The sequence below is a fragment of the Rattus rattus genome, chromosome 1 (genome assembly GCF_011064425.1).
Source record: "Rattus rattus isolate New Zealand chromosome 1, Rrattus_CSIRO_v1, whole genome shotgun sequence".
In the NCBI taxonomy this organism is placed as follows: Eukaryota; Metazoa; Chordata; class Mammalia; order Rodentia; family Muridae; genus Rattus; species Rattus rattus.
This window is the reverse complement of record NC_046154.1, coordinates 200,523,671-200,595,759: the sequence shown is the minus strand read 5'-3', so window position 1 is coordinate 200,595,759 and position 72,089 is coordinate 200,523,671. Positions and strand designations below refer to the sequence as shown.

The 72,089-nt window shown below is 42.4% G+C and overlaps 2 protein-coding genes and 1 pseudogene across 4 annotated transcripts in view; 2 read left to right on the top strand and 1 right to left on the bottom strand.

Annotated features, from left to right (window-relative positions):
• Positions 1–34,536: 34,536 nt before the first annotated feature.
• Positions 34,537–44,967, top strand: Rxylt1 (ribitol xylosyltransferase 1). 3 transcript variants are annotated; one of them, XM_032913205.1, is made up of 7 exons: positions 34,537–34,618; positions 34,852–35,108; positions 35,943–36,098; positions 37,389–37,491; positions 41,401–41,715; positions 43,547–43,717; positions 44,540–44,967. In XM_032913205.1, exons 2-7 carry the CDS (start codon positions 34,940–34,942, stop codon positions 44,955–44,957), a joined length of 1,332 nt encoding a protein of 443 aa, XP_032769096.1. In that variant the 5' UTR covers positions 34,537–34,618; positions 34,852–34,939; the 3' UTR covers positions 44,958–44,967. The 3 variants fall into 3 exon arrangements, with proteins under 3 accessions (XP_032769096.1, XP_032769104.1, XP_032769089.1); XM_032913198.1 differs by lacking the exon at positions 34,537–34,618 and having other exon boundaries at positions 34,711–35,108; XM_032913213.1 differs by lacking the exons at positions 34,537–34,618; positions 41,401–41,715 and having other exon boundaries at positions 34,710–35,108.
• Positions 44,968–45,119: 152 nt separating this feature from the next.
• On the top strand, positions 45,120–47,700 carry LOC116883443 (annotated as a pseudogene).
• Positions 47,701–71,934: 24,234 nt separating this feature from the next.
• Positions 71,935–72,089, bottom strand: part of LOC116883366 (sentrin-specific protease 2-like) — a 1,455-nt gene continuing 1,300 nt past the window's right edge. Inside the window, exon 1 of the mRNA XM_032884513.1 lies at positions 71,935–72,089. This exon is cut by the window's right edge and continues 1,300 nt beyond it. Within this exon, the coding sequence (XP_032740404.1) occupies positions 71,935–72,089 (155 nt within the window).

Below are 72,089 nucleotides of genomic sequence, written 5' to 3'. Positions count from 1 at the left end.
AGCAAGAAGCTGGAAGTTGTATACAAGATGGTATATGTGGAGAGAAAGGTAGAGGGGGAAGATCCCCATATTTACAAATATTGTATATTTGAACAGCAGGATGTTAAGTGAGTGCAAATAAGTTGTGAATTGATTCATTAGCTTGCTCTATAGGATTGGTTGGACTGATTCGTGCTGTTATTAACAGTTATCCAAGAGATAGATGGGGGGAGGCACTGGTGGAAGTGGGAAAGGAGAGGAGGGAGAGAAATCCAAGCCCAAACAAGAAAGAATAAAAAAGTATGTTGACATTTCGAAGTCTATAAATTGTCATATTTGTATGAAACAATATACGTGGAGGTAAATTTTTTAATATATAAAACGCTTCAGTGAATATCTTACTTGGAAGAAAATACATTCCTAAAAGTTGAGGCAAACCCAATATACTTGCCTATAAAATGGGAAATAAAAATGTAAACCAGATTGGAGAAGCTGCTCAGAGGTTACAGTGGTTACCACACAAAGATGAGGAGCAGTAAGCACTCAGATCCACAAAGTCTACATAAATGCAGGGCAGGTGTAGCAACCCAGCATGTGACCCCAGCACTCCGGAAGCAGAGCTATGGGATCTCTGGCATAAGCGGGGCAGCCAGATTTATCTTGCCCATGGGTTCTGGGTTCCAGTGAGTAAGCTGGGAGAGCAACTGAGCAATGAAGTGCATACATACATACACATAATCTTGTACATACACCCACACATGTGAACATAAACACGTGAGCACAAACATGAGAATGTGTACAGAAACCCTAATGAAAGAGAATTTTATATTTCTATCTCAAAATTATTAAATGGGTCAAGACTCCCATATAAACTGATCACAATTTATCACAGTCCTAGCTAACGTTGTTTATAACATAGACTTTTTTAAAGCTATTCAAAATATTTTACAGGAACTTTACAAATAAGCTCCATGGAAGAAAGTGTGATATAAAGTTTCCCGAAGTAGGTTAGATCTCTGCAGAAATCTTTAATAAATGAATTTACAAAGCAAAAGAGAAATGGCACTAACAGTGCTAATTTTAATATGCATGATTTATAGCCCGTTCACAATAATTAAATTTAAATGGTAATTATAAATTTCAATAATAAGATTTAGGTCGAGACAGGCCCTGGGTTTAATCAAAAAATTATGTTTAGATTTTCCGTGTCTGAGTTAATTGATATTTTTAATGGAGATGCCACTTGCCTCATAAGACATGATGGTAATAAAATTCTGAACAAAACTCAAGCTACATAATTCTTTGTCTTCAAAGTTACATGGGTCTGGCTAGTGAATTTGGAAACATGCTGGTACTGAGAATGATGTCACCAGAGCTTTATAAAGGGCAATGCACATTATGGGCGGTGAGCATATGCAACATGGAATGGAAATGCAAATCCAGCATGTACATCTAGGAAAACAGTGACTTTAATAATAATATTGTAATAACAATACTATAATTCACCCCCCAAAATGCACTTTTAACTCTCCCATGTTTCAAATATCTTTGCATTTTAGGCTACTCATACCTCTAGGAATGTACTTACTTAGAAGTAGATGTTACAAAACAAAACAGATGAAAGAAAACACCTTTGCTGCTGTTCTGGGACCAGTGTTTACTGACCTGACTTATGAGACTCAAAACTGGAGTCAAGGTGCCACCATAGAGACTGTAGCCATTAGATGAGACATTGTACCCATTAGATGACAAAATGTATATGTGTCTGATAATTTCTTGAATTTGCTCAATGCCAACTTGAAATGGAAACAAGAAGCCCTTCTAAACAAATAGGGATGAAAGGTTGTGGAATGAGCTTGTTCAAGTCAAATGCAGGGCTCTCACTGAACCTCCCTAGAGACACATATGCAGAGCATATGGAGAGTGGATGGGAAAGGGAGTTCAAATGTCAGTGAGTCTCCAGTAGGGAGTCATTATTTCAGTGAGATTTAGCTTTCAATTCATCAGCAACTCTCCTGATGTATAAGAAACCTGTATCCATAAAAATGACCAAGGAGAACATGTGCATGTATGTGCACACATGTGATCATATGTATCATATTGTATTACTGCAAGGGAAACTCATAATTAGTGCACTTAGTTCTCAGGCCTTTGGATTCTGGTAGAAAACATACACCGCCAATAGAGGGAGAGAAATAGAGAGATCTATGTAATTGATTAATATCCTACTTAAGAAAAATTATACATCCATATATATATACATAAATACATATAATGTGTATGCATGTCTATGTATAAACCATCAGTATAAAAAAAAATGGGGTTTTACTCTGGTAATCAGTCTGGAGGTTCCTCAGAAAATTGAACATTGCACTACCTGAGGACCCAGCTATACCTCTCTTGGGCACATACCCAAAAGATGCTCCAACATACAACAAAGTCACATGCTCCACTATGTTCATAGCAGCCTTATTTGTAATAGCCAGAAGCTGGAAAGAGCCCAGATGCCCTTCAACAGAGGAATGGATACAGAAAATGTGGTACATCTATACAATGGAATATTACTCAGCTATCAAAAACAATGACTTCATGAAATTCATAGGCAAATGGATTGAACTAGAAAATATCACTCCGAGTGAGGTAACCCAATCACAGAAAAACACACATGGTATGCATTCACTGATAAGCCCAAAAGCTCGAATTACCCAAGACACAATCAACAGACCACAGGAAGCTCAAGAAGAAGGATGACCAAAATGCAGATGCCTCACTCCTTCTTAAAAGGGGGAACAAAAATATCCATAGGAGGGGATATGGAAGCAAAGTTTAGAGCAGAGACTGAAGTAATGGCCATTCAGAGCCTGCCCCACATGTGGCCCATACATATACAGCCACCAAAACTAGATAAGAATAATGAAGCTAAGAAGAGCAGGTTGACAAGAACTGGATATAGATCTCTCCTGAGAGACACAGCCAGAGCATGTCAAATACAGAGGCGAATGCTAGCAGCAACCACTGAACTGAGAACAGGATCCCCGTTGGAGGAATTAGAGAAAGAATTGAAAGAGTTGAAGGGGCTCGAGACCCTGTAAGAACAACAATGCCAAGCAACCAGAGCTTCCAGGGAACTAAACCACTACTCAAAGACTATACATGGACTGACCCTGGACTCTGACCTCATAGGTAGCAATGAATAGCCTAGTAAGAGCACCAGTGGAAGGGGAAGCCCTTGGTCCTGCCAAGGTTAGACCCCCAGTGTAGGGGACAGTTGGGGGACAGTGATGGGGAGGTGGATGAGGAGGGGAACACTCTTCTAGGAGAGGAGGGAGAGGTGCTTATGAACAGGAAACCAGGAAAGGGAATAACATTTGAAATGTAAATAAAGAAATGTCCAATAAAAAAAAGAACATAAAAAAAAGTGGGGTTTTGCATTAAAAAAAAGACTGTCTTGTATGTATGTGCATGTATGTGTACAAGTGTCTGTGCATACGTGTATTCCTGTGTGTGTGTTTGTACTGTGCCACGTATGAATATGGGTAAGATGATTTATATATGCTTGGCTCAGGGAGCGGCACTATTAGAAGGTATGGCCTTGTTGGAGTATGTGTGTCACTATAGAGTGGGCTTTAAGACCCTCACCCTAGCTGCTTGGAAGTCAGTCTTCTACTAGCAGCCTTCAGATGAAGATGTAGAACTCTCAGTTCCTCCTGCACCATGCCTGCCTGGAGGCTGCCATGCTCCTGCCTTGATGATAATGGACTGAACCTCTGAACCTGTAAGCCAGCCCCAGTTAAATGTTGTCCTTATAAGAGTTGCCTTGGTCATGGTGTCTCTTCACAGCAGTACAACTCTAAGACAATGGACATGTGTTTGCAGGTGTCAGCAAAGAGCAGAACCATCATATCCCCCTAGAGCTGGAGTGACGGGTGTTGTGAGCCACCTTCTGCAAGAGCAGTACACACTCAGAACCACTTCAGCCATCTCTCCAGTCCCTCTTTGGAGCAATATTATAATATTAGGAAGAGTTAATTTTTCTTCTATAAAATCATTGAATATGAAGTACTTATCACAGTTTCTCATGTGATCTATTATTTATAATTAAATACACAATAAAGTTATACTTTTATACTCTCATGGAAATAGGTTGTCCTATATTATTGAGCCCCATTTGTTTGCATTACAGATAACATTTGGTTATCATATGTGTTCTGTGAGTGGAGCAAGATGATGAGCAATGCAGCTTATGATATATTTTTTCAATTTACAATGAAGTTATGATATGGAAGTCCCTGATGTTTGAGATATACAATGATGTAGAAAGAGGATAAGACTCTTTCTCTGGGTTTAAGAAGAATGGACTACCTAAGTTCTGCGTGGCCTAATACATTACGTTTCTCTTGTGCCTGCTTTTCATTTGCAAAGTAAAATTAATAGAACATACTGTTTAGTGGAGGCATGCTTGTCTAGAATATGCAAGACACTGAGTTCAATCCACAGCACGGCAAGAAGCAGAAACCCCTGTTTAAAGATAATAGCATGTGAAGCATCCAGCATACTGTGTTGCCAACAGCTGGAGGATGAGACCGACTTGGGTGGAAAGGATGAGTGGTCAAGGAGCAGCTCCCTGAGTGCCGGGAGCCCTGAGACCTTGGCTGTCAGAAGCGTATGATTCCAGGCTTCAAAACCCGAAGGATCATAGCTCTACATACAAGAGATTATCGCTCTGGACTTTCTGTGCCAACAGCATGCTTCTGATCGGATTGTAGATCTCCCAGTTACCTATAACCCTGCATGCGAGTGCATAACTCCAGTTCTACCAATCGTAAGTCTTACGTCAGCTGCAGCAACAAGTCTAGCTTGTGGACCTATCGTAAGTTCCACATTGCACAATTGCAGACCTTCTGATGAGTCACTAAAGAACACATACACACACACACACACACACACACACACACACACACACACACACACACACACACACCACGCAGAATAGCTACTGGTCGAGAAAGGTCATCTCAAGGTCACCAAGACCTCTTTTGGCAGGCAGTCTTGGATGATCCTGTTTCTCCTTCAGACCCCTCAGCTTCCTGTAAATTCTGCTAGTGCATATGAACTGTACTTTGGGTGATTTCTTGCCTAGATTAACCACAATCACCTCTTTCTGTTGTTTACAACCAAAGAGCCCACTGATACATCAATTCAACTTCATTCAGTGTTCTCAGAGTGGAAACCCTACTGGAAAACTGTGATAGCCACAGTCATAAAGCATGATGCCTGTTCTAGACTTACTGGAGTGGGGGAAGATACAATTCCATTAATTAATTAATATGCATGCATACATAATCAGTAAGTAAGACGTGCCAAGTGAGTAATGAAAACAATGTTCCACAGAGGTTCAAAGGAGAAATACAGTTAGTCCTGAGAGGTAGCGCTTGCTTGTGGTAAAATACAGAATCTGAGCTCAAACACTATGCTTTCAAACCTTAACTCTGCTCCTTTTGATTGTGCTTGTGCTGTCAATGACTCTGACCTTTCTGTCCTGCTATGTCAAATGAGATGGTGGACTCGAAAGCATGCTGGAACCTAGGACCCACAGCACAAAACATCCACTGCCGATTACTGCTATCAACTGGGCATGCTCAGCAATTTCCTGACTTGAGTTGTTCTGTGCATGGTAGCTAACATTCATTGCATGCCTGGTGAACACTCTATACTAAAAATAGATTTTGAATCTTACAACACTATGTGTATATACTTATTTCTCCCTGAGAAACCAGAAAACTATGACCACTGGCCATTTGGCTGTTTGACAAAGACTGAGAAGTTAGTAATTGGCCATTCCAGGATTTCAACTGCGTCTGCCTGACTTCCCATTTGACATCATTTCCACAAAATTCTGCCTTCCTTGAAGTGCTTTTGGGAAGCATAATGTCCCGACAATGTAATACTTAGAACCAAAATATGCTCGTGTGTATCGGCCTCTCATTTCCTAGATATAACAGATCCTTCTGACAGCCACAGACCCGACAGTCTCTCACATGATCCTTGTTAGACCTTCCCCTTGCCTCTTGTCAGTCATGAGAACCATGGACTCTGTGGTAAGACCATTAGGGGCAAAATAGTCTAGATTTCCAGATGAGGTACTAGTGAGGAAACAGAGAAGGCATGTCACTTCAGAAAAGGCAAAGTTCTACCCCGGAACATATGCTAAAGACTCACCATATAGTGTGGCACAAATCTCTATGCTGCTAAGAGTATACTGCTTGGTTTCCCCCTTCCCTCCAACTGAATGGGATCCAGTATAAGCTCTAATTCTTAGCAAGAGGTCAAAACCAAGACTCCTCACTAGGAACAGTTACCAGGTTAACAGACAACTATGGTAAACTACTAACATAAGGCCCTTAACTCGGATTCAGAGAGACACCACAGGAAGTTACCATAGAGACTATTTTAAAAGGCATGAGAGGGTCCAGATGTCTTTGAATCCCTATAGGCATATTTCCACGGGTAGGTTTCGTTATTGCTGGTTTGCTTCTGGGTTTTTTGGTGCTGTTTGTGTGTGTGTGTGTGTGTGTGTGTGTGTGTGTGTGTGTGTGTGTGTGTGTGTGTATGTGTGTGTATCTGTGTATATGTATGTATGTGTATACGTGTGTATGCATGTGTGTATGTGTGTGTATGTGTGTATATGTGTTTGTATGTATGTGTGTATGTATGTGTACATGTGCATGTGTGTATGTGTATGTGTATATGTGTGTGTATGTGTGTGTATGTATGTGTGTATGTGAGTATATATGGGTATGTGTGTATGTATATGTGTGTATGTGTTTATGTATATATGAATGTATGTGTTTGTGTGTATGTGTGCATATGTGTATGTATGTGTATATGTGTGTATGTGTGTGTGTGTATGTGTGTGTATGTGTATGTGTGTGTATGTGTGTGTATGTATGTGTATGTGTGTGTGTGTGTGTGTGTGTATATGTGTGTGTGTGTATGTGTGTATGTGTGTGTGTGTATGTAGTGTGTGTGTGTGTATGTGTGTATGTGTGTGTAGTGTGTGTGTGTATGTATGTGTGTATGTGTGTGTATATGTGTGTACGTGTGTGTGTATGTGTATGTATGTGTATATGTGTGTGTGTGTAAGAGAGAGAGAGAAAGAGAGAGAGAGTGATATGTATGTATGTATATATATATATATGTGTATGCATGTGTATGTGTTTGTGTGCGTGTGTGTGTATGTATATATGTGTGTATGTGTGTATGTGTTCATATGTATGTATGTATATATATGTGTGTATGCATGTGTATGTGTTTGTGTGTGTATGTGTATGTATGTATGTGTGTATGTGTGTGAGTATGTGTGTATGTGTGTGTATGTTTGTGTGTGTGTGTGTGTGTGTGTGTGTGTGTGTGTGTGTGTGTGTGGTTGAGTTTTAAGTTGGAAGCCTGGCTTTTCCTGAAAGTCTCAATGGACTGTGATCCTCAGTTTGGAATGCTAACTGGTGCAATCTTTCCCGCTCCCCTCAATCCTAGCCTCTCCCTTGCCCCCCGCCACACCTTCTCATGTACCCTTCCATCCTCAAAAGTTCCCCTTCCACTTCCATACAGTATGTCTTCCTTTCCTCATTCCTTTCCCTTAAAGTCCATTTCCCCCTCTCATGACCCCATCTAATTCCCTGGTCTCTGGCTACAGCAACTCCCACATCAATATGCATGCACAGAAATTAGAAGCTAGGATCTACATACAAGAAAGAACACAGGCTCTGTCTTATTTTAATAACAAAGTCTATAATACTCATATTCGCCATTTACTTTCAAAGACCTAAGTGATGAATGGACTTCAAAAGCTCTTATCTATAAACTTTAATGTACAGGCGAAGAGCAGATCAGTAGTAACAATCACCGTGCCTTGAGTCCTTGCTGACCTGATCCGGATCTCTTCCTAACCTTCACACCATCCGGTTACATGAGCTGTCATCATCTCCCAATACCACATCCTCTATGAAGTAGCACTGATCTTTGAATAAAACTTCAATAAAGCTGTTATTTATTTAATCCTCTACTGTAGTTATCTATACGTGAGTTATCTATACTAGCCTTATAATCATCTCTCCACCTACAATTTTACCAAATAGACCGTTAGCAACTAAGAGTTTATGAGAATCGGGAATCTTGCTGCAAGGTATCAATGGCAGCTGCCACTCCCTAAAGGCTACTGAGGAAAAGACCTGCTTCTAAACTCCCTCCCGTGGTTGCTGGTAGGATCCAGTCCTGCAAGGGCAGTTGCCTGAATGGCTCACTCAGTTCCTTGCCACCTGAGCCTCTGTAAGACAGTTCATAACACAGCACACCTTGTTTCCATCAAATCAAGCAAGTGAAAGGGCCAAAGACAGGGAGACAGATGGACACCAGGTCTTTCTGTACTTGAGTCCCTGATAGCCACTGTTCTTCAGTCCAGTTCACAGTCCAGCACACACTCAAGGGAAGAGAATACCTGGACTTGAGTACCACGAGACAGGGAACCACAGTATAAGTTGTCTTTTATATTCATTCCCCCAGGACAAGATTCACACTGTACAACCCCATATTCTGTATTCAAAGTCACGCTAAAACTGCCTAGCATACTGGAAAAAGGATGAAATTTTTGTATTTAATCTGAACTCAATTATATAATAGACTTTGAGTGTCGATCTCTGCCTCTTTATTTCTTGCTAGTTACTCCCATACATGATTCATAAATTTCAAGGAACTCAAATGAATTACTGAAGACAGCTAGAATATAATGTAAACATATTCTTGAAGTAAAAGGTTAATAACTGAGTTTCAGAGGTAGAATGGGTCAGTTGAAGCATGGCAAACAGACTATTACTTAAGTATATCATACAGACTATAATTTAAGCACAGCATAAGTCTATGATTTTTCCATTGCTTTTCTGCTATTGCTTTTAGTATTTCTGCTGATCAGAAATTTTAACTCCCAACTTTAATAAAAGAAATTGGGATTATTTAATAGGATGATAGAGGAGCAACAAGATATTCTTAGTGGTAAAATTTTATATTTAATTGTAGATACTCTCGTGCCACTCAAGGAAGAGTGAGAGATTATACAGGAAAAAACAAATGGAAATTCACCCTTTAGGACTCCATCTTTCTGGTGCAGCCTTTTTCCTTCAACTGGCCATTGGTGTCATGTATCCTCTGGAACACTCCATCAGTGTTAGCCATTGGTGTATCCTGTGGAACACTACTATCAGTGTCAGCCATTGGTGTATCTTGTGGAACACCACCATCAGTGTCAGCCATTGGTGTCATGTATCCTCTGGAACGCCACTGTCAGTGTCAGCCATTGGTGTCATGTATCCTCTGGAACACCCCATCAGTGTCAGCCATTGATGTATCCTGTGGAACACCACCATCAGTGTCAGCCATTGGTGTCATGTATCCTCTGGAACACTGTCATGAGTATCTTTTAAGAACCCAATATTCCTGAAGAAAAATTGATAGCTTTATCATTTGACATTCATGGTAGTATTCATTGCACCATGTACACGTGAATAGCCTTCATGCCTCACCAGTGCATATGACACATGAAGCTTTAATACCTACTCCCTGTGACCTGAAATGAGGAAACTATGATCAACACAGACCCCAATCTGTAGAAACACTGCATATCATAATACACTAACAACACTGTAACTAAAGAACCCAAGACCAAACACAACAAAAGCTTGGTTCTTCTTCACACTGGTATTTTCACCTCACACAAAGGAAGAAGACCATATCCTACCACCCTAAGAGCCACCATTGACTCCCACACGAACCTTCCCTACATTAAACTTGTGGAACAATCAAAGAAACAGAGACTCTGGCTTTCTCTAGCTTCAGGACAGGCTCAGGGTAGCTCTAATACAGTCAGTCTGCTGAGGCAAACCTGTCATGACATCATCTGGGAGAGGGAAGTAAGTGGACATATTCAATAATATTCAAATACTAAATTTTGACAAATATTAAAATTCATACATGAAATTAATATTCAAATATCAAAAGTAAATACTGTCTACCTCTGACAACTGTCATTTAAAAACTAAGTGTCCAACAGGCTTTCATCAGTTTGTATAAAAATAATCACTTCTCCATACTTATTTTTTGATACCGGCATTTTTCTCAGCCCACAGGCTTAGTGGAATAGAGTGTGCCTGCTACTCATTAGTCATTGTCCGCCATGCAGAAGAAAATACTGAGAAAGACTTGCAGTGTTGGTTTCTCTATTGTTTACTATGTGGGTCCAATAATCATAACTCATGTGCCCTGGTACTCACCTTACTCAGACATGTGGATAACGATGTCTTTGTTTGTGTCTCTGAGTTAGTCCCAATCCTCTTCAGGAGAAGGCATTGTTATAGGAATAATAGCAAGTGCGACTTCAAATGGCTTTTTTTTTTTTTACTGTGGATGACATACTCCATTGTCACTATACCCAGGGAAGTTGCAGATCAAATGCATTCCCTGTCAGTTGGCTTCAGTCTCTCCTTCTAATACTGTGCGAGATCAAAGCCATAATATACTTTCTACTGGAGTGTGCTCAGGAATCCAAAAGAAAGCTGGGTAACAGGCTAACTGGGCATTCCTGGAAGATAAAGGAATGACCTGCCACGCCTGGTATATTCTACAGCAGCAGAAACCAGAGCTTCAAACCCTTTTATACATGAGATGAATAATTGTCCTAGGGAAATCATGATGTTGAGGCATTTCTTCTGGAAAGTGATATCCTAACGTGTTACTCATTGATACTTTATCATCTTAAAAACAAATTTTCTATACACTAACACTACCATGGCTGTTATTTTTCCTGCTGGTTAAAAATTTAAAAATAAATTTCTATAGGCCCACTTGAGACATGAATAACAGCCCAAAGTCATCCTGAACATCCACCTCCATCCCTGAGTTGTCATCTCTATCCTCAGCACTTGGAAGCTGAAACAGAAGGATTGCCTGGAATTCAAGGCCAGCCCATGCTACAGAATAAATTCCAGGATACTACTGGCTACACAGTAAGGCTCTGTCCCAAAAGCAAAAGGATACAAAAGAGCAACATATGCAGACGGGGTTCTCTCTCTCAGCAAGACGGAATTCTAAACGGAGAAAGTACAAGTTAACTTTCTCTGTCTTTAGCCTGAGTCTCGTCTGTCACCTACCAAAAACAAACAGCACAGACAGCAAATACAGTCACACTGCTTGCTATGCAGCTTTATCACAAGGAAGACCGGTTTCTACAGAAACAGATCCCTACCAGTGAGGCCTTGGTAGAGGAAATCAGCAGGGCTGGAGCCAGGAGACTGTCATAGGCAGCAAACGGAATGATAAAACATTCACGGAGATTGTCACGTGGGGTACCTTTTCTGAATTGAGGTCACTTTTTTTTTTCAGGTTTATTTTACTTTGTGAGTGTTTTGTCTGAGTGTGTGTATGAGCACATGTGTGTGCCTGGTCCCCTGGAACTGAAGCTATGGTTGTTGTGAGCCACGACCTGGATACGGGGGAACTGGACCCAGGTCCTCAGCAAGAGCAGCTCACACTGTTAACAACCAAGCCGTCTCTCCAGTCCTTAAAGTTGCTTTGCTTAAAAAACAAGAGTTTGATTTTTGCCAGTGAGGACTCAGGAGCCAGATGCTGGAGTGAGAGCCTACTAGCCCAGAGATGCTGGAAAAGTACCTAGGTACCTTCCTACTCCACCAACAGAGGGGGAAAGCCCTTCCTCCTTCTCCACAGTCTTAAATACCCTTCAACTCAATGTCCCTCCTCTCTCTTTACTTATGTACACTCCCTGCCAATTGGTTGCTTGCTCCACCACTTGAACCGTAGTTGACTTTATTCAATCCTGATTATGGAAAGCTCTTGGAAAGGTGTGTGCTAGGACTGAGCCACACCACAACGAGAAACAGGTTTTCCCGGTACACAATCTTGGGGTTTACAATGTGATCCAACATCCTGCAACAAGTTACTTTTTCTGTGAGGCTGCTACTCCTTCTACACTCTCTAACGAGCCTTTTGTGGAATGATTTAAGAGCAACTTGGTTTCCTATCTCTGCCATGCCGTGGCCCATCATTATACACGCTCCGAGATATATAATGGGGTTATACCTCAACAAGTCAAACATAAGCCAAAATATTTTAAATGTAAAGGGTATTAATATACCTCACAGCTTAGCAATATTCATGCTGAGGAGGCATTGCTAGCTAGAACTACCCCTATCTGGAGTCTCGACATATTACTAGGTTAAAAAAGATCAAAATTGGGGGCTGGAGAGATGGCTCAGCGGTTAAGAGCACCCGGCTGCTCTTCCAGAGGTCATGAGTTCAATTCCCAGCAACCACATGGTGGCTCACAACCATCTGTAAAGAGATCTGATGCCCTCTTCTGGTGTATCTGAAGACAGCTACAGTGTACTTATATATAATAAATAAAATAAATCTTAAAAAAAAAATCAAAGTTCACAAGTTATAGTGGGTTTCCTCTGCTTTACATGCATGTTATGTTTGCTTCATCATAGCACCCAAGCTGCATTAATTTGAACCACCAGTCAGTCAGAACTTCATGTGCTAGTTTTTTGTCAATGGGACACAGACCAGCATCGTTGGAGAGGATGGAACTTCAGCTGAGAACTGCCTTCCTTAGGCTGGTCTGTAGGCAAGGTTGAGAGGCATTTTCTTGGTTGATAATAATGTGAAGAGCTCAGGCTACTGTGAGCAGTACCACACATGGGCTCGTGGGCACGTGGGCATGTGGGCACATGGGCACATGGTCCTGGGTTATATAAGAAAGCAGGCTGAACAATTAGCTGGGAGCAAACCAGGAAGCACCATTCTGCTTCAGTTCCTGCCTCTGGTTTCCTGCTTGAGTGCCTGCTCTGTCTTCCTTCGGGGATGGACCATGAGCTGTAGTATGAAATAAACTCTTTCCTTCCCAAGTTCCACTCCCATGGTGTTTGATCACATCAGTAGAAAAGTCATTAACACATCATGTATGAAAGCAAACAGTACCAGTGCAGTACTTTACCATAGAACTAATCTGTCATTCTTATTGGAAGAGCATATAATAACTTTTTCATCCCATAGAATATGTTTTTGTAGATTTAAATGTTTTTCTGTTTTACGGTTCAGGGAATCAAAATCAGAGCCTTATACATGTTATATAAGCACTCTGTCACTGAGCTACATTCTAACTCCCATAAAGGTATATTAAATGTGCATGATAACTCTGTCATGTTCTAGCAGAAATGCACTGGGCCATATCCTATCTCCCATAAATATATCTTGAAATATGCACGGTAACTCTACCATTTCTAGCAGAAATCCACTGTATACCACTTGCTTTGGTCAAGTTCAGGATGATGAGTATATATTGCCTCTTTAACTACTTTCTCTCTAAAAGCACATGGTGATTAATTTATTCAATTCACTTTTCCTTTTGCCAGACAGGAACACATGAGACAAGCCACTGAAGGAACTTGTTGGAATGGTAATATTAATAAATACAAGATCATAACCACTTCATATGCCACACTTGTCATGGAGTTTCCTACAGAACTTTTAAAAAAACTTCTTGATTCCCAGCTTCAGCATACAAAAGAGAAGCCTCCACACTGCAGTCATCTGTTGTATTTGATATGATATTCTACAGTGAAATGCGACACTGTATGGAGAATTGGTTGGAGGCCATTTCTCCACCAAAAAAGACAATTTTTTATTTACTATTTTGATGTCCACCCCTCCTCCTTCAATCATCACTCCTGGTAGTATTTTGGTTTTTAGATACCTTGGGGTTTATATTCCAAAAATCTCCTCAGAGTAACTTCAGGACTGAACTGGGAAAGAGGGACATAGAGGTACATACAACTATACATATAAGTGCATGTGTGGACATATATGTTTGTGTGTACATGCATGGGTACATGCATGGGTGTGTTACTGTGCATACATGTATATATGTGCATGTGTGGACATATATGCATGTGTGTGTATGCATACATGGGTATGTTACTGTGCATATGTGTATATATATATATATATATGCATGTGTTATGTACATATCTCTCAAACTCTAAAACATTCTACTTTTGCCTTTATCGATACTTTGCTGGGTTGAACCCAGAGCATCGTGGATGCTAGGAAGACGCTCTATCACTGTGTTGTACCTACAGCCCTCAGATTAAGCACTGCTTCCTAGTCAAACAACCTGGCTCTCATGTTCACATTTTTGCCATGGACTTGATCTCTGGGATTTTGTTGCCAGAGAAGGCCCTGAGTGGACTGAGTCATTAATGATCAGGACATGAGCATGGCCATGTCAAGGATCCCCAGTGCTTCAGCCCCATGGGAAAATGGCACAGCCTCTCCACAAAAGCGTGAGACGCTGGGATATAGCAAAACCTTCATTGGGTCCATGTGAGGATGTCGAGATTGTGTGTAAAGTGTACACCAGATTTTTCTCCCCATAGATATATACAGCCTTAAGATTGTTCCCCTATAGAGAATGCCCCTACCAAGATTTACCTAGTCCTGGCCTCTTGATCCAATCGTAGAGCGAAAGCCCTGCCTCTTAATCTGTATGTAACAATCTACCTGCTTCGGCTGCACGCATTAACCCTGCTTTCCAGTTCAATTCGACACAATACACATGCTGAGCGTCTAGGATCCCAGGTCTCTATCAGAGAGCCCAGTCCACTGGATCCCAGCTTTTCTACGTGGTCATGTATTTATCCTTTCTTCCCTCACTGTCAGCCTTAGTCAGGTCAAGTCCTTGAAACCCCGTGCAAGGACGCGGCATTTTGTAGATGAGCTCCTCCATCCTCAATGCAGTGACCTTACTCGTCTCTATTGAAACACTTCAAGATTTTGGCCACATAGACAAGTGCAGAGATTGAAATTTGGGGAGCTAAAAAGAGAGATGGGGTAGAGGAATGGAAATCCAATTTCGGGCTCTCCGGGAAGTCTAAGTTGAAGCCTTGAGGGGTAAAAGAGCAGAAAATAAAGGCAAACAGAGCACAATGGCGTTTCCGTGGCTACTGCTACACAGCTGTGGTCCACAAACCTCACAGCTTAAAATAACATCTTCATTATAACTGATAACGGTGCGACCCACAGAGGCTGCTCTTCTCCGGGGCTCACAGGGATCACTGGGAACACTGAAAGTTAGGACTGCAGAGTCTAAGAGGGCCTCACTAACATCCGGGGATTTTTGCTGGTGTCAAACTGTCTGCCTTATTTCTGCCCTGCATGGTCTTTCTTATCGCTTCTACTCTTCACAGGGTCTGTGGATAGTGAAAGGCATGTCAATACTTCATACACATCAGGATCCACTGGGCTTTGCCAACAATCTCTAAAAGCGTGAACTTCCACAGGGGTGATGAGTTTGGAATATTTCAACACATTCATGGGGAAATCGCAACATGGTAAGCACTGAGCAGATGGTGGAATCATCCAGAGATTACCACCAGCGTGTATGTTGCCTTCTCACCAACAGGGGGCGGGTATTTTCTTCCCTTTTTGAATCTAAGCTCAATGGACACTAGCTTTGACCAATAGGAGTGGAGCTATTACAAAGAAACAAATATTTTTTTTTCTTTTCTTTTTTTCAGAGCTTGGGACCGAACCCAGGGCCTTGCGCTCTAGGCAAGCGCTCTACCGCTGAGCTAAATCCCCAGCCCAAGAAACAAATATTTTTAAACAATTTTAAAAACAAGTTCCAAGAATTTATGACACAAGTTGGATTATCCTATTACCTCAACGGATAATACTCTAAAGCCTTTTAATAAAAACTCAATCCGATAAATGTCTGCCAAAAGTATGCTAGAGGCACATTTGACTCATTACTTACAGTAAATTTTTCTACATCTTTATTTTTAAAAAAGTCTACAGAATTGTTTAAACTACAGGTGCATAAAACCCGCATTAACCCCAGTCGTGTGTATTTATTCAAGCTTATACTGACAGTTGTTCAAGTCTCCATTTCACAGATAATAAAACTGAAATTTTAAGATCAGAGATAGAGAAAGTGGTTAACCCTGGATTCGAACCTAAGCAGACTTGTCTCTGAACCTATGTCTTCCTCCTTTGTTCTTGGCCCTATGTCTCTAAAGGTATAACTGGTCCACTGTCCTGGAGGAATCTGACAGCCAGCAGTGAGCCCAGACAATAAACATCAGTATAACGTGACATGTGACATATATGTCATACCAGCTGAAGACTGCATCGGAGAATTTAAATCTCCAGGAAAATAGGGAAGGGTTTGAAGAGAAAATGGCACCTTCAGGCAGTGAGGTTGCAGTGACATCTCTTGACATCTCTGGGGATGGGTTTCTAGAAGACTGCATGCTAAAGCCCCCTTATGTTAAAGGATGCAGTGTTTACATATCTTCCCACATGCTTTGTGTCTCTTGAGATGCAGTGAACTCTATCCCTCTATAGCTGAAAGTGACAAGGGAACTGGAGTTAATTTATGGTATGACAGAAGAAACGTGGACAGGATATATCTTCAGTCACTCAGTTTTAATGAGCTTCCCCATACCCCTAAAAAACTAGTAGAGGAAGTAAACTGTTTCCTGGGAGACCTTCTGGGAATAGTAAAACAGGCTCGTGGAGATTTCTGTCTTTGAAATGACGCTGAGCAAAAGGCACGGTAATCAACTGGCTTTAGTTAACCGGGTCAGGGCCCAGGCGTTAATAGGTTTGCTTACTGTACTGATTGTGGGGGGAGGCATTAGATTAAAGGTAATTAATGCAAATGAGCTGCTTTTTAAGGTGCCAAAAATATAGGGATAGACCTGAAAGACACGGAGAAAGTTCTTGCCTGAAAAATTGGTCTGACGGCACTAAGTGTTGCCAATCTCAGCCCCACCCAGTCAAACCTGCTCAGATTTCAGGTGCCTGCCTCAGCCATGGCTCTCCGGTCTCCTGATCTCCTGACGGCTCCTTCTTGCACTCCTCCAATGCACTGTTGTGACTCAGTCTCCCTCATTTTATTTGACTTTGTCACCCCCACAATACCACGTGCCTTCTATATACTACGTAGTGATGCTGATCTCATAAGAGGAGGTCGTCTAATACATTACCCCAAGTACATGCCTGAAATTAGAGATAATACTAATATACTGTTTTAGCCTAGACATAAATACCCATGATAAAGTTTATTAGCTAGGCACAATAAGAGATTTGCAACCCCATTGATAAAATAGAGCAATTACAACAGTATACTGTGGGGGAAAACTAAATTTTATGGATTGCTTCCTTCTAGACTTTTCCATTTAACATCTTTAGGTAACTGTCAGTGACAGCTAGCAGGAAAGGAACGCGTCACAGAAGGGAGTACTGAGGTCATACAAAAACTTTAAGTACAGTTTGATTTAAGGTTTCAGTAGCAAAATCTAGCAGAGCCCAGACTGGAAATCAAAATTAGGGTTGGGTTAGTCTGGGATTATCCACCTGGCAGTAAAGGGTAGAAAGTAAATTTAAAGGAACTGAACTATTCCAAAATGTGTATTACTCAGCAAAATGAATATGCATCTATACCTGTGGCAAAGACTCTTAGTAGCAGGGAACAGTGGGACTTGTCTAGAACCCTCTACTCAGAAGACTGAAGCAGGAAGATCACACGCTCAAGGCCAACCTGAGCTCCTGCGACAGAAACTGCAAACAAACTAAGATCTGTGTACAACGCTCAGGAAGCCCTGAGGAGCTGAACAAGTGGAGGTGTGAACAGGACACGGACGGTGAGTGCTGCACACATCTGGGAAGTATTAGATTAGAGATCTGCGTGTGCCATGTGATGTAAGGGGCCCGCGATAGGCTTAAACACTAGACAAATAATTCTTACCTTCTGAAGCATTGTAATCATCACCAGAAATGCTGATTCAGACATAATCTTTAGGGACAATGAGAGGCTGTGGTGGTTAAGAACACTTGCTGCTCTTGCAGAGGACCAGAATTCAATTCCCAGCACCCACATTGGGCAGCTCACAACTGCTGTAACTGCAACTCCAGGGGGTCTGGCACTTCCTTCCGGCTTACAACAGTTCCTGCATACATGTGTATATAAGTGCAGAAACATACATATAAATAAAAATAAGATGAATTTGTAAAGAATCCTTTACAAGTTGGACACGCACACACACAGCACACACACACACACACACACACACACACACACACACATATTCAATTGAGTTGAAAAGAGGTCATTTTTATTTGAAGTATTCTATTTCCATGAGCTGCTAGGCAAGGGTCTGGTTCTTGCTCTAATGACAGGAAGCTGGGAATGGAACACAAAAGTTGTTAGGGAAAAGACCCTGAAGGACACAGATTCACGAATGGCTTCATGCAGCACTGACTCTGCTAAGGAGAGCAGGGCTGATGCTCTTCTGAGAAGACACTGAGCAGAGCTGCTGGAGACCAGCCCACCCAGGGTGTGGGGTGCCAGAGAGCCCCAGAAGGCCTAGAAGCTGCCATTTTCTGGATAGGCATGAGCAAGAGAAATGGTATCATGGCGACTTGGAAAGCAGGGACTTTGGAGTTGCTGTAGCAGACTTATGAGCAAGGCCACATGAGAGGGCCCCTCACTCCTCTCCCCGAGTCATCAGAAATAACCCTCTGCAGAGACCTCAGGATTGCAGAACAAGAGACACTAAGAGCTAATGTCCCTGGGGCATAGGCAAGCCTGTCTACACTGCACGGCTGGCAGAGCGTGTGGGTCACGGTGTCTTTTAACCTGTAATCAAGCTGTAGCCAAGAGACCTCAGACCGCCTGCCTAGGGTTTGCCAGCAGAGATGAAGGATGAACCAGCAGCAGTAGTTTTCTTGGTCTCCTTATGCAAATGTGGAGTCCACAATAGAAAAGAAAGTCATTTCCTCTACCATGGTAAAGTCCTGCGAGCCAGATATAATAAATTACCCACCAATCCTTCTAAGTATGTTACGTCAAGTTCTCTTTATTAACATCCCAACCGCTCTCCTTCCTTGGAGTATTGGCTACTTTTTTGTTGCTATGATAAAGTTCTAGGACCAAAGGCAACTTAAGAGTAATTTTCCTCTCAGTCCCAGAAGGAGAGATGTCTGCAGTGGCAGGGAAGATGACGGCAGGAACAGGATGCTGAGAGATCACACAGGAAGTGAAGAGGGAAAGCAGGAAGTAGAGCAACGTTACGAAGTCACAAAGCCAACCCCCAGTGACATAGTTCCCCTGCATGACTCCACTTCCTGAAAGTTCCAGACAGCACTAATACCTGGAATCCGAGTGTTAAAATACACGAGCCTGCAGGGACATTTCTCACCACCACGGGCAGTTTGTGTGTCCCGCAACGAGCCCCAACCGACATCTGAGAGAACCCAGTGTTACTTTTATCTTTCCCAGCTTCAACCCTGCTACACTGTCAGGAAGCTTCCTAATGCCTCCTTCCTTTCCAAGAAGGCTCTGTTTTCCTCATCTCCTGAGTTTGCTCACACCTTTTCTTCCCGGATCCCCCTCCATTAGAATCACTCCTATAATCCCCAAATCTCCCTTTGCAACTCCTTCTCTATAGATCCAATATAAACACTTTATAGTTTTCAATTTTTGGCAAAAGTAAAATGCAGTCATAAAATAAGAATCCAGCAACTTTTCTCTCACAAACTCACAATCCTGCCAAGACTTCATAAATCGTAAGTTCATAAATCACTTCCAGATTTCCTTTTTCCCAGGTTTCTTTTTTTTAATACCTATTTTACTTCTGATTATGTATATGGAGAACGTGCATGTGAAAGCAGAGGTGACAGGTCCCCTGTAACTATAGCTATAGACAACTGTGGGCTTCCCAAAGAGGGTGCTAAGAATCCAATTCAGATGCTCTGCAAGAGTACATGTGTTCTTAGCCATCGAGCTATATTTTCAGACCCCATTTCCCAATTTTTGTAAAATCAAAATGTAATTGAAGATCTTTTTTTCCCAGGGCTTTATAAAGATTTCAGTATCTATTTAATGCCTCCTGTTTCTGTTCAAATAAATTTCTACATCCTCAAGCTCAAACATATAAATAGATGTAGGGAAAGTTATATTACCCTTGGGACATGGACGTTTTTAATCAAGAAAAGCCAGTTTAGACAAAACACGGACATGCTGCAAGTTTTCAGGGTTTTATGCAATGCTGCACTTGAGCACCTACTGACTTGAGTTAGAACATGAACCAGAACCTATAGTCAGAACTGATATTTGAAGGCATAAAAGTACAGATTTTGACATTATCCTGTTCAGTAAGCAGAGGCAAGGAATATGAGTGATCTGAGAAAATTATACTATTTTAGTAAAGGCAAACAACATAAAAATACTGTAATTCTCAAATTACTGGGGTAGCCAAGGATTTCACAGGAAGTCTAGAACCATGGTCCCTTCTGTCTCCTCCCTAGGCTGACTTCACTCTGGACATGGGAGTGCCAATGCACTTCAATGCAGGCATCCCTGTAGGAAAGTAATCTTAATACAATGTTTTTCTAAAGTCTGTCACATGTGATATTTTTTAAAGTATCACCTAAAGTTTGAATGTCTAATGTTTTTGTAAAATAGCTCAAGTTTTTCTAAGGTTTTTGATGCTTAGGGTTTAAGCATGAATGGGATGGTAGCCTGGCAAGAAACAGAAGTAGATACAAAGTTGCCACTCAATGTCTCTATCTTTCACACCAATACACAGCCCAAACAAAATCTCTCAAAACCCCACACTCCTAATGCAAACCCGAAGGCTGTCAAATGTCCTGCTAAAAAGGTAGCACAAGCATGCTCTGCATGATGAACAGCCCTTTTCTCCTGTGATGAACTCTGAGGTATTAACGATGCTCCCCCTCTGTCTCAGCAATGTCCCTCTGCTGCAGTTCATAGCATCAGCTCCCAGGGCCACAAGACATCAGCTATTCCTTAGTAAAATGGAACAGGCTTCTGGTACAAGAGGCAAAGCCAGCCATTCCTTGTGCAGCTGAAACCCTACCAGTTTCAGCAACACTGACCTCACCCAACTGTCTACAGATGATGAGCAGAATAGTTTGTTGACAGAGGTTAAAAGTACGTATATTAGCCAGATTTCAGGCTCTCCTCTGGATTGGACTTGTGGTTTGACAGCAGTTATAAAGCAGACCACATAACAGAGTGACTTTTTCTGTCATTTGTTTTAATTCCAGGCTATCCAAGTTCAGTTATTTTGTGGGGCTTAACAACTATAATTAGCTTACTTGTTTATATTTCTCAAAGATTTCTGCTGACATTCAAAGTTTATAACTTCATAACTAAGGCAGAATAGTGGACTGTGTCTGGCTTCTCCTTTCTTCCACTCCATGTGACACAGTCCTATTATTTCTGACATGATACTGAGAGGATATTTCAAACTACAGAAAACATCCCAACCCAAAAGCACTCAGAGCACAATACCCAGTGCATAGTGGTTACATAAGAAATCTTTTCATACAATTGATTGATTAAATAGATGAACTCTTTGTAGCATATAACAGATCAGAGAATAGCTCATTTTTGCTTTATACTCAGGAATCAGTGCCTCAAGCATTACATTCTGTTCTTGTCTCAGTGCCACATTTTTAATTTTTTAATCAATCTTCTTATTCACAAAGAATTTATATACCAAATTTTTATCCTTAAACACTGACAAGTTTGAACAAATGTACATACCCAAGGACAACTCTTCAGCCTTACAAATACGTGTGTACATGTGTGCATGTGTGCATGTGTGTGCATGTGTGTGAATTGTGTGAATGTATGTGTGCATGTGTGTGTTCATGCGTGCATGTGTGCATGTATCTGTGCATCTTTGTGTGTATGTATATGTGTGTATGAGTGCATCTTTGTGTATGTGTGTATGCATGTGTGCATGTGTGCATGTATGTGCACATGTATGTGTGCATCTTAGCGTGTATGTATATGTGCATGTGCATGCATGTATGTATGCATCTTTGTGTGTATGTGTATGTGTGTGCATGTGTGTGCATGTGTGTGCATGTGTGTGAATGTGTGTGCATGTGTGCATGTATGTGGGCATATATGCATGTGTGTGCAAATGTGCATGTGTGTGTTCATGTGTGTATTGTTATATTTGTGGATGGGGAAGCTGAGCATAGCTCTGAATATGACTTCAAATCTGAGATATTGTTTTTGCCATGGAGTTCTACCAGCTTGAAAACCAATATGGGGGCTGGGCAGATGGTTCAGTGATTAAGAGCACTTGCTGCTCTTGCAAAGGACCTGAGCTCAAATCCCAAATTTAAAATCCGCATCTGGCAGCACACAACCACCAGCAACTCCCGTTCCAGGGGATCCTCTGCCCTCTTCTGACCGCCACCAGTACACACCCACACACCCATATACAGACACATACATACAATTTAAAAATAACTTTAAGATCAGTGTAAACGCATGGAATCATCTCCACAACTGGAATACTGAATGCTTCCATTACCTGCCCTTGGCTCTCGGGCCCTTCCCAGACTGTGACCCTGGCAGCAGGGGGTCTGTTCTCTGTCCTCATCAATAATGTCATTTCAGTTCAACCACAAAGTATAACCTTCTGACCCCCCCCCTTTACTCCGTATTTTGGGATCCTTTCATGTGAATTCATCCCTTTTTATTACTATGATGTCTAATTTTGTTAGTTGAATGGCTCATAGTTTATTGTGGACATTTTAAGGCACTCGAGGTGTGACCAGTTCTTGACACCTGGGAATAATGTTGCAATAAAATAAAGATGGCATTTTGTATGAAAATCAGTTTCTCTAAAATAATGAGTTCCTGTGTTATGCAATTATTCTACCTCTTTATTGACACAGCGTTGTCAGGATATTTTGTTTTAGTTTTGTTGTCATTTATTACTTATTCTAGATGAGAGTCTTCTCACACACATTTGCCACATGTATGCCTCATTTGAGAAAGCAGTGTGACGGGTCCTCTTCACTGTCAACTTGACAAGACTTAGGACCATGACAACATACCTCCAGGACTCTGTCTATGAGGGTGTTTCCAGGAAAATTTAACGGAGCACAGGAGACCCACCTTGAACATGAGATGTGTCATCCCGTGGGGCTGAGTTAAAGGAGAAAGGAAACTGAGCCCCGGTAACCAGCTGTTTTCCTCCTGACTGCAGACACACTGCAGCCAGATGCTTCACCTTCCCCGGCGGAGTGAACGTACCCTCAAACCACGACCCGAAATAACCCTGTGTTTTCTTAAGTTGCCTCTGTCCACTATTTTCTCACAACAGTGAGGAAAACAATTCGTACGAACATCTCCAATATTTTGACCTTTATTTTCCACCAGGAACTTGTTTTCTTGCCATGGTGTATCGAGACCACACTTTACATTGTGGGTATTTGGTTGTGTATATGATTTGCAAACATTTTCTTCCTGTTATCAATTTTTTTCAGAGATTTTGGGGTTTGGTGTCATATGTGAAACTTACTGCCCATCCCTAAGTAATGAAGATAATTTTCTTTGATCTCTTTTTAAAGCTTTATAATTTTCTATTTAACCTATGGTCCATTTCAAGGTAACTTTACATAAGTTCTGAAAATTATGACTGTTTTCCTCATGGATATTTAATTATCCCAACACTGTTTTTTGAAGAAAAATTACCCAACTGTTGGTCTGCACATTAACACTTGGATGCTCTTTCGGACCCCTGGGTTCACTGACAGCAGTGTTGTGATCACTGTGGCTTTTTCCTGAGTCTTAGAGTGAAGTTCCACGATTCCTCTGTTTTCCTGTCCCTTATTTAGGCTGTCATCATTCTTGTGATTTCCCATGTACGTTTACAATCAGCTTGTCCACGTTTCTAAAGCATCGAGGATCAACATTTATCTGGGTTTACTGAAATCTATCGGTAATTTAGAGAACAGTTGTTGATCTCAAGCATGTGCTTCCTGATGAGTATCCGTCTCCAGCCATTTAGGTCTTTCTTTTTCATTCTCATTGTATTTTAGCATACAGATTCTGTGCATGCTATTTTTTAAATAAAGATTTATTTACTATATATAAGTACACCATCACTGTCTTCAGACACACCAGAAGAGGGCATCGGATCCAATTACAGGTGGTTGTGAGCCACCATGTGGTTGCTAGGATTTGAACTCAGGACCTCTGGAAGAGCAGTCGGTGCTCTTAACCACTGAGCCATCTCTCCAGCCCCCGTGCATGCTTTGACTGGACATAAGTCATTTCCCACTCAGTAAGATGACTTTGTTTTCTCTGGGAACGATACACTGCTAGGCTATAGGAATAAGATGTGCTGCATTTCACTGTAGCTCTTCCTGAGAGGATAAAGGAATGGCCTGACCTTGTGTCACATGGTGTACAATTCAAGAAACTGGAAATATTTCCTCAGTAGTAGAAGACGTGGGGGAACAAGATAAACTGTCAGCCAGGAGTGTCAAACATCTGCAGCATTTTGGTAAGGATCACGAATGAAACTTACCCTGTCCACTATGAAATTACAGAACTATTCCGGAAGTCTAGATGTTAACTAATGACTCAGGGGCTTAGTCAGAAGCCCCAGGACACTCACTTGGAAAGCAAGCTGACATCACCAACCTTGGGACATTTCTGGGAGTTTTCATTGAAACAAACAGTTTTTTGTCTCTTAAAGTGGCAGGCCATAAATAAATAAATGGCTGACAGAGGAAGGTGACCCCTGATCCAGCGAGCCGTGAAAGTAAATTAGTGACCCAGGGGTCGCAAGGTCCTACTCCCTCTATGTGAGAGCTTTCTGTATTCATCACAAAGATAAATAACGCTTTTAGACATCAAGGCTGGACTCCTTCGGAATCACAGGGCAGAGCTGCTCTTCCAGCTGAGTGCATTATAGCACAGCCCTATTCGCATATTAAAGGGGCAGAGATTTTTAGGGAAACGAACTGCTAGTGATAATACTCAGCTTGACCTCCATGAGCGAACGCCAACCATGTCATAGCTCGGATCCACACAGGCCCCTCCCGTCTCTGCCCTCTGCAAAGACTAGCAATATGCCTTCCATATCCAAGCTTGAATGTAAAACGTCTTTGCTCTGGGTTACAGGGAAGACCAAGCATATTTTGAGGTTTGGTCAAAACAAGACTAAAGAGTTTGGTTTGAACTGACAAGCGAACTGGTGTCAAAAAAAAAAAAAAAAAAAAAAAAGAGCTGTTTTTAAACAGCAGCGAAACAACACACTGTCCAGTCGGTGCATACCCTATCAGCAGAACGAACGGTGGCACACGACCTTTGGCCTGTTAGTAGCATCCATGTCACTGTGGCAGGGCATCATCAGTGTAAACATTTCCCAGAACCAGGAGCAACAGTATTTTCCTGAGTTTTAGCCAGATATAGTACATGAAAGACTCTACCCGAGCCAATCACAGTGAAGGAGGGGTAAATCACAGGAGTCTGTTTAACAGGAGGGGTCGGACAAGCCTCAGCACACAGCCCATGGTGCCAACCCCGATAAATCTTTCTTTTCTCTCATTTTTTATCCCATTTGGACCTTCCAGTGAAGAGACCTGGAAACTGCTTGCTCCTAAAACATTGGCCACGTTTACACATCCTTTACAACAAACCCGGAGTTCTATTTGCAACATCCTGTTCTTAAAAACCCAAAACAAACATCACAGATTTACAGATATAGATCCACCTTTTGTAACATATTTTTAAAAGAACGTTATCTTTTTTCAGAACGTATCAGAAATCTCTAGGACAAATGCAGCGTTCAGATATTTAAAAGCTTGCCTGCAGCGCCCTCTTCTGTTCATTATGGTAAAGTGCAGTTTCCCATCTGCCCTTCAGAATAAGGTCTTGGCAGAACTGTTTGCAAATTTTGCAAATTTTGGACAGTTTATTTCTAGTACCTTTCTTTTTCTTGCTATGTTAAGAAGGTGCAGTGTCAAAGAAAAGAGCACAAAATCTATTACAATGATTGAGTTCCTTTCCCAACCTCCTCCCTACACACACGATTTTTCTTTATTTAAACTGTAAGGTTGGACCATGTGCCTCAAACGTTGTTTCTCCAGATTGATGGTGTTAGCATCTTACATAGCCACACGTATTGGTGGGATGACCTCTGTCACTACACATTAACCAACAACTGCTCATGGTAGCCTTCTACCAAGAGAGTAATCTACCAGACACTGCTGCACTGTCTGCTGTTGCCACCACAGAGGCAGCAGCACACGCTGTCATTTTGATGTAAAGAAGGTTCATTTGAAGAGGAAGGAGCCCTGTTTGCTCACACCCACTGCTGCATGGCTAAAATGAGTGATGAAGATGGGGTCTGGGGCAAATACCTATTCATTGCCTGCACACATGTTTAAGAACATCCTCCGGATTCCACCTGTCCTCTGAACAAAGATGAAACTCAGTTACTGATTGTTGGCCTTTAAGAGCCCTGTGACGCCATCTCTTGGCAACACCACTGAATTCCACTTTGGGAAACAAAATGGTTTGCTCTGGGACAATCTTCGAACACCCTCAAAACACATTTACAGAAAACCTCTTGTTCGACTCCTAAATCCGACGTGTCACCAACCTGTGTGTGTATTTTGCTATGTTGCCATTCAGAATGTAAAATGTCTCACATTCTCTTGTCAGTTGGTGCTCCGAATATCGCTGTATCGTTAGCAGGACCTAAGCAATCCTGGATTAGCAAATAATGCAGACCCTTTAGAGGTTTTGTGATGTACAGGAAGTGAGACTTATTTTTTCTGATCAAGGTATTTGGTCATGGCCCTTCAACGGGGGCTTCCCTGTTCATGATAATCACACACACCGTCAGCAGTGAACAGGCACACGCAACCTTCTCCTTGGAGTGCAACCACTGTTACTTACAAAGTCGGCACACGTGACAACTCTACAGCACAGTGACAAAAATGTCGTCACGTTTTGAGTAAGTTTCCAGTTGTGTGCTGAACCACATCCATAGCTGTCCTGTGCTCGGCAACCATGGAAACACACAGGGAAGAGAATGGCAGAGCACCTGCTGGCTCCTAAAGCTACCCCAAGGTGCCACACAGCGATCCTGTTTAAAATGGATTAGCCAGGGCAATCATTGCAGGTTGACGTCATTACGCAGGTGAAGGCAGGTACAGGATAGAGCGAGGCCTGTCATTGGATGAGAAGGAAGGATGGGCAGGAGAAACGTTTTCAGAGAGGAGAGGAGGACAAAGTGAGGAGCAGGGAGCTGAGAGAACATGGCGGCAGATGTTAAGATTCCTCTCTGCGCATAGTTACAGATTGTTAGGACTATTCTCAAGGAATGGGTGTGTCAGGATTTTGTGTTGCCTGGTTGGGCAAATTACATCTCATCAATTGGATCCGAGGATACTGTGTGATGTGTTCTTTCATGTGGTGACTTAGTTGAGTTCAAGAGAATGTATGGTGGCAGGATGCACCAAGCCTGCCACGGAATTGGGATGTGTATGTCTCTGGCTTGGTGACTCACAGCCAAGGGAGCTGTGAGTGTGGGCGGGGGTGGCCTGACAGGGTGCCGTGTTGGAATGGCTCACAGACAGCGGGTCAGAGAGTGAACAGGGGCAGCATGGAGCCGCTGAGATAAATTAGTGCGAGCGCCAGTGGCCCACCAGAGCCAGAACTAGTGAGAGAGGGCGACCGCCAGGATACGTGCGGGAACCGGTTCTGCCCCTCTTTTATTTTTACCGCAACAATTTCTATGACCACAGACATGCTTAAACAACAGGACAAATACATAAGAGTCCTCTGTGAGGATGGAAGAAATGTTAGTGAAGACTAATATACTCTAACACCACTGGTACACTGGAAAATAAAATGTATGGTAGTAAATCAACATTTACTTGCTGCTGGGTCAGAATACCAGTTGGTTTTAGGAAGAGGATGAGTGAATATATGTTCTAAATTTAAATATATGATTTAATATATGATTTAAATTTAAACATATGATTTAATATATTATTTTAATTTAAATATATGATTTAATATATTATTTTAATTTAAATATATGGTTTAATATAGGATTTAAATTTAAATATATGGTTTAATATAGGATTTAAATTTTAACTTGGTATTGAAGAGACATAGACTTAAGAGACTGCCTACCCTTAACGGCATTTATAAAAGTTACTGAGCTACTAAAACAGTCAGAGTTCCTCAGAAATCACTACGGAAAATAAAGAGAATTCATAGGACAAAGAAAAAAGTCGAAAACAAAACAAAAAGATCCAATATGCATAAAAATAAGTGGCTTAACAGAAGATGTCAGAAGTCTTTGGCTGGAGAAATGGCTCAGTCAGGAATGTGCTTGCAAAACAAGCACAAGGTCCAAAGGTCCCCAGGACACAAGAATCGCAGTGTGGGAAAGGCAGAGGCAGGAGGATCCCTGAGGTCCCTGGCTGTCCTGGCTACATTGATATCACCTTGACACAAGCTGGAGTCATCTGAAAAGAGAAACTTCTGCTGACAAAATGACTCCATGAGATCCACTTTCTCAATTAATGACTGATAAGAAAGGCCCCAAGCCCACTGTGGGCGGTGCCATCCCTAGACTGGTGGTTATGAGCTCTACAGGCAAGCAGGCTGAGCAAGCCATGATGAGCAAGCCAGAAGCAGCACCCCTCCATGGCCTCTGCATCAGCTCCTGCCTTCAGGATCCTGCCCTGCCTGAGTTCCTGTCCTGACTTCCTTCAGTGATGCGTTACACCATGCACTGGCAGCTGGATTTGGTGAAAGTGTAAGTCAGATAAACCTTCCTGGAATGGGCCCTTCCCCACTAAGAAAATACCCTTACAGCTAGAACTTATGAAGGCATTTTTTTTTTTCAGTTCATGTTCCTTCCTTTCATCTGACTATGGGGACATCTTGCCTTTTGGTCATGGTGTTTCACTGCAACAATTGTAGCCCCAACTAAGACACGTTGGCACCAGGATTGTGGGGGATTTCTGTGAGCGACCTGGCTGTGTTGTTTGCTCCGGGAGGATTGTAGGACTGTAGGATCTGGGACTTCTGGTGGGAAACGCCCTTGAGTGCTCAGAGCTCCGTGGGCGGGGCTTGGACATGAGTGTATTGAGAGCGGCGCAGAGGATGGAGGCCTAGCTTGGGAAGTCAGGGGGAAACAAAGACAATCAGTGGCATCTAAACAGCTGGGGTTGAGGGATCAGCTGTGATTAACAAAGAGACCAGCACCACTGAAGTGAAATCTTGGCGTTACTGGGACAATCAATGCTGGTCAGCTGGAGCTGAGAAATTAGTGGTGACTAAGAAGAGACCAGCATCATTAGTGTGAAATCTTCTGGAAAGAATTTCCAAAGAATCAAAACACAAGTGTTGTGTTCCAGGTGCATCCAAGGTTACACCACGTAGGGGCAGATGGACTTGGTAATACACTCATTGCCCAAGTGGTACTGGTTTTGAAGGCATGAAGGGGTCATGGAGAGCAGCTGAGGCTTGGCACTGTGAGAGGCCAGGGAGGTGGTTGGTAAAGGTGCAGCCTCTGTAGCAGTTGAAGGCCCAGGACTGAAGGAGTCACGCAAAAAACTTGAGGCTTTGCACCAAGAGAGCCTGTGAGAGGCTATTGGTGAGAGTGCAGCTGCATCAGAAGAACCCATCGTATTGGAGATAATCAGTACCATAGGACAACTGCCGAAAACCAGTATAGCAGTGGAGTGGGGCCTGTGGGAGCTTGGGAAAAAAACTGTGCACTGCAGAGAGAGCAGCTGCAGAAGTGACCCAAGCCCTTTGGAGGAGGAGGTCACTGGGCACATTTTCCAGAAGATTGTGGAACCCAGACATTGGACATTGCGTTTTTCTTACACTGTTGGGCTTTGCTTTTGTTTTGTTCAGATTGTGACTGTGTCCTGGTTCTTCTCTCCTGAAGTAAGAAAATACTTTATTTTTTATTTTACAGGAGCCCACAGTTGAAAGACTTTAAACTTTTTAAAGAGAGATTATTTAGGAGTTTTACAGAGGATTTGAATTTTTAAAGAGGATGGATGTTTTTAAAGGGACTGAAATTTGACTGTGTTTGAATTTATAAAGACTATGCTACCTTTAAAGTTATTCGTGTTTTTAGTGTGAGATCTTGGGAATGAACAAGAGAGGAAAGGTAATTTCGGAGTGATGTGTTTCTGTGCCGGGTTGACAAGGCCTCAGTTGTGCTAGCGAGCTTATGCCAACTTGACACAAACTATAGTCATGAAAGGAAGGAGCTTTAACTGAGGAAAATGCCGTCCTAAGATCCAGCTGTAAGATATTTCCTTAATTAGTGATGAATTGGGGGAAGGCCCATCCCACTGTGAATGCTGATGTCTCTGGGCTGGTGATCCTGGGTTAATAAGAAAACAAACTGAGCAAGCCAGGAAGCAGCATGCCTCCATGGCCTCTGCATCAGTGCCTGACTCCAGGTTCCCGCCCTGTGCAAGTTCCTGTCTTAGTTAGGGTGTTACCCTGTGAAGAGACACTGTGACCACAGCAACTCCTATAAAGGAAAACATTGAGTTGGGGCTGACTCACAGTTTAGAGATTCAGTCCACTGTCATCATGTCAGGAAGCATGGCTGCGTACAGGTAGGCATGGTTCTGGAGAAGGTGTTCAAGCTTCTACATCTGGATCAGCAGGCAGCAGGGAGAGTAAGCCACTAGGCCCGGATTGAGCTTCTGAAACCTCGATGCCCACCCCATCAGTGACACACTTCCTCCAACAAGCCACGCCCACTCCAACAAGACCACACCTCCTGATAGTGTCATTCCCCATGGGCCTACGGGGGCCATTTTCCTTCAAACCACCACTGCCCTCACTGTGTTTGATGATGAACTGTTGTTCTATGGAAACGTGAGTGAAATAAGAAATGCCACAAGTTCTAAACTTCATGGGAACTGAAATGAAATGTGAAAAGCGGAGAATTAAAACTTATCCGTCCTCATTATTAACCAGGGAGAAGAGAACGAGGCATGATGTCAACCATCTCATTGACAAAATCAGAAGCCTGACCACAAAGTCCTGACCATGCGGTAAATTAAACAGCATGTATTATCTCTCCTAGTTTTAATTCTGGATCAAAACAAAGAAACTCAAATTAGAGCAAAATCACCGCTTTCAGAATGCAGCCAGTGCCATCAAGGAAGCAGTAGATCTCTAGTTTGGTGAAGGAGCAATGGTAAGAGTTAACCCAACTGTCCAAGTAAAGATTTTATGAGAAAATAGCAAACAGGTGAACAAAGGGAGCAAAATAATAAAAACCAACGCATAAGCTAATGATTGCCTAATGGGTTAAACCGGTGAACCCAAATATTGTTGGAAGGGGAGACAACAACAATAGCCTGTAATGACTACTCCTGGTTGTCAACTTGACTATATCTGGAATAAACTACAATCCAGAATTGGAGGGCTCACCTGTGATCCAGATCTTGCGGCTGGGAGACACAAGTTTCTGACCTGGGTCTTGGCACGGAGATCTTGAGGTACAGTGGCCATGAAAAGCTTAGGCCCAGGCAAAGTAGTACACACCTTTAATCCCAGGAGACAGAGGCAAGGAGATCTCTGAGTTTCAGGCAGAAACTGACTTTCGGGCAGCCTGGGACAAAGCAAATCTTAGATTGAGGAATGGTGGTACACACCTTTAATCTGGGCCACACCTTCTGCTGGAGGCCTATGTAAGGACGTTGGAAGAAGGAGGAGTCACTCATCTTCACCTGTTTGCCAACACATGTGTTGGAACCTACAGAAGAGCAGCTGAAACAACCAGCCTCATAGGACTGGGCAACTACCAGCTCCTTGGACTTCCCATTCACAGCTGACCATTGTTGGGGTAGTTAGACTACAGGCTGTAAGTCATCACAGCAAGTTCCCTTAGTATATAGAGACAGTCCATAAGTTCTGAGACCCTAGAGAACATAGCCAAACAATCTAAATTTTGAAAACCTAAGAAGCCAGAAGGCCCAGGCACACAGCTGCAGTCTAGAACTTGCAAGGTGGAAGCAGGAAGCCATCCTCCACCATTTAGCATTTTTCAGCCAAACCTGAACTATATGAAAATGGGGAGACAGACAGAGAGGAGGAGGAGAAGGAGCAAGTGGAGAGAACTGGAAGGATACCTTTCAATCATTTTGACCCCGAAGGACTAAACTATAGTCTTTAAAATGAAAAGTTCAAAAAGAGATTATAAACACAAATACGTAGCTCTAGGATCAAGTAACATTACTGAAGAGCACAATCAAATTTCCAAGAAGCTAGTAGTTCCATGTTGTCTAACATGATCTGGGAACATTTTTTTAAAAGCGGGAGCATTACCCAGTCCATTGACAGAACCCTAACAACAATCTTGACATAAAACAAAGTGTAATGAAAATTAAAAAGAACCTCGGACTAGCAGATATGTGTCTTAGTTAGGGTTTTACTGCTGTGAACAGACACCATGACCAAGGCAACTCTTATAAGCACATTTAATTGAGGCTGGCTCACAGGGTCAGAGGTTCAGTCCATTATCATCAAGGCGGGAACAGGGCAGCATCCAGGCAGGCATGGTGCAGGAGGAGCTGAGAGATCTACATCTTGTTCTGAAGGGAAACAGGAGAAAACTGACTTCCAGGCAGCTAGGAAGAGCCCATGCCCACAGTGACACACCTACTCCAACAAGGCCACACCTCCTTATAGTGCCACTTCCTAGGCCAAGCATATGCAAACCATCACAATGTATACCACTTTTCTTAGTTTTCTTTTAATTTTTATTTTATCTTATTTGCATGTGTGCCTGTGTGTGTGCGCGCGAGCAGGGCTGTGAAGTTCAGAGTACTATTTTTCAGTAGTTCCCGTCTCTCCTTCCAGTTGGGATCAGGTTTTCAGAACAAGTGGATTTACCAGTTGAGTTGTCTTGAAGGCCTGTGAATACACACTACTGATCAGAAGTATCTATTGTCTTGTTTGGTTAAGGAAAGCAATACATTGTTCTCACTGTCTTCCAAATCAATAAGTTCCTAAAGAGTCTCTCTGCTTATATTTAGCAGCATTATATACAGAAAACTATCCCTTACTGGGTCTGAGGCTTACGAACTTAACACATAAACATATACAACCTATCAATCGTGTAAAGGGAAACGGCTCAAACCTCCCTCCCTGCACTGGGCACAGACTGGTTTCATGATGTCCGAAGTGTGGGGTTTGTCCCCATCATCAAGCAAGAAATTTTGCAATGGACACAAGCCAGGTGTCCTTTAAGTTCTGACATGTTCTGCATGTCACAAGTTGAAGGCTCAATCCACAAGACAGACAACCCCTACTCCAGATCTGGACACGAGTCCTGGCCTTGAGAGTCTGATAAACCATGAGCCCTCCATGAAGCCAATTAATTTGTTAGTGTCTCACAGAACTCGGGGCCACTCAAAACCTTTACTGGGTTGTTGTTATCACACTAAATGTAATCACACAATCACACTAAAAATTATTGGACAAGGGTGTGATGGACGGGGAGGGGGGGTTAGGAGGGGTCTCCAGCAAGGCCTGTCTAGACTTTGTCCCCCAGTCTCCCAGCAGCACTCCACATACCTAGGCATGGGGCTGAGGTCCTGCTGAAGCTGAAGCAGATATCGTGTGACCCACTGTCCCACAAGTCAGGTCAGAGACTTTCTTACTAGCCAGCTCCAGGTAGTCCATGTTGGGGAAGATTCCTGGGAGAAGAGAAATCCTAGTTTCTATGGTGTCCCTTAAAGGACATAACAGGGCTGATGTATAGAGAAAGATATACATAGTTATGCATGGATGTAGCCTAATTTCACAGCTACAGCTATTGACGGACGTATAGGTTCTTACATGGCCCAGGAATCTTTTACCAAAGATTGGGAAACAAAGGCTGGCCAGGCTGTGAAGAAAATCTCTGGGTTGTTAAGACACCCCTTGAGAATTTCTATCACAATGATGAACTGGAGGGAACATTTTTCAGCCAATACCACAACGGTGTGTACTTTGGGAGTTTTACGAATATATGTATAATTTACAGTCAGCCAGCAGCAGGAGAGGAGAGCTTTGCGTGTGTTAGGGGTAGGGGAGCATACGGAGATAAGATGCGTCCTTTGCCCTGGGGGTCTGAGCAGAGCTGAGCTAGAAGTGAAACAGTCCGGGTCAAGGGAGTACGCTGGAGACTAACCTTGGCGGGGCTGTGCAAGGAGATGAGGCTGATCAGAACTCTGAGCACTGATCTGGTGTTCCTAGAGGAGATGGGGAGGCGTGGTCTGAGAGAATTTAAGAGTAATGCGCAGAGTGTGAGGCTGGGAAAAATGAGGCTGAGCCTCCTAAGTGAGGCTGTGAATGTGGAAGGAGGGTCTCTGTGAAGGAGGAGGCGGGGTCTGAGAGAGGCTAAGGGTGAGGAGGCGGGGCCTGAGTGCTGCTGAGGGTGAGGAGGCGGTGCCTGAGTGCGGCTGAGGGTGAGGAGGCGGGGCCTGAGTGTGGCTGAGGGTGAGGAGGCGGGGCCTGAGTGTGGCTGAGGGTGAGGAGGCGGGGCCTGAGTGTGGCTGACGGTAAGGAGGCGGGGTCTGAGTGAGGCTCTGAGACAGGAGGCGGGATCTGAGAGGGGCTGGTTGTAAGGAGGCGGGGCCTGAGTGCAGCTGAGGGTGAAGAAGCGGGGTCTAAGGGACGCTGGTAAGGAGGCGGGGCCTGAGGGAGGCTGAGGGTGAGGAGGCGGGGCCTGAGGGAGGCTGAGGGTGGAGAGGTGGGACCTGAGGGAGGCTGGTTGTAAGGAGGCGGGGTCTGAGGTCCGCAGCCAGCCCCAGTATGCGGCCTGTGTTTCGGGAGCTGTGGGGTGGGCGAGCTGTTTTGAGGACAGACGGGGCGGAGAGCGGAAACAGAACGCTGAGGACCCTCTCCCGGCTTAGCCCACAGGGAGGGTGGCAACCCTGGACCAAAGCTTTTCCTCACGCGTAAGGTGGAAGCGAGGACGCGGAGCCGGGAAGCCGCGGTGGGATGCGGCTGACGCGGACGCGACTCTGCTCGCTCCTCGTCGCCCTGTACTGCCTCTTCTCCATCTACGCCGCCTACCACGTCTTCTTCGGGCGCCGCCGCCGGCCGCCGGGCGCGACCTCTCGGGGCTCCAGGAAGACAGCGGCGCAAGCGAAGGAGAGGCGCGGCCGAGGTAGGACGCAGGCAGGACCGAGCAGCGGCCTACGGGCCCTGCCGTGTGCGTGGATGCGGGGCAGCGGGCTCTGCGCCGATGAGCCACGCGGGCCACGGCTCGGAGCTCGGATCTCGGATCTCTCGGGGTCCTCAGCCCCGGGAGCCAGCTCTGGGCTCGGCTCGGAAGCTCTGCTCATCCTGGGCGAGCTTCCTGCAACAGTGGCCACCCGAGGCTGGTGGCGCGCACGCAGGCCTTTAAAATGTGGTGTAGACCCTCAGCATGCTTCAGAGGCCGGAGATTGGCAGAAATGCTGCAGGCTGAGTTTAAAGCTTCCATTCCCTTGTTAAACACGGGCCTTCCCGACCACGTGACTTCGGAAGTCCGTGATTTATATTTACAGCAGTGAGCCTCGCCTGGTATTTGTGATTTGTTTTGGAATTGCAGTCCTTTCCCACTCCCTTGCGCAGAATATTTTTTTTACACAGTTGTGTATGAAATTGGTGGAGACAGTGTGCTCAAGACTAGCTACTAATAGGTCACTTACATAAAACCAGGAAGGAACTCCAGAAAAGCCTAAAGCATGTGACTTGATAGACGTTCTGCAGGTATTTATAAAGGTTTTCGGTGAAGGACATACTTCTCTTATCTGGTGTTAAACTTTTTAAAATCTTTGACAGAGATGGTTCAATAAAAAAATGGCTTGTTTTCTTTTATTCAGTCGTGTACCTCAAATTTGATTGTTTGTCTCTGAAGCCTGAAGAGAAGATGAAACTGGCATCTCATTCAAATGACTAAACTTTCTATCTGCAGTTAGTCCTCACTGGTAAACAAAGTCACTCTTCTTTAAAACAGAGCAGTCCTCGTTGGAGAGTGAAGAATGGAATCCTTGGGAAGGAGATGAAAAAAACGAGCAGCAACACAGAATTAAAACTGGCCTGCAAATCTTAAACAAATCCACAAAAGAAAAAATAGAGCATCATGTGCAAATCTGGGGCAAAGCTGCCATCGGTAAGTTACTGTAAAGAGAAAAAGCATGCAAAGAGTGTGTGATGTGTACTGTGCAGGACTTGAACTTACTAGTGTATATGTTTCACTGTTTAATGCAGTCAGTTTTTGACAGTGTCCTTAAGACAATGTAGGTTCTCTCTACTGCATTCCTCTTTTCTGAGTCTTACCATACAGACTGTGCATTTCTTCTGCAGTGGGTTTAAGGCAATTTAATAAAAACCATACTCTTGAGAACTCTTCCAGCCATCTCCATTTCCCAATTTCAAAGCTACCTCCTCATTTTTAACTATTTGCTACAGAAGCACCTCACTTCCAGGTCCCATGTTCTACCCCCACACCACACAGCTTTCTCTGGCTGCTGTAACAAAGCGCCATATTTAGTGGTTCAAAGCATTACAACTTTATCCCCGCCTTTCTCAAGGCAGGAGAGTCAGCTGTCTCTGGAAGGCCTTCTTCCATCTCAGCACCTTAGTCACACTGAGACACTTCCACCATGAAAGGTAATAGTCACAGGGTCTACAGATTAAGATATAACATAGAGAAACGGGGATATTTCAGCCTGACACATTTGGAAGCTTTATCTGAGTGCTGGGTTTGTTGGGTGTCATTGGCAACATGGCATACTAGAAGTGGAACAAAATATATCTTTCAATGTAATTGACACAATGTTCTCAAAGGTTTTGTGGCTTCATATTAATATGAATTCATATTAATATTACCTTGTGGGTACTGCTGATCTTGTCCACTCTTAAAGCTTTCATTCAAATAAAACCAAAGCAAAGCATCACGAGTGTCCTAAGGAGATAGGATAAGGTATCAGTGGTCTGCATTCATGTCATGCATTCAACAATGTCTGATTAAATAGTGAGGTAATGTCCCCTTGACATACTGCATGTTTTGGTATACTGCTGAGCTCCTCTGGCTTCAGAACAAAATGTTTAGTCCCTCCAGTTATATTAAATTAATTCTAATAATGATATTTTAGTTTATAGTACACATTTAGCTTCCAAATATGATGGATAGTAAGGTTCAGTAACATTAGTGATTCCTCAATATAAATAAGATATTCTGTTGTCTTTACTACAATCCACTTTAACACCTACAACCCCTGAAGTCTGACCCTTGTACAGTTAGCTACTATATTGTCCACTGGGGCTTGTCTTGGTAGCACTGCCTACAAGCAGACCATGGCAAGAAACTTCCAGGGAAAATAGAAAAAACAAAACAGTTTTTGACATACTAACGTGGATAAAACAGCAGATGTTTCTATGCTTGCTCTATGATTGCCAGGTCTCTATCTCTGGGAACATGTTTTTGAAGGTACTCTCGCTCCTGCTGATGTGACTGCTCAGTGGAGGGAAGGACAGTCAGTTGTAGGAAGAACACACTACAGGTACTCATTGGATAATGTTAACCTTGTACTGCTATGTGATGTTTTATGTAACTACTAGAGGAAAATACACTTTTACAAGTCATTTCCCCTTCAGCTTGGGAAAAATACAGAAATAAATCCTGGAAATATGTGTTCATCACTCAAGCTTCATTAAACATTTTCTTGATAAATTGGACATTACAGAATAATTTTGGAGGGAGAGCGGGCCATGAACCTCAGTGGTAGAGTACTTGCCTGGCATGAGCAAGGTCCTCGAGCCAGTCCCCAATACTGGGGAAAAAAAACAAAAAAACAAAATTAAAGGTCTGTAGAATAAATTTTGGAGTCTTATTTCTGTTTTGTTTTTAGCTGGTGATATGGAAAACTTCATGTTCCACATTTTATACACTTAACTGTAAGTGGATATGTAATGTTCTGTGCCTTGGAGGACTAATATGTAAACAAACATCATTATGATTTTTTTCATTAATAGTTATGTGAACCTGAAAGTATTCGGGTAGAATTCAACTTTTTTATTACAAAATTTTATGTTCTATCTACTATGATTTATTTAATGATATAGTTTTCCATTATTTATATTTGCAAAGTTCAGAACTGTTTCTGTTTGGATTTTTAGAGTCTGTAAAACCCAAGGCTTTTAAGATTTTATTTCATTTAACTTATGATTTCTTAATTTTTAAATAGAATTAAAGATTTAAATTAGAAAACCATAGTTTTGTCATGAAAGTCCTATTTGCATTTTGGCTTTTTACTAAAATAAACAGTTGTTTTTACGTATTTATTTCCTGAGACAATTGCGTTGTAGGGTGGTCAACCAGTACAAATCCATTTCCACAGATACCAAGAGAGGAAAAGCTGTATTTAATCTCAGTTTCGTGTGAATTTCATGGCTGCCGTGGTTGCTGACATTATTAACACTTCGCAGTGCTGTTGGCTTACCTTTGTTCCCTAGTCCATGTTCCTGGGGAGGAGGGTACTTGTACTTCTTCATTAGGAACTGTAAACCCTGTTTGTTTTCAAGTCAGTATTTTATTTAGTGTTAGTAGATGAGTAGACTGTTTAGATGCAAACCAACCCACATTCCCTGCCCTCTGGTTCCTTCTCTGTAAACTCCACCCCTTTCCCTCTGTCTTCTTGTTCTCATCGATGCACATGCACCACACTTCCGCTGTCTTTGTCTTTCTGTGTCTATCTGACTGTCTGTCTCTGTCTGTCTCTCTCTCTCTCCCTCTCTCTCTCTCTCTCTCTCTCTCTCTCTTTCTCTCTCTCTCAAAAGCACCAGCTGCAAGTTTTGTTTCTTTTTTTGTTTTTGATAAAAGGTCTCTTATACAAGTTTAATGATTAGGCTGGGTTGGTTGGACAGTGAGCACCAGGGATCTGCCGGTCCCTAACACCACATCTACCTTTTTACACAGTTCAAGATTTGAACTTAGGTCTTCATGCTTGCAAGCAAGCAGTTTACCAAATAAGCTGCCTCCTTAACCTAACTGCATAAATCTCTCATGGAATCATACGTGAAAGGTATAAGTACCTGTTTAGATATTTATGCTCATTGCTGTAATCTCATTGTAGGTCATATGTATAGTCCCAAACTTTATAGTACTTAGTTTCCACTGTTTGGAAGGAAATGTGTGGCTGGGCTTGGACCTTTATGGTAGGAACACTGTCCTAGAATGTGTAAAGCACTCTGGATTCAATTGCTTTTTGTTTGTTTTTTTTTTTTTTTTTTTTTTTTTTTTTTTTTTTCGGAGCTGGGGACTGAACCCAGGGCCTTTGCTTTACTAGTCAAGCACTCTACCACTGAGCCAAATTCCCAACCCCCTGGATTCAATTGCTAATCAGAGAAAGAGACAGTGAATGTCTATTGTGTACATAAATTGCTATCTGTATTTGTATTTGAACAGCAAACTTGTCAGTAGACTTAAGCTAATAATAGTTCTACTATATTACATAGAAGTTTCCAAAAGATTCCTACAGAGTCATAAGTAGCATCCTTAAGCTTACAATAACTTGGTGTTACCATGGAATAGAAAGGGGATTAAAGCAAACACTGTTAACTCCCACCAAGAGAAGCTAAGCCCCTTCTGAAATTTTTATGCAAGATTTTCTGCTATCATCGAAAAACAGTGCTATTTTCTCTTAGAGAATTTTGTATTCAAGCGCTGTAACAGATTCTTAAAATACCTTATTAAGCAATGAAAAGTAGTATATAATGGATCCAAAAGTAACAAACTTGGAATTGCAACTTGTAAGCTCAGTCAAATTACATAGGTACTAACTTAAATGAATTCCAGAAATACATTGTTTGCACAGACGTTCAGGATTTAAATTTCTCTGGGTTCTCTATATTGAAGTATTTAGTATTTACTCTGAAGACATTTTTTCAATTGAGATAATCAATAGAAAATATATTGGAATTTGTAAGTTCTGATGCTTAGATGTATGCAAAGTAATATACAAGAACAAATTATCTTTCAGATAATTTAAAGAGCATGTGAGCTCTTTAAATTATTCCTCAGTAAGTGGATTTTCAAAGATAACCTTAGTTGACTAAAACATAGCATTCATTCTGTATATTATACTAAGTCATACAGAAACTTTACAATGTTAATGTATAGTAGGAAACTTCGACAGTTTTCATCATTTCACCGTATTAATGCAGTAGCAAGGGGCTAGAAATACAGCTCAGTTAGTAGAAGGCTTCCCTAACATGCAGACTCGGGGCTTGGTTCCCAGCACCACATAGACAGGCAGTGGTGGCATACATTTTTATTCCAAACACTCTAAAGATCAGCAGCTCAAGGGAAAGCGAGGACATTGATAATTATTTCTCCTCACTAAATGCTCAGGCATTTTTACCTGTCCTCTGTCAGAGCCTTCTCTCCTCCTGACTCTCTATGAGGTGATCTTCCCTAGTCCCAGATGCCCATTCCTACATCTGTGTGTTCCATCTATATCACTGCTCCCCCAGGCACTGCCTCTCTTTCCTTTCTTCTGTATACAGAATGAATGTTTTCATTTCCCCACATCCCACTCCCTTGTGCCTTGACTGACAGTGTTCAGAATACTTTGGTGGCAGTGATTGGGGTAGCATATGACAGTCTGAGTGCTAACACATGTCTATTTCATTTATGAAAATTATTAATATATTTCAAACAAAGAAATGCAACATACTCCCATTTCCTAACTACTCATACTTAACATATTTTAGCTGCTGTGAATAATCTTTATATTTAACTTTCCTCTTAAAAGAATTGTTTCCAATAAATGAAGGCCTTTCTTTGTTTCCTAGACTTATTATTCTTCATTCCTCAAAGAGAATTGACCTTATGAATTCATTGTATACTCTTGCTCATATTTTTTATTTCTACTAATAGAAGATATATAAGTATTTTTTCAATATGTACTTTTATATTTTTATAAAATCATATTTTAAGGACTGGCAAGATGAGTTAAGAGTGGTTGCCCCCAAGTCAGACAACCTGAATTCAGCCCCAAGACCTTCATGTTGGAAGGAGAGAACCAATCCCTGCAAAGTGCTCTGGCCTCCACACACACACTTGGTATGCATACATGCTTGGACACACAAACATGCATACAAATCCTTTTAATTATATGTTAAGAGTCCCCTGAAGCTTGATGCTTTCCTTTACATTATTTTTGATGCTTTTCCTTCGGTGAGAAAATGAGAGTCCATGTATTCCTTCCTCATATGCCAGTTGAATTTCTGCACCCAAAGCTTTCTTTTGGTCTATAGGCCGCTCCAGTCTTACTCAGAAGAACTTGCATTATACAAATTGCATTTCTAAAGAAAATATTAATCTCATTCTGGACTTTATATAAATTACTGAAATATTCCTTTGTTCAGTTTTATTTCTCTCTTGTTTTGTGGTGTGTTCTTTTCTACAGCTTCATCACTGGCCCAGCTGTAGTTCCCGGGTACTTCTCCATAGATGTGGACAATGTGGTCCTTGTTTTAAATGGAAGAGAAAAAGCAAAGATCTTCCATGCCACCCAGTGGTTAACCTATGCCCAGAATTTAATACAAACCCAAAAACTGCAGCATCTGGCTGTTGTCTTGCTTGGAGATGAGCACTGTGATAATGACTGGATAATGCAGTTCCTCAAAAGAAATGGAGGCTTCGTGGACCTGCTTTTCATAACATATGACAGCCCTTGGATTAATGGTGCAGATGTTCTCCAGTGGCCATTAGGTGTAGCAACGTAAGTACAAGATAAGATAATGTATGCCTAGACCCTTACGGTCTAATGTTCTGAACCAGGAAGATGGTGTTTTAAATGGCAGTGAGCTCACAGATGATGCAGCCAGGGGCAATCTTTCCTACAGTCAATAGAGTGTGGCCTCATGCCTAGGTCAGTCACAATGATCACTGGTTGTTGTTGCTGCTGCTGCTGCTGCTGCTGTTGGATTTTACCCTCTTCTGAGAACTGATGAGTGCATTTTTGTTGTTTCTGTTTTAAAATGGACATAGGCTAAAATTTTAAATCCTAAAAAGGCATTTAACAGAGAATGAAAAGGCGCCATAATTTAGTGGAAACAAATACTGTTGTAGCAATATGTTCATATAAAGTATATTCTTACCCTTAGGTTTGTGAATGGCTGACTTCATGTAAATCTCAACTGTTATAAAAGCAAAGGTTAATGAAATGATAGTTTAGGGTCCTCAATATAATAATCCTCCAGCTTGAAAAAATGGAAAGCATGTTTTGTTGTTGTTGTGGTTGCGGTTGTTGTTTTTGGAGCTGAGGACTGAACCCAGGACCTTGCGCTTGCTAGGCAAGCCACTCTACCACTGAGCTAAATCTCCAACCTGGAATGCATGTTTTAAGCTTTCTATGGATAGATTTTTAAACTTCCAGATAGACTCTCACTAGTATGTAAACTTTCTGAGGGCAGGAATTGTCTTCCCTGCTTTAATATAGTTCATGAAAGGCTGTAGAGTGGCCCAGCAGTTAAGAACACTTGCTGCTCTTACAGGGAACTCGGGTTCAGTTCCCAGCACCCGTATGGTGTGGCTCACAGCCATATGTGATTTTAGTTCCAGTGGATCTGACACCTTTTTCTGTACTCTCTGGGTAAATGGCTACATATGGGGACAAACAGGCCTACAGATAGACACATAAATGAAAATAAATTTTAAAATAGTGTTTATACACTGTAGGTACTCAATTATTTGTTGGATAAATGAATCATCTCACTGATAGAATTGAATCAGACATGCATTAGTACGTCACAGTTTACCACCATTTGTAGATTCAAACAGTTTTCTATTCAGCAACACAGATGTCACTAGAGAAATGACACAGATTCCTACACCTATATGTATAACACTCCAGATGAATAAGCTTAGGCTAGGACCAGTCTTAAAGTTTCAAATACCTTTTAACTACATTCACCCTTAAAATCTTCAGAAAAATCTATTCCTTGAGAAGAGCCTATATTGATAGAAATATTTTCACTTTTTCCAAACTGTATGACATACCTATTCATATAATCGAAGATAGAAATATAGCAATTCTGGTATTGCCAGATTTGTCCTGTTCCCAGTGAGGAGACATTCAGTAACAACTGGAAACTTTTGATTGTCTCAACTAAAGAGAGGACATTGTAACAAGTGTCATCAAATGGGTAGAGCCCAGGGATGCTATTAAACATAGCACATATAGGACTGTTCAACAACAAGGTATTTGATGCAAAACGCCATAGTGATCTCATGTAGAACATCGATTTCAGGCACACAGTTTTATTCAAATCATTGCCCAATGCACATGGAATGGGTCACTTGTAGTCAACCTCATTTGTAGAGTGACACAGGTTTTATTTGTTATTGTCTTAATATATTTGAAAATTTCTTGGAATTAATCTTTCAGAGCTCATGAACATTTTCTTTTTTAATGGACAAAAATGATTGTATGTGTCTGTGTTGTACAGTGTGTTTGGAAATCATATTTTAAATCTCCTTAATATATATGACCTAACAAGCCAAGTTATAGGGCAGTCCTACTGTGTAGTTATTTATTATATTTTTTATAGATACAGGAAGTTTCCTGTGGTTGAAGCCAGCTGGTCCATGCTGCATGATGAGAGACCCTATATATGTAATTTCTTAGGGACTATCTATGAAAATTCATCAAGACAAGCACTAATGAACATTTTGAAACAAGATGGAAATGATAAACTTTGTTGGGTTTCTGCAAGAGAACAGTAAGTTCTATGTTTATGTGTCCCCAAATCTGAGTATCACCTTGTCTACAAAAAGGTTTCCAAAGAATTCCTAGTAACTCCATTTAAGCTTCTAGATCTAGAAATTTATTTTTTAATTGTAACAGAAGTTGTTGTCTAAATGGATATCACTGCTATTAATGTAATTATATTAAATTCATTTGCTCAACTTACCAAACAACTATCATACACCAGAAACCAGTTTACTCAGGATAATGTCAATAGTTGTGGGGTAGGGATGGGAGTTAAGCAGGACAGAGGATGTGCTCCTATAGTATTGAAGTGTTTGTTGCAGGAAGAGACAAGTAAACATAGTATGTGTCAGATGATAATACTGTGCAGGAAAAGAATTAAGCAGAAGAAGACCATGCAGACTCTGAGTAGACAGACCTGAAGAGGGTATAGGAGTCAACAGTGTCCATGCAAAGGGAGGAACAAAGTCAAAGGTCATAAGGCAAGAGGGGATGGTGTGAGCGAATGGATGAGGGTGGTGTAGAGGAGGAAAGCCTTACTGGAGGAATAGTAGGTTCTTGTTGCAACAATTACAGACTTATATACCCAGTTTTATGCACAGATGATGATCAGAACTAGGTCTTAGTACTACCACCCGGGCTATATCCACATCCCAAAATCTTAAAAAGTTTTAAGAAATGTATTTGGTCCAACATTTTCAGCATCTCTCACATTTATCATCTCTATAATGTGTTCACAGTTTTGATACTTGACATTAAAAAGATTTCCTTCAATAAAAGATTCCATAAGCAAAGTAAAACCCTACATGGATTTCTTTGTTTAACTTTCTAGGTGGCAGCCTCAGGAGACAAATGAAAGCCTTAAAAATTACCAAGATGCTTTGCTTCATAGTGACCTCACATTGTGCCCTGTGGGAGTGAACACTGAATGTTACAGGATCTATGAGGCCTGCTCCTTTGGCTCCATTCCTGTGGTAGAAGATGTGATGACAGCTGGCCACTGTGGAAACACATCCAGTCAGCACAGCGCTCCTCTGCAGTTACTCAAGGCCATGGGGGCCCCCTTCATCTTCATCAAGAACTGGAAGGAGCTCCCTGCTATTTTAGAAAAGGAGAAAACTATAATCTTACAAGAAAAGATTCAAAGAAGAAAAATGTTACTTCATTGGTACCAACATTTCAAAACAGAACTAAAGTGGAAATTTACTAAAATTTTAGAAAGTTCATTTTTTATGAATAATAAAGGTTAATTATATCTAGCATGGTGTATTTATAAGTGTGAATATTTATAGTGCTTGAGAAGTTGCCTGCATCAGCTTTATCATGTAACAGACCAAGTGCTCTCCTTTTTGCCTACTACTATGTATAAGATAAAAGAGATGGCAGTATTTTTCTGAGCTTGAGCTAGCAGAATGGTTGAGTGGTTAAAGGTGCTTGCTGCCAAGCCTGATGCCCAGAAACCACATAGTAGACGGAGAGAAAATGTGTCTCACAGACTGTCTTATGACCTCCCACGAGCATGCACACAGAAATACACATGGCAGGTAAGTAAACACTTACTTGGATTCAGTTCTCTAAAGTCAATGTCAACCTTCACTAACTTTTCTCATTGACTTTAACCCACTAAGGGACTGGAGCACTGGGTCAGTGGTTAAAAGTACTTACTACTCTTACATATAACCTGAATTCAGTACCCAAGATGTATGTCAAATACTCAACCACCTGTAATTATTTCTCTATAGGTCCTGACACGTTCTTCTGTCCTGCATGGACACAGGCACACAAGTACACATAACACATGGTGTAAAAGTAATAACTAACTGGTAAAGTACTATTTACTAGGGTTGACATTTGCATGTGTGGGTATAAGTATAGATGCTGACCAGTGGCTACAAAGTTTACCATCTCTATTGTACAACATGGTCATTATTATAATAATATAATTGGAAAATGCTTGAATAGATGCTATGTATACTCACAAAATGAATTAACTCTGATGTAGTTTATATGTTAATTAGCTAGCTATGACCAGCCCACTATACATATATATATATATATATATATTCCCAAAACATTGCAGTTGATAAACACATTCACTTTTATCTGTCAATATTAAAAATAATAAACCCTAGAATAATAAATTCTAGGGAAGTGGTGTTATATATCAAAAGAGGTAATTGCAGTCAGAAAAACAGATGAACAACTGCAATTTCCATGAGGACTTTTCATAAGCCAACTGGTAGTGCTGTGTTTTAGTTGTATTTCAATATGAAAGGTATTTGTTCCCTTGACACTGGAACAAAACATCCAGCAGAAACAAGTAGGGAAAGGTTTCTTTTGGCTCCTAGTTCAGGCTTCTTCAGTGTACCAAGGTCTGATAGAAGACTAATATCCAAAATACATAAAGAACTCAAGAGGAAGCTCAGACGACAGCAGTGGTAGCAGCTCTGGAGGCCGCAGTCCAAATCCCAACTTCGACCTGTGCTGCACCTTGGTGATGCTCACAGATCTGCTGGTATTGCCAAGGCCCTGGGCTATTTCAGCAAGGTCAACCCACGTGCTGAGGAGTGCTTCTTCAAACAGGTCACCTTGGGCACCAAGATGGGCCTCATCTTCAAGGTGGTGGGAGTCAGCTTCCTGAACATCAACATGGAGTTCACCAGACCAGATAATAAAGGAGTCTATAAAGGAGACAGACTATGAGTCCAGTGGGAAGTACATGTTCTCAACCCACATGAATGGAACTGACAAATTCTACTTTAGTAATCAGATGCCCACTATGACTTCAAAGACAGTAATGTTCACCATTGACATTGTGGAGGCTCCCAAAGGCCAAGCCATGAAGACAGAAGTTCATCCATACAAATTAGAAGAAACGATTAATGAGCTGGAAGTGGCAATGACAGATGTAAAGCACAAACAAGAGTACATGGAAGTCCTGGAGAGAATACACAGAGCCATCAATGACAACACAAACAGCAGAGTGGTCCTTTGGTCCTTCTTGAAGCTCTTGTACTTGCCATGACATGGGGACAGATCTACTACCTGAAGAGATTTTTTTTTTTTTTTTTTTTTGAAGCCTGGGGGTTGTTTAAAAGACCTTTTCCTGTTGATCCCAAATTCATGATTTACTTGTTTACCAAACACCTTGGTCATAATAATGCTATTAGTTAATATGTTCATGACTTAAGTTTCTTTGTGGATAGTAGGTGCTGGGGAAACCTATTTAGGAAAGTTAGAGTGAATATTTGACATTTGATTGGCCTATAATTTTACTTGAAAGCAGGCCCATTATACAGGTCCTTCCAAGACATCAGAGACTGTTAATGCTGTATGGGATTATGGTCTTTATTCTGTTTTTACCTTTGGTTTTTATAATAAAATGTAGGCTCTCCAGGAAGTAGCCCCAGCCTGAAAATACTTATTAACTGACTGCTTTCTAACAGTCCCTCAGCTGTGGTTCATCATCAGCGGTTCATTTTGTCAAGTCATTCCAGCAACAGCAATCTGAATCGTGACCCTTGTGGCCCCGCCTTAGGGGGAGAGACCTGATGGAGCATGTTACCAGGGTGGGCACTCATACTTTATCTTGAGTTTAAAGATTCATCACAACACCTCCCCCAAAGTTTTATATTGAAACTTAGAACGGAATCACCTTTAATTGAAGTGACACAAGTAGCCAATAACTTAGCGACTGTCAAATCCAGTTTACCAGGTATCAGAACAAGACTGCTGTCCCTGTGTGCTGCATAGTCTGTCCATTGTTGGTACTTAGGAAGAGCAATTCCTCACGTGGAAGCCTGCACTCCTCAAGTCAAAGGGTTAAGCCTCTGGGACTGCTTGCAATGATGGCAGCCACTGTTGTCCTTTTAGTCAGTGGCCTTTGGACTCTGGTCTTCAATGTTAGCACTAGGGTTTTGTTTGTCCTCCTGGGTCTTTCTATTTTTTGTCACGTGTCAGTTTTATTTATATAAAATGAAGAGATGTCTCTGATGATGGGCTTAATGAAAGGTGCTCTACTTTGGGTGTGGACAATCCAGGATTATGTGGTGACTGATGTCTGTTACCTGAACATTTTATTTTTCTTGCAAGGGGAAAACTACAAGTAACAAGTTTTATAAATTTAGTTTAAATTTGTTACAGGTTTTCATGTTTAGGACAAATGATTTTTCAAGCTTCTATATGATATCCTTGCAACAGTTTGTTGTAAAGTGACTCACAGTGGGGCAGCTGTTGCATGCTAGTGTGTGTGTGTGTGTGTGTGTGTGTGTGTGTGTGTGTGTGTGTGTGTGTGTGTGTATGTGAGAGAGAGAGAAAAGAGAGAGAGAACACTTCAGAATTGAATTAAAAGATGTAAATTTAAAATTGGTTTTATATCTAATATACCTAGTTCAGTAAATAATTCTTTTAAAAAATAAAATAACTCAAGAAACTACATATCAAAAAAAAAATCAAATCATACAACTTAAAATAGAGCATATGGAGCTTGGGAGTCTTACGAAAGAGTAGGGAGAATGATCGAAGGACCAGAAGAGGACAGGGACTCCTCAAGAAGATCAACAGATTCAACTAGCCTCAACCCTTGGGGACTTGCAAAGACTGAATCACCAACCAGAGAGCAAGCATGGGCTAGACCAAGGCCCCTGCACATATGTAACAGATGTGCAGTTTGGTCTTCATGCAGGTCCCCCAACAACTGGAGCAAGGGCTGTCCTTGAGCCTGTTGCTTGTCTGCCTATGGATCCTACACCCACAAACAGACCTCCTTGTCTGGCCTTAGTGGGAGAGGATGTGACTAGTTCTGCAGAAACTTGATGTGCAGGGGGAGGGGGGCACAACAAGAGGAGGAGCTTCCCCTTCTCAAAAGAGAAAAGGGAGGTGAAACGCAGGGAGGACTCCATAAGGGGGTACTGAGAGGAGAGGAAGGACTGATGCTGGATTGTAAAGTTAATAAATAAATTTAAAAATAATTCTAAAAACTGAAGAGCAGATCTAAACAGAATTTTATATAGAGGGAATCCAAATGCCTGAGAAACCATTTGAAGAAATACTCAATATCCTTAGACATCAGGAAAATGGAAGTCAGAACTACTTCAAGATCCCATCTTACACCTTTCAGAGTGACTAAGAATAACTCAAGTGTCAGCTCATGCTAGAGAAGATGTGGAGGAAGAACACTTTACTGCTGGTGGGATTGCAAACTTGTACAGACATTATAGAAATTAATATGGCAGTTCCTTGATCAAAGCCCAGTTATACCATTCCTGGGCATATACCCAAAGAATGTTCCATCCTTCCACAAGGACACTTGTCTAACTATGCTCATAGGTGCTTTATTCATCATAGCCAGAAACTGGAGACAACCTACAAGTCTCTCAACTGAAGAATACATAAACACAATGTGATACATTTACAATATGGATTTTTACTCGGCTGTTAAAAAAAAAAAGGAAAAAAAGACATGGCATCATGAAATTTGCAGGCAAATTGATGGAACTAGGGATAGTCACCCTGAGTAAGGTAACCCAGACCCAGAAAGACAAAAATGTCATGTATTCACTTGTAAGTGGATATTAGCCATTAAGTAAATGATACCCAAGCCACAATCCATAGGCTCGCACAGGTTAAGTAAAAAAGAGAGGTCTAGGGGGATACATGGATCTCTCTAGGAAGGAGAAATAGATGGTTTTTTGGTGGATTGGGCAGGTGGGGATGGGAACAGGCGGGTTAAGGGGGGAGATAGGATGGAGGGAGAGAGTGCTGGGAGAGAAAGCTGGAATTGGGGTTATCTCAGAGGGGAGGTGTAGAAACCTAGTACAGTGGAATCTTTAAAGGTAATCCTGTGAGGACTCCTAGTAATGGGGCAATGAAGTCTCAACTGGCTATCTCTTATAGCCTTGTTGACCAAGGAAATCCCATGGAACCCAAGCAACCCAGCCTGATGCTAAGATCAAAGGTGACTCTCCAAACACTGACAGCAGGGTCCCATTGCCTAGCACAACACCCACACAACTCATTGAATATTGAGAATTTGAACTGATGCCTACCTGGCACCATCACCCCTATGATCTAGTCTTTTTGGTGCAGGAAGTTACTCTGTGGGCTACTGAAAGAGAAATGTGGACACCAACCCAGCCATCAAGCCTTTGACCTACAATCTGTCCTGCCCAAAAAATATACTAGTGCAAAGGTAGCCCAGAACTTATGGGAGTAGCCAACCAATATCTGGTTTACCTTGTGGCTTATACTACCAGAAGGAGCCTGTGCCCACCTTTGCTTTTAAATAGAGAGAGCCCAAGGAAGGTTACAAGAGGCAACTTACATAGATCCTATCGTCCCAAAGATTTAAAGACCACCACCCTACACATGAATAGTCGCTGTGCTTTTACTACCACACATGTCCATGGAATGATCTATAGAGAAAGAGGACTTCTTACCACTAGAGGATGCCAACTGTCTAATGCCTGTGTGACTGAGTACCAGGCCCTACTCCTGGACCACCCTTGAATCGGGTTTTTGAAATCCTTTGCTATCAACCTTGCTACCATCTTGTCTGATGATGACATCACACAGAAGATTCCCCTGAGGCAAAAGGTAGCCAGGCCACTAACCTGACCCTGAAAAGGAACTGCTACTCACAGCATCCCACAACATAGTTGAGGCCCTCTTCTGAGAAAAACCCAATGTTGTATACCAGAGATCACTTATCTTGGCTAACAATGGAAAGGAGGCAAAAGGAAACTACCTCAGAGTAGGATTGCTGCCATCCTTCAAACCCCAACTCCAAAGACTAAGACAAGTTCAAGAGTCACTAGGTGCAGCTGAGTACGGCTGCCCCTGGATACTGGAGTGTATGGAAATAGCTAGGCCTCTATCCACCAGCACAATGTGGGTGCTGGCTCTATTAAGCTTTAGATATTTGAGTAAACTGAGTCATATTAGAAAGTTATATTCTGTGACAGTGCACTATAAAAAGATCAATAAAACAAGATTAAGATTAAACAAATTTAAATTAAGATTTAAAAATTCAAATCCTAGTCTTATAGAAGTTACTAACTTATGAACTGTTAAAGATAATTAAGTAATATAAGTTAATAGTCAATGACTTTATAAATGATGAAATTCTTTAGTGTTCAGAACTATACTGTAGTCATGCTAAATACAAATGTAATTTATGTACAGGAATAAGCTTTATTTAAATATATATGGAAAACATATATATAGAGAGAAACATATACGGAAAACATAGATACGGGATACATATGGGAAACGTGTGTGTGTGTGTGTGTGTGTGTGTGTGTGTGTGTGTGTGTTTTCAAGGTCAAGCCTAAAGCAAAAAACTTTTATATAAGTTTATATAATAAATAAGTAAAGTTTATTTAAAATCAGTATACTTAAAAGATAGCCCTCAAAACTTTCCTAAGATATGATGAATGTGACTTTTAAAGTATTTAATGAAAAGGTCTTCTCATAATAGACAAAAATGCCAGGTCCTAGTGTTAGCCCTAAAGTCTCCTATAAAGGAGCCGACTTTACCTGGATTGTGGTAAAGCTAAATTCTGTGCAAACTGCCCCACTCCTCACCGGACACCAGGACCCTACCTAAACTGTGGACGAAGAGGGCACTGAGAATTGACTGCCCCTTTGCCTCGCCATGTCTCTCAGGTTCCTCACCACAAGAAAGTCTCTCTGATCTTCTGGGTCTGGTAGCCAAAGGCCAATGCTACCGTGTTGACAATCACAACGCTAATGCTGTCCCACGGACCTGCTGAAGGCTGAAGCCACGCTTTCTCCACTGAGATTACTGAGATTGCCGAGGAGGAGCCTGGGTAATCGTCCAGGAAGCAGGCAGCTCTCAGTCATTTTAGTCGATACCGAGGCCCTTTGGTTTACACTTATGTTCAGACTTACCCTTTTCAGATCTCTGGTAGTGTCGATGGCTCACTTTATCTGCATCCATTCTATAGCAGATGCCTGGCAAGTGCATTTCGTATGTGAAAATCGGGCCTTTCTTCTTCTAGAGGTATTAGGAATCCTGGTCAGAAAAATAAACTCACAAAACAGGGTTCAATGTAACTTTTTACTATTTCTTTCTTTAGAGGAACTCGCTTTGCAACAACAGCTCTCAGAAATCAATCACATCTTGGTAATCAAGACTTCAAAAATTTATCATTTTAACATATTAATCAATGGAGTTCTAATACTTAAAATTCAATTTCATCATGCTCAAACCATCTCTGTTCAGACCTATGGACAAAGAATGTTAATGTTTTCAACCCAAAATATTTTTTTTTGAGTTCCCAAGCTTTTGCAATGACTAAAAGATGTGCGTCTACTCTCAAAGTTCACTGATCTCTTTTTTGTAACTAGAATTTGTTACTAGAACTCTCGTAAGCCCCAGGGAGTTACAGCTTGGATCCACCTGTCACGGGTCAAATGGACTCCTGATGAGTACTCTTGTCAAGTCACTTAACAGATGACAATCCCTGCCTGCCGCCTATTCCAGAGCGGGAAGCTCCAAATGGTAGATTTTCATTTAAGTTCCTTACCTTTAACTTCTATCCCTCCCAGTCTCTATCTGTCCTGGCAGATTTCTACTCAGCCAGCAGGTACCATGTAGGAATCAGCATCCGGCTGCAAACTGCTCTAAAAGTGATCTACACTGCAGCAGCCCCAGGTAGTCCTACAAACCTGGAGAGGCTGGACTTGCTAAGAGCGGATGTGAGCCAGTGATCCAGCTGACAGGACTGCTCCCTGTCCCTTCATCGAGGTCAGGAAACCAGATGAATCTGATGAAAGCTCCATTGTCCCGATCCCCTCTCAGCCTTTGACTAACACCCCAGCCTTCCTGGTCCCGAAAAACGACATCCTAATTCCACCAGAGGAGCAGTTACAGAAGAGAGTATCTCACCCGTTGTCCTCCACAATAGGCTGGAAAGAAGCTTAGGCCCATAGGAAACTCCTAGGGACAAGGGACAGATGGCTACCTATAGGGCCTGTCAGCATGCCAGGAGTCAAGCTGGCCTCCAGATTCCCTTACTATCAAGAAACTTACCAGTTCAAACCAACTAGATCAAGAACTATCAGCAGGTGGGTTCATTAGCCGAAGCAATTTTGCAGCATCATAAGAGCATTCAAATTGCTCTGTGCAGAACAAGGAGGTGACTGTGTAGCTTTAAAAGAAATGTGTCCTGTCTGTGCAAAGCACTCAGGAATCCTTAGAAATGGTTGGGCTGTATTCTAGGAAAAAGAACAAAAACAAAAGCACAAACAAAAAAAGACGTACATCGAAGACAGAAAACAGGATAGCATTTGGTTCCTTTTCTCACATTCAGCTGCTTCCTGACTGATGACTTTGCTGTCGGCCATTGCAACATTCTAAGCACTTCTCCTGTGGATTCCCTTAATCAGGGAATGATAAATGCCTTAATTAGATACAGAGATTCCCATCCGGGTGCCATTAAGCTGATGATTATTAAATCCCAATATGAACAGGTACCCACTGCAGGTCAAGGATTTGACTGAGGATATAACTCAAGGAGGGAACGTGATGGTGAACGTTATGTTCAGAAGTTTAAAATTACTGTGCTTAAGAGAACTCTAAAACAAAAGATGTTTCCAGTCTATAAGCCCTACTTGTCCAAGGCCTGATACCCTCCTGGGATATTGGTGTCTGCTCTTGTTCTGATGGTGTTCATGTAAGATAGCAAACAATGTATGGTTGCTCCTGTAAACAAGGTTGCTTGCCCTTGACTCCATGTAGGCAGGATGTTTGCTTGACTACAGTTGGGTGGGATGTGTGTCTGATTACATAGGCAGCCTATATGTGTTCTTGCCTCTGGTTCTGTGGTCTGAGTATGTGGTTACGTACTCTGGAAAGTTCGTAATCTCATGAGGTTTGCCTTTATAACCCCTGACTACTGAAATTCAGGGCTATATGTTGAGAGCACTCTCAGGTACTCTCATAGCATGAGTATTCCGGGGTCAGTCTCTGAATAAAGTCTCTTCTTGGTTAAGATTTTATAAAATAAAATAAAATAAATTAATAAATAAACAAACAAACACTTTGTATTCTGGAACAATAGATCTGTCTTTTGCTGGAAGTTCAGTGAAGTGATGCCAAATTAACATTTTTAAGAAAGCTGTTCTTGAACATAAGCCTCGCCTCCCCTCACGTGCTGTTTATTCAAATAAAAAAAATATACTCGACAGCTACAGTGGTACACATATGCATTAAATAAATAATATTTTTTAAAAAAAGATACTCAATTTAAAGCTATTTTCTTTTTTCCTTTTTTTTTCTCCATCTTTATTTATTTATTTTTTTTCTGTGTGCCCCTCCTCACTCTTTTTTTTTAAAGATTTATTCATTTATTATATATAAGTACACTGTAGCTGTCTTCAGACACACCAGAAGGGGACATTGGATCCCTTTACAGATGGCTGTGAGCCACCATGTGGTTGCTGGGATTGAACTCAGGACCTCTGGAAGAGCAGTCAGGTGCTCTTAACTGCTGAGCCATCTCTCCAGCCCTTCTCCATCTTTATTAACTTGGGTATTTCTTATTTAAATTTCAATAGATATTCCCTTTCCAGGTTTCCAGGCCAACATCCCCAACCTTATCCCTTCCCCTTCTATGTGGGTGTTCCTCTCCCCATCCTCTCCCCATTACCACCCTCCCCCCATCAATCACATTCACTGGGGGATCAGTCTTGGCAGGACCAAGGGCTTCCCTTTCCACTGGTGCTTTTACTAGGCAATTCATTGCTACCTATGCAGTAGGAGACCAGGGTCAGTCCCTGTATAGTCTTTGGGTAGTGGCTTAGTCCCTGGAAGCTCTGGTTGGTTGGCATTGTTGTTAATATGGGGTCTCAAGCCCCTTCAAGCTCTTTCAGTCCTTTCTGTGATTCCTTCAATGGGGGTCCCAATCTCAATTCAGTGGTTTGCTTCTGGCATTCGCCTATGTATATGCTGTATTCTGGCTGTGTCTCTCAGGAGAGATCTACATCCGGTTCCTGTCCCCTGCACTTCTTTGCTTCATCCATCTTATCTAGTTTTGTGGCTGTATATGGATGGGCCACATGTGGGGCAGGCTCTGAATGGGTGTTCCTTGAGCCTCTGTTCTAAACTTTGCCTCCCTATTCCCTCCCAAGGGTATTCTTGTTCCCCTTTTAAAGAAGGAGTGAAACATTTGCATTTTGGTCATCCTTCTTGAGTTTCATGTGTTCTGTGCATCTAGGGTAATTCAAGCATTTGGGCTAATATCCACTTATCAATGAGTGCATGCCATGTGTGTTTTTCTGTGATTGGGTTAGCTCACTCAGGATGATTTTTTCCAGTTCCCTCCATTTGCCTATGAATTTCATAAAATCACTGTTTTTGATAGCTGAGTAGTGTAGATGTACCACATTTTCTGTATCCATTCCTCTGTTGAAGGGCATCTGGGTTCTTTCTAGCTTTTGGCTATTATAAATAAGGCTGCTATGAACATAGTGGAGCATGTGTCTTTGTTATATGTTGGGGCATCATGTGGGTATATACCCAGAGAGGTATAGCTGGGTCCTCAGGTAGTTCAATGTCCAATTTTCTGAGGAACCTCCAGACTGATTTCCAGAATGGTTGTACCAGGCTGAAATCCCACCAACAATGGAGGAATGTTCCTCTTTCTCCACATCCTTGCCAGCATCTGCTGTCACCTGAGTTTTTGATCTTTGCCATTTTGACTGGTGTGAGGTGAAATCTCAGGATTGTTTTGATTTGCATTTCCCTTATGACTAAAGATGTTGAACATTTCTTTAGTTGTTTCTCAGCCATTCGGCATTCCTCAGCTGTGAATTTTTGTTTAGCTCTGAACCCCATTTTTAATAGGGTTATTTGTCTCCCTGCGGTCTAACTTCGTGAGTTCTTTGTATATTTTGGATATAAGCCCTCTATCTGTTGTAGGATTGGTAAAGATCTTTTCCCAATCTGGACACATCAAGAAAGCAGCCCATAGAATAAACTACCCAGGGCTTATAGGGGTTCACAGAGACTGAACCAATAATCGGAGAGCCTTCATGGGTCTAACTTTGTCCTCTATGTGATGGCCTGTAGCTCACTGATTTTGTAGGACTCTGAACACTGGAGCGGGGGCTGTCTCTGACTGTTGCTTGCTTTTGGAACCCATTTCATCCTACTGGGGTCCCTCATCCAGCCTCAATAGCACTGGGGTGCCTAGTCTCATTGCAATATGATAGGCTGTTTGGTGGATAACCTTGGGAGGCCTGCCCCTTTCTGAGGGGAAATAGAGGGAGTGTGGATGGGGGTTGGGGATGTGGAGAAGAGGGCTGGCCATGGAAGAGGAAGTATATACTGTGGTTGGGATGTAATGAATGAGAGAATAAAAACTCACTCTATTAAGCATGGAAACCCCCCCGGAACTGCCACATTTTTTGGGGGTGATCTCTTTTGTATTTCTGGCATCCGTTAAGGTGTTCAAGGAGGTCTGTACATCACACACATAATCTCCTGTAAAACTCTTTACGTGGATGCATATCTAGTCCAATCCGGAGGCTTCTGTAAAAAGGGGAAAACCACTACATCTTTTCCTAGAGCACAGTCTGTAGAATGCTTCCCCCACACCCCCCAACCCCGACGCCTCTTTTAAAATCAGAATAGTCCTAAGTTTGCTCTGAATGTTAAGCTCTGAAATTTCTTATCTGAATGTTGCTCCTTAGGTTTCCCCTCTCCCCTCTGCCTCCCTACTGTTGTTAGATGTTCACGTGCATATAAATCTGTGAGCATAACCTGCTGAGTTCATTTAGTGCTGCTAGCATGTATATCTCTTTAGGGCTGAGCACTTGGGATTGATGACCACTTAGGGGGCTTGTCCCTGAGGAGACCTTACTCTCCTTCTCAGTAGTCATTTTCTGCCTATAGCTCTTTCAGCAAATGGTGGGAAGTTGTAAGATTTCACTGTCCACGTTGGCATGTCTCTAGGGCTTGTCACTGTCTAGGACTTGCTTAGGTGGCCATGTTGCTAAAATGTCAGGGATGTAGCTTCCGTATCCTATATAGGAGGCAGAATCTCACAGCAGACATCTGGGCCCTCTGGCTCTCAGAATCTTCTGCCTCCTCCTCTGTGGTGTTCCCTGGGCCTCATTGGTAGCAGCTGGGCTGAAGGTGGATCAGCTGAGCTAGGCCTCCCAATGCCAGTTTTTAATACAGTTATTTGGTTCTCTAGAGCCTAACTTCTTGAGTTCTTTGTATATTTTGGATATTAGCCCTCTATTGGATGTAGGGTTGGTAAAGATCTTTTCCCAATCTGTGGGTTGCCGTTTTGTACTAATGACAGTGTCCTTTGTCTTACAGAAGTTTTGCAGCTTTATGAGGTCCCATTTGTCAATTGTTGATCTTAGAGCATAAGCCATTGGTGTTCTGTTCAGGAAATTTTCCCCTGTGCCCATGTGTTTGAGGCTCTTTCCCACTTTCTCTTTTATTAGATTCAGCATATCTTGTTTTATGTGGAGGCCCTTGATCCACTTGGACTTGAGGTTTGTACAAGGAATGGATCAATTTGCATTTTTCTACATGTTGATCACCAGTTGAACCAGCACCATTTGTTGAAAATTCTGTCTCTTTTCCACTGGATGGTTTTAGCTTCTTTGTCAAAGATCAAGTGACCATAGGTGTGTGGGTTCATTTCTGGGTCTTCAGTTCTATTCCACTGATCTACTTGCCTGTCTCTGTACCAATACCATACAGTTTTTATCATAATTGCTCTGTAATATGCTTGAGGTCAGGGATGGTGATTCCCCCAGAAGTTCTTTTATTGTTGAGAGTAGTTTCCAATTTCCTAGGTTTTTTGTTATTCGGAATGAATTTGAGAATTGCTCTTTCTAGCTCTATGAAGAATTGAGTTGGAATTTTGATGGGGATTGCATTGAATCTGTAGATTGCTTTTGGTAAGATGGCCATTTTTACTGTATTAATCCTGTCAATGCATGAGCATGGGAGATCTTTCCATCTTCTGAAGTCTTATTTGATTTCTTTCTTCAGAGACTTGAAGTTCTTGTTATACAGATCTTTCATTTTGGTTAGAGTCACACCAAGATATTTTATATTATTTGTGACTATTGAGAATGGCATTGTTTCCCTAATTCTTTTTTCTTTTTTTCTTTCTTTTTTTTTTTTTTTTTCTTTTTTGGAGCTGGGGACCTAACTCAGGGCTTTGTGCTTGCTAGGCAAGCGCTCTACCACTGAGCTAAATCCCCAACCCCTGCTTCCCTAATTCTTTCTCAGCCCTTTTATTCTTTGTGTAGAGGAAGGCTACTATCTTGTTTGAATTAATTTTATACCCAGCTACTTTGCTAAAGTTGTTTATCAAGCTTAGTAGTTCTCTGGTGTCGCACGCCCAATGTCCCACCAGCAAGAACGACGCGCGGCAACAGGATTCTTCTGCGAACAAGCCTTTACTGTGTTACAGCTCTTCTTAGTGTTACAGCTCTTCTTAGTTTTACAGCTCTTCTTAGTGTTACAGCTCTCTTGAACAGGGACCCCGAGCAGCATAGTCGCTCGACTTATATACACAACAGTATGCTAATTATCTCTCAGGGATTGGTGGGGCATGGATCACCCCACTACTAGTCCTCCAGGGATTGGCGGAGAATGAATCACCTCATTAGCATATTAACGGTCAACTGACACCTGGTGCATAAACCGCATATGTGCAGTACCGCTGTTCACCACTAGAGGATGCCCTACATCTCATTATCGTATGGCCGCCCTAGCAAGGGGACAACCCTGCACATGTGCAGTAAGTTGTCGACATCCAGACAAGGCTGGAGGTTGGCGCCATATTTTTTTCGCCGCTCTGCTCTCTACATCTCCCCCTTTTTTGTTTAATAAAATGACTGGTCTATATCTGGGTGTCATGTCAATCTTGTTATTGCTCCTGTCTTAGGTCGTTCTCATCCAAACTCGGCCTTACCCGTCATAGAGTTACCCTATCACCACCGGGCCCCGTGTCTTGGGTTGGTCCGAGCTCGAGGAAAGTTGCCCGTCCCTGGATACAATGACTCCACATGACTGTGACAAAAATGATCTAGGGCGAACTCTTGATCTTTCAAAGAGGCCAGCCATATGTTGGGAGAAGCACCCTTTTTAATGGTGGTCATAGCCTGGTAAACAACCACTTTGTGTCTGGCATGTTCTCTTTTTAAACGGCCAATAAGCCAGAGACCTACTCCGCATCCCAGGAGGACAATAGCTCCCCGGGACAAACATGCCCGCCCACTCCTTGAAAAGGGAGAAAGCATTGGTAATCCATGAGGTAAAGTCTTCAACTGTGATGGGGTCCAGCCTAGTGCTGTTGAGGACAGCAATCTGCATCAGCAATTGTCTTGATAGTTGCTCTGCTTTCATGGACCAGTTTCCTTTCAGATAATTCGAGATTTCTTTGCTCTGTTGAAAATGCTGAGAAAAGTTAGCTCGCAAAGGAATAATGCATAAACCTCTAAGGGAGGAAACACAGGACAGCTGTGTCATATGATACAGTGCTTCAATTTGTTCTTGAACTAAATCTATCCTTTGATTGGTTAATAGAAGGCCAGATGCCAAATGGGTATTAAATTCTTCTTGTATCTCTAGCGCCACTGCAGTTCTTTCTACAATCTGATTGACAGTCTCAGCCGTCTGTATTTGATTGGTCATAGCGATTGCAGCTGTGGTAGCTGCGGCAGCAGACAGCACAATGGCTGAAATTATGGCTGCCATAATTCCAAAATCTTTTTTGGCTCTCAGCAAATTAAGAATAGGAAAGCTATCTGGGTTTGCCTCCACTGGGATTGGCACAAAGGAGGGGATCTTAACCATCACTGCAGTGTCATTGGTGCCATCCCAGCATTCAGCTAAATAGCAGACTACATCACAGCTATTACAATTTAAAGCACCACTGCTTACATTAGTGCTTATCAGAAAAAAGGTGATCTAGCACATACTGAAGTACTAGTGGCAGTATTATTTACCAAGAGGTTATTATATTGAATATTGATCAACCTGGTATCACCTTTTTCTGGTAGCTGAAACATTATACAGCATGAAGTTCTCTCCCATCAACCTAGCAAAGGGGGTCAGGGATGTATATGCCCCTTGTTCATTGGACAGCACCCATTGAAACCAAGGCCAGAGATTATGCTTGCCAGTCTTATTCTCAAAACAGTAGAATTGCTATGAACTGGCATGGGTACTGGCCAGGATCTGGCAATAGCCCACAGGGTGAGCGAATTAACCTGTATTACCATTCCCAGTAGTAATAGTAGGGTTTGTAGTCTCTTCTTCAGGAAGAACAGAAGACAATCTTCGAGTCAAACGCTCGGGTACCCAAATTGGATTTTCTTGATTCTGCGGAAAAACACAAATCGCTCCCCTGGATCGTATTAGAATAGGATCCGGGCCTTTCCATTCTCCAGTGAGTACATCCTTCCACTTCACCTGATCCTTGGGTGGGATAGGCCACTGCCCATGGCGTTCTGCCGCCGAATAGTCTTGGGCGTCTAAATTTAAGAAATTTAAAGTAAGAAGTGCAGTGGAGATGGCAACCTTGGGGGTTGGCGGCACCTCACCAATTCCCCCTTTTTGTTTATTTAAATAAGCCTTTAATGTGCGATGGGCACGTTCAATGATTCCTTGGCCTTGAGGATTATAAGGAAGTCCTGTCAGGTGTGCAACACCCATCTGATTGCAGAAATGTTTAAACTTTTCTGAAGTATAAGCAGGGCCATTGTCAGTCTTGAGCAGCCTAGGAAGACCCCAAGAACTCCAAGCCTCAAGACAGTGGGCAATGACATGAGAGGCCTTTTCCCCAGACAAGGGAGAAGCAACTATGACCCCGGAGCATGTATCGATGGAAACATGCACATACTTTAATTTTCCAAAGGCAGGGACATGGGTAACATCCATCTGCCAAACCTGCAGGGGTCGAAGGCCACAGGGATTAATGCCCACATGTGGGGTGGTAATAAACGCACTGCAATTACTGCAGTGAAGCACTATTTTTCTGGCCTCTGTTCTAGAAATAGGAAAATGCCTGCGTAAGGTCTCAGCAGTAACATGAAACAAGGAATGGAACTGGGTGGCAGCTTCCACAGGAGTCAGCACAGCAAACGTAGTGGCTCTAGTAGCCAAATCGGCCAGGTTATTCCCATGAGACATTGGGCCAGGCAACCCTGAATGAGCCCTTATATGGGTGATGAAAAAAGGGGAATGCCGAGATAGTAACTCCTGCTGGATCTCCAGAAACACAGAAGCCACTGTACTAGTGGTTCTAATCATTCCCGCAACTTCTAAAGATTTAACTGCATTAACCACATAGGAGGAATCTGAAACAATATTTAATGGACTAGGGAACACTTGGAGCACTTCCAATACAATCTGACACTCAACTAATTGAGGGGAATTAGGGGTAAATTGCTTAGTTACCACTTTACCGTCATGCACATAAGTACCCAAACCAGTTTTCGAACCATCCGTATAAACAATATCCCCTGCCTGAAGGGGTTCCATGCTGGTAACCCGGGGAAACACAAGGGGATGACATTTTGCAAAGGTCAAGATGGGGTGCCTGGGGTAGTGATTATCAAACACTCCTGAAAAGATGCACACAAGTATTGCCCAGTCATCATTTGTAGCGACCAACACTTGGAGCTGTTCTGCAGTATAGGGTATAACAATTTTTATTGGATGTTTACCAAAATGAGTTACAGCTACTTTTAGTCCTCTCATAGACAATCTTGCCACCGCTGAGGGGTACCACTCTATGGTTTTAGCCGGAGAGGCTTGTGGGCGAATTTAAAGTAAGGGGCCATTCTGCCATAACACCGCAGTGGGTAATTTAGCAGTTTGAAAAACACATAGCTCAAAAGGTTCATCAGGTTGTATCCTTACTAATTGAGCCTCAGAAAGAGTCTTCTCCACCTTTCAGAGGGCCTCTACAGCCTCCATAGACAGGGATCGCGGGATGTTAATTGCGGATCCCCTTCCAATATATCAAACAAAGGTTTTAACTCAGCAGTAGATATTTTCAGGAATGGCCGTAGCCAATTAATATCTCCCAAAAGTTTTTGAAAATCATTTAAGGTTTGTAGGTGATCTCGCCTGATTTCAATTTTTTTGTGGAGTAATAACTTCTGGATGTACAACGGCTCCTAAAAACTTGCCCATCAGCGATCTCTGAACCTTTTCAGTAGCTATAGTTAGCCCAAACTGTTGCAAATGCTTAATTAAGTCAGCATATGCTATCTCAAGCTCTTGAGGTTTGGATCCACAGAGGAGTATATCATCCATGTAATGAAGAATCGTTAGTGATGGATATTGCCCTCTGACAGGAGTCAGGGCCTGTTGTACATATAACTGACATATAGTGGGGCTGTTTGCCATCCCCTGGGGCAAGACTTTCCATTGATAGCGCTCATCAGGCTCCACATGATTTATTGCAGGCAGAGTAAAGGCAAACCTCTCTTTATCCTTAGGATGTAAAGGAATAGAGAAAAAGCAATCCTTAATATCTATTATAATAACCTCCCATTGCTTTGGTAAGGCAGAAAGAAGCAGAAGACCGCGTTGGACTGATCCATACAATTTCATTTGTGTATTAATTGCTCTAAGATCATGCAATAGTCTCCATTTTCCTGACTTCTTTTTTTATAACAAATATTGGAGTATTCCAGGGTGAGCTTGAAGGTTCCAAATGTCCTAATTGCAACTGTTCCTTTACTAATTGGTGAGCGGCCTCCAGCTTTTCAGAGGAGAGAGGCCATTGAGGAACCCATACAGCCTCCTCTGTTATCCACGGTATGGGCATAGCCCCCTCAATGGCCCCTAAGAAAAACCCAGATCGTGACGATCGGGTTTTGCAGTGGGTTGAATTGGCTCTGTAGCTCCTTGGTGATGCTTACCAATGCCTTTTCCTGGGACATACCCCATATCCCTCACCATTCTCTGTGCTGGTAGGGAATACTCATTCATAAGTTTAAGCCCTAACTCAGCCAAAATATCTCTTCCCCATAAGTTGACAGGTAAAGGAAGAACATATGGGACGAAACTACCCTCCTGTCCTTCTGGGGCTTTCCACTTTAAGGGCCTAGAGCTAACAGTTGGACTAGCTTCATAACCTAAACCTTGTAATGAATGGGAAGATTGAGTAATGGGCCATTTTGTAGGCCACCATTTAGTGGAGATAATGCTTTTGTCTGCCCCTGTATCTAGAATTCCCTCAAATGTCTTTCCTTCAATGGTTAGGATCAGAGTAGGTTGAGCGTGTAAATCTACCATAAGATATGCTGAATCAGTGCCTGTAAAGCCGAAACCCTTCTTTCCTCTTTTTGTACTTCCCGATTTAAACTGGGCGTGACAACTGGGTAAAACAAGCAATCCGGTCACCTGGGGAAATGGAGAAGAGACCTAGTGGGGAGGAGCACATGATCTTCAACTGGCCCTCATAATCTTGATCAATAACCCCAGGATGTACCACCAATCCTTTAAGAGTAGTAGAGGAGCGTCCTAAAAGCAGCCCAACTGTATTGGGTGGTAAAGGGCCATGAAAGTCAGAGGGAATAGGCTACACCCCCATTTGAGGGGTTAGGACGATTCTGGAGGTGGCACGGAGGTCCAATCCTGCGGAACCCGGAGTGGCTCTCCTGGGGAAGTTTGATGAGCCCAGGTTACTGGGGAGCTGGTTGCCCCATATATTTGAGGGCCCTGAGGACGGGGGCCCCGTTGGACGTTTTTTGACACATCCAAGGGTTTCCCTGTTATGTCCTTTACTGACCTGCACTCATTGGCCCAATGTTTCCCTTTCTTACACTTTGGACACAGTCCTGGGACTTTCTTTGGATTAAAGCCAGGATTCTGATTCCTGCACTCCCTTTTCATATGACCAGGCTTTCCACATTGGAAACATGTGATGCCTCTACTAGAGAGAGGCCAGGCCGCCTTTGTCCTTGTAATATAGCCGCAGCTAGACCGGTATTGGTAAGTGGTCCTCCTATTTCCCTACAGGCTTTCAGCCAAGCCTGCAGCCCCTTAGATTTCCAGGGGAGGATTGCATTGCGGCATTCTTTGGTAAATTGTTCAAAAACTAACTGTTCTATTAAGGGCATGGCCTGGTCTTGGTCTCCAAAAATCCTACCAGCAGCCTCCATCATGCGGGCCACAAAATCTGAGAAAGGCTCACTTGGTCCTTGGATGACCTTGGTCAGGTTCCCGGACACCTCTCCTCTGTTAGTTAGAGCTTTCCATGCCTTGACAGCACTAATAGCAATCTGGCCATATACCTCCAAGGGGAAGGCAGTTTGATTATTGGCCCATTGCCCTTGTCCAGTTAACATGTCAAATGTCCAGGCAGGTTGTCCTGCTGCTGCATTTGCGCATGCTTGTGCTTGGCAAGCATCGTGCCACAATGCCTTCCACTCAATATACTGTCCCATGCTAAGGAGACAGGCCTTTGTCACAGATTGCCAGTCTGCTGGAGTCATGGCAATGCTTGCTAGTCTTTCTACCTGTGACATGGTAAAATTAGCAGTAACCCCATAGGCACGAACAGACTCTGCCAGTTCCTTAACTTGCTTGTGCTCTAGGGGCTGATGAGAACGAACGCCATCGTCCTCAAACACAGGAAACATTTGCCTAAGTGCTCGCTGTGTTTCAGGTGGACAGAAAGAGTACTCACACTTCCCCTCTATATAAGGCGGGGGAGTGGAGGCCACCGCGGCATTAATAACTTTCAGTTTCTTCACAGTGGCTCTCCACCTAGGCCCATATCTTTCTTCCTCATATCTGGCTGCCTCTTCCTCTAATTCCTCCTCCTCCGACTCTGACAACTCTTGCTCAGAGTCACTGCCAGCCAGTTCTAAGGCTTCTGATTCTTTTAATGGATACAAAGTATCCTCTCCGGATGACTTGTACTTCATCCTCCGGGGCATACCTATTTTTTCCTCCGGTGGCATTTCTTCCGCCTTTTGTATCTCTTTCACTTTTGTTTTAGTAACCTTTTTCTTTTTGCGCGCTCCTAATTTCTCACTCTGCTCCGTTTCTGACATGCTCTCTTGAATGTTCTGTCCTGCCTTGACTATGTCCTCACATTTTAACACAACTAGTAAGAAGACAACAGTCACTATAAAAACAAGCAACAATCCCTCCACGGCAAGACTAAATCCAAAAAGGGGCATGCCTCTTGGAGCTTGCCTTTTAATTTACCTTCTCACAGTTCTGAATCCTCTTCAACACACTGAAGGGTCCCCTCGGCACCGGCGATGTTGGTTCCCCGGTTTCAGCACCACTTATCGCGCGCCCAATGTCCCGCCAGCAAGAACAACGCGAGGCAACAGGATTCTTCTGCGAACAAGCCTTTACTGTGTTACAGCTCTTCTTAGTGTTACAGCTCTTCTTAGTGTTACAGCTCTCTTGAACAGGGACCCCGAGCAGCAAAGTCGCTCGACTTATATACACAACAGTATGCTAATTATCTCTCAGGGATTGGTGGGGCATGGATCACCCCACTACTTGTCCTCCAGGGATTGGCGGAGAATGAATCACCTCATTAGCATATTAACGGTCAACTGACACCTGGTGCATAAACCGCACATGTGCAGTACCGCTGTTCACCACTAGAGGGAGCCCTAGCAAGGGGACAAGCCTGCACATGCGCAGTAAGTTGTCGACATCCAGTCAAGGCTGGATGTCGGCGCCATCTTTGTTTCGCCGCGCCGCTCTCTACACTCTGGTACAATTTTGGGGTCATTAATGTATACTATCGTATCATCTGCAAATAGGGATATCTTGACTTCCTACCTTCCAAATTGTATCCCTTTTATCTCTTTTTGTTGTGTAATTGCTCTGGCAAGAACCTCAAGTACTATATTAAATAGGTAGGAAGAGAGTGGGCAGCCTTTTCTTGTTCCTGATTCAAATGGGATTGCTTTGAATTTCTCTCCTTGTAGTTTGATGTTGGCTATTGGTTTGCTGTTTATTGCGTTTAGTATGTTTAGGTATGGACTTGAATTCCTGATCTTTCTAAGACTTCTAGCATGAAGGGGTGTTGTGTTTGTCAAAGGCTTTTTCGGCATCTAATGAAATATTCATGTGTTTTGTTTTGTTTTGTTTTTTGCTTTGAGTTTGTTTATATATAGAAGTAGTTCTTTTGTGAAAACATATATTTCATTTATATGAGTACACTATAGCTGTCTTCAGACACAAGAAGAGGGCATCAGATCCCATTATAGAAATTTGTGAACAACCATGTGGTTGCTGGGATTTGAACTCAGGACCTCTCGAAGAGCAGTCAGTGCTCTTAACCGCTGAGCCACCTCTCCAGACTAGAGTAGTAGCTCTTAAGGGTGATTCCAATCTCCCTTTGTCAAGATAGCAGCAGTCTAGTTCAGTAGTGTCAGAATACCAAACACAAATCAGCAGAGGGGTGTCATCCAGCAAAATCCTCCACACCTCCACAAATAGGCTCCCATCAGCAGGAGTGACTGGGACCAGCTGGGATTCAAGGAGAAGTTATCTGCTGTGCCTCTTAACAAAGTAAAGATCAGCCTAGATCCACACCAAGAAAGCATTGCAAAGCTAGCTATGCACACACTCTGTCACTGTCTATTGAGTCCTATTTATACTCTGGTCAAGCATTTCATGTCCTCCCATGGGTCCTGCCTCAGCAAAACATCACGTGAATCTGCACCACATAACAGGACCAGAGGCTTCCACTTTAGGGGACATCTTGCTGTGCCACTCATTACCTAACATCCTGCAAACACACACACACACACACACACACACAGAGAGAGAGAGAGAGAGAGAGAGAGAGAGAGAGAGAGAGAGAGAGAGACTAGCACACTTTTAACACTGTGTTTAGAAATCTTCTTTACTAAGGTCACCAATTATCAGCGTGCACTCCATACATACATAAGGGGCACAATTCAGCTAAGCTTGTGGCTCATATACAACACAGGTCTCTTTCCTCATATCTAACAGCACAGATGTCCTCACCTCCCCAGCGTTTCATTAATATGTGCATTCCTACCCACCTTCAGCTTAGGACATTCTGTGTGTTATGGCATTTAAGCTCTATTGCACCCCTTGCTCTGCTGAGTCTTCCTCATTCAATGAGCTGTGAGCATCTGTATTTCTCCCACAGTCTGTCTTGGTCTGATCTAGGCTTTCTTGACAGAAAATCATGCTATGATGGCTAATCATGGTTGTCAACTGGACTGCATCTGAAATCAACTGAAACAGGCTGAGTATTCCTGTGGGGGATTTCACTGATCACATTATTTGAAGCCAAAGACCCACCTTTCCACCAGCTCAGGTACTTTTGTCCCCTTTCTTCCTTGCTCTAGGATAGCGCTTCATGTGGTGACAATAAACACACAGTGAGGATTAATTCCCTCCCTGAAAGGTTTGAATCAGACATTCATTATTATTTCCTCAGCCACCACTCTGCAGTTAGACTTTGCCCAAGCCAACTCTACAGATGTCCCCAGAGAGCATCTGGTGACACCTTTCTACACTTGTCCCTTTAGAACATCCCAAGGCTTTCAGGTAGAGCCAGTCTTGAAGGTTTTATAGTAGATCTGAGCTTCAAGCCTTCCGAAAATCCTATCCAAGAGAAGAACCTATGTTGGTAAAGCATCTTGAAACATTTGACCTTTTCACAGAATATTGCATCTTCCAATCATAGAGCAGAAGATGGAATGTGATAATTTGGGTGCTGCTTTTAAAGTCCAGTTGTGAGTTCAATAGTCTCACTCAGCACAGCCTCAGAAGGCATTTGGAAAGGACTAGAATATTGTTGGTTAAGGCAACTAGAGTCTCACTTGCATCTACTGGGCAGAGCACAGCAATTCTGTTACAAACACCCCACTGTGTGCAGGACAACTTGTACAGCAGAACCATATGTAACCACAGTGTCCACAGTGAAGTCATGTAAGGGTTTTACTGCAGGCACACGGTTGTATTCTTATTAATTTGGAGTGCCCATTGGAACAGGTCATTTTCACTAAGCTGTTTTTGTAAAATAGACCGGTTTGATCTGTGATTTGGTTTGGTGTTTGTTTGTTGTTTGTTTGGTTTGGTTTGCTTTAATCTACTTTAAAATCTCTTAGAATTAAAATCTCAAAATTCCTTTTTTTTTTTTTTAAACCAGAGCTTCGGCCATGCACTGAAGACCATTCAGGGCTGGCTAAAGATCTGAGAGGACACACTGTGCATCCAGGGATCCTGGGATGGTGGCCCCGAGTCATGCCAGAGCTGAGACCCGGCCAGATCTAGGCATAGAGCTTTGCTCAGAATCTACCCTGCCCTTTTGTGCCCCTCCATGTTCCAGCCTTACCCTTGCCCTGCTTCTCAAATCTCCATAGCCAGAGATGTTCTCTCAGGCTAGGCGCCCTCCCACACTGCCTTTCTCTACTACCACCCATGCTCTTTACACTCACTCCACCTATGGGATGTGGTGTGCACACTTGCACACACATATATGCACACACTAAACCAGTGTAAATATTATTTTAAAAGAAGAGAAGAAGAAGAAAAAGAAGAAGAAGAGGAAGAGGAAGAGGAAGAGGAAAGAAGAAGAAGAAGAAGAAGAAGAAGAAGAAGAAGAAGAAGAAGAAGAAGAAGAAGAAGAAGAAGAAGAAGAAGAAGAAGAAGAAGAAGAAGAAGAAGAAGAAGAAGAAGAAGAAGAAGAGAGGCTGGAGAGATGGCTTGTTGAGAAACCCTGCAACTTAAGGTTGAAGTCTACCATGTCCAGACTTCCAGGGCAAAATGGACGACTCCCCTTCCCAAAGGGTTTCCTCTTCTCTCCCCCTAACTGAGGAGTCCCTGCCCCCATACTCTACCTGAGGAATGCCACTCATTTCTTGGCAGAAATTACAGGTTCCACATCCTGGATTGTATCTCCATGCAAACTAGGACCTTAAACCAGAACCTTAAACCTCGGCCAATGAAACTTCGCCTTAAGAAGAACCCCCTTCAGGTTGGGGATTTAGCTCAGTGGCAGAGCGCTTGCCTAGCAAGCACGAGGCCCTGGGTTCGGTCCCCAGCTCCGGAAAAAAAAGAAAAAAGAAAAGAAGAAGAAGAAGAACCCCCCTTCCCACTTTTCAAAGTTTATATAATCCTTGTTCACCCTAAATATAAAGTAAAATCTGTTGCTATGGCCAGGCTGAGCCAGCAAGAGACTGACTGGCCAGCAAGGGGTGCAAGGGGGCTTCTGGTGGCGATGATTTCCAGAGAGCAGATCTCTTCCCCAAGCACCTGTGTTACAGCTCTTGTGACAGAAGCTCTCAGGCGATGGAATGATTCCAGCACACCTTTAATTCTGAACATGACATTTAAATAGAGTTTCTTTGGATGGGTCAGACCTCATCTACATATTTGGGGGCGTGGTCTTGTCTCTATGACTGATCTGTCGTGAGCCTATATAACCTATGGTCTTGTCTTTATCTGTGGAGTGGGGGCTTGGGGCATTCTCTTGAGCCTATGTAACCTGTGGTCACGTCCTCACCTGTGGAGGAGGGGCTTGGGGTATTGCTCTATGTGACTGGCCTGTCTCAAACCTCTCTACAAAGGGTTGTGGGGGGCTGCAGCAAGTAAGGTTCTGATCTGGGAGGCTGGGAATGCGTCTGCTGTCCCTTTTAGGGTCCCCAGGGATTTGACCCGTTTCAACCTTTCACTGCCTGCCAGCCCACAAAATGACTTCATACTTCACAGCACTGTTGCTCTTGCAGAAGACCCAAGTTCAAGACCCAGACCTACTTGGAACCTCACAACCATATGACTCCAGTCCCCAAGGTCTGAGACTCACTTCTACCGGCACTAAGCATGCACCTGGTACACGGACATACACACCTGCAAATTATTCACGAAATAAAATAGATCTAAACCTATATGTTTAATGATGTATTTACCAAGCCTATTTCTTTGTATGCTAAAATTAATATTTCATAAAATGATCATACACGAGACAAACAAAAATTAATCCAATAATTCCTCTGAGTCTATCGTAAAATAAAACTAGGAAATTTAAAATGTGCCTTTGATTTTGCTTAAAAGTCATGAATGTGTATTGATTAACTTTTTAATTCTTATATTTTGACAGGTTTTAAAACAATAAATTTTTTGAAGCAATAACAAACTTCTACTGCAGAATTTAGGGGATGTACCAAAAATAGTTCTTTATTTAAGATTCTGTGAGTAACGGTATAAAAGTGATCTTCCCTGAGATATTTGATCTAGAAAATGACTTAAAATTGCAAGGCTTGTCAAGCATGACTTTTAGAATACATCCAACAATTTCTAAGTTTCAATAAACATGGGACAGTGATTTCATGTCAATAAGAATCAACTGGCATCTGGTCACTGTCCTTGTTTCCTTGACGCTAAATATTGTAAATGCTTTAGTTAATTAGATTCAGCAAACCAAATATACAAAGTAAAGCTAAGTTAAGCTGGGTCATTTTCAGCCCAATGCAGATACTGTTGCAACCAATTCCAAGGCAACTCTTTCAGATGTGCCTGGGAAGATTCTGCAAGGTAACCATACCAAGAGGAAGGTGACTGTGGATGTGGAATGGTCAGACTCTTGAGACAAGGTATTCATATACAACCTTGATAGCTCCCACCATAGTAACATTCTTCCCTCCATCCCAGAGGGCTAGGATCAGATAGATGTCTCTGCACCTAAGCTATGGCCTGGTTTTCTCTTGAAATGATCTGACTGCACTGGTCCATATTGCAAGAGAACAGACAAATATGAGCTTGTGATGATGCTATAGGGCTCAGAGGTGGAGGAGAAAAGAAACAGCCATCTGACCATGCCTGTCCCAAAGGAAACATAGCTAAGTTTTCCTACTGGTGGCTTTTGCTCTGATTGGAAGATGTGAGCTTGTTCTGTATGTACAGGGGTGTGCACATGCATAGGTATGCTTGCCCAGGCATGGACAGTCCAGACATCAATGCTCCCATTACATGGAGGGTATATGTTGCTGCAGCTCTACAGGGCACTGCAGTGTTCTGTGCTACTGAGTTTGTCCTGTGTTCCCTTACAATCCAGGATAGAGGAGAGATCCTCACTAATGTATTGTGTCTTCATACTAGGCGCTAAGAAGAGACAATAACTAACATGGAAATGTATGAACAGTTTACAGTAATGAGTCGACCGACCACGCCCAGCTCTGATGAGTTGCCCCTCCCCCCGCCACACCCCCACCCATGATTGGTCACGCCCCCCCACCCCAGGTATCTGCTTTCCAATTCTCTCAGACAACCTCATTACATCATGTAAGGGACAGCAAAATCAGACCTAGCAAAATATGTTCAAACAATACTAAACTTTATTCAATAAAAACTTCATGAACAGAAATGCAAGATCTACAATAAATAGAAAAATTAAATTCAAAATTTCATATAGAAAATAAATCATTGTAAGTTTGCATTATACATACTATACAGTACATACACTAAATATCATCAAGTCTGTAAACGTGAGTAAAGCAGTAGAACACATGAACAATGAAATATTTAATTTCAGTACCCTAGATACAAAGAAACATTTTAAAAAGATCCTATAATTGAATACTTTTGGAATATGAAGTTCTGCACAGCACTCACACGGGTGAGACATATTCAAAGAGTCCTGCGTTTAAAAGACACACTTAGCAGAACAGACACTTCACACAACTTCCAAGAATAAAACAGACCTTCTTAGTCCCAGGCATAAAATATCTTAAAATGTCTATGCGAATTTTCTCAATGATTCTGATGGAGCCTGTCTCAAGGGCCCCATGGCCACAGTACAACACTGTGAAACGGTGAATATTAAAGACTAGGAAGCAGTAGAAAACACCTACAGCGATTATTTAAAACTTATTTTAAAAAAAAGAGAAGTTTTTTTAATAAAATGAGTGAAGATCCCAACATTAACCTAAGGTCAAAAATCCAGTGTTTAAAGCAGCATCCCTGTGAGCATGCGCTGTGTCTGTGTCGAGCAGTTTCTAACTTGTGCCGGGCACATCTATCTCCTACATTGCTTCCAGTGCAGCTCTCCCTTGTTCCAGGTTAGCATTACATGAAAGCGTGTGGGGCATCCCCTTTACAGTCCAGAACCTGTTTCAAGGTCCTTCTGACCACCCTGCCTGAAGTCCTTGGCTCCATCCACAAAAGCCTTCCCAGCAGCCTCAGCAGCCTGGTGGGTGGGGCTACAGTAGGCTCTGGTGCAGGATTTCCCACACCATCCTCTTCCTGAACAGGGGCATGTGCTGCTGAGAGAAGGTGATGGGGCGGCCTCTGGAGATGTAATCTGCGTATTTGCAGGTAAACACACCGCAGTCCCTGTCATTCCCCTGCTGAGGAA

Coding starts and splice junctions, on each gene's coding strand:
- Rxylt1 (XM_032913205.1), top strand. CDS start 34,940: ATGCGGCTGACGCGGACGCGACTCTGCTCGCTCCTCGTCGCCCTGTAC. Junction 37,492..41,400: donor GTAGGAAGAACACACTACAG/GTACTCATTGGA, acceptor TCTTTTCTACAG/CTTCATCACTGGCCCAGCTG. Junction 43,718..44,539: donor TGGGTTTCTGCAAGAGAACA/GTAAGTTCTATG, acceptor TTAACTTTCTAG/GTGGCAGCCTCAGGAGACAA.